The sequence below is a fragment of the Panthera leo genome, chromosome E1, assembly GCF_018350215.1.
Source record: "Panthera leo isolate Ple1 chromosome E1, P.leo_Ple1_pat1.1, whole genome shotgun sequence".
Taxonomy (NCBI): domain Eukaryota; kingdom Metazoa; phylum Chordata; class Mammalia; order Carnivora; family Felidae; genus Panthera; species Panthera leo.
In genome coordinates this window covers 60,211,758-60,274,992 of record NC_056692.1, presented here as the reverse complement: position 1 = coordinate 60,274,992, position 63,235 = coordinate 60,211,758, and the positions used below count along the sequence as shown (strand labels likewise).

General features: G+C 62.7%; 9 protein-coding genes across 23 annotated transcripts in view; 7 read left to right on the top strand and 2 right to left on the bottom strand.

Annotated features, from left to right (window-relative positions):
- NOTUM (notum, palmitoleoyl-protein carboxylesterase) overlaps positions 1-5,491 on the top strand; it is an 8,364-nt gene extending 2,873 nt beyond the window's left edge. The window contains exons 4-12 of the mRNA XM_042915273.1: positions 15-110; positions 577-637; positions 1,078-1,136; positions 1,509-1,611; positions 2,325-2,516; positions 2,650-2,750; positions 3,293-3,440; positions 4,598-4,645; positions 4,876-5,491. Coding sequence (XP_042771207.1) covers positions 15-110; positions 577-637; positions 1,078-1,136; positions 1,509-1,611; positions 2,325-2,516; positions 2,650-2,750; positions 3,293-3,440; positions 4,598-4,645; positions 4,876-5,182 — 1,115 coding nt within the window. The 3' untranslated portion in view covers positions 5,183-5,491. The remainder of the gene's footprint in view (positions 1-14; positions 111-576; positions 638-1,077; positions 1,137-1,508; positions 1,612-2,324; positions 2,517-2,649; positions 2,751-3,292; positions 3,441-4,597; positions 4,646-4,875) is intronic.
- A 6,870-nt stretch (positions 5,492-12,361) lies between these two features.
- Positions 12,362-14,502, top strand: MYADML2 (myeloid associated differentiation marker like 2). Its single transcript, XM_042915474.1, has one exon. It carries the CDS (start codon positions 12,837-12,839, stop codon positions 13,758-13,760), a length of 924 nt encoding a protein of 307 aa, XP_042771408.1. The 5' UTR covers positions 12,362-12,836; the 3' UTR covers positions 13,761-14,502.
- A 141-nt stretch (positions 14,503-14,643) lies between these two features.
- Positions 14,644-22,118, top strand: PYCR1 (pyrroline-5-carboxylate reductase 1). Of its 5 annotated transcripts, none has more exons than XM_042916713.1 (9): positions 14,644-14,991; positions 16,089-16,231; positions 18,182-18,305; positions 18,516-18,586; positions 19,262-19,441; positions 19,647-19,868; positions 20,044-20,136; positions 20,284-20,447; positions 21,299-22,118. In XM_042916713.1, exons 2-9 carry the CDS (start codon positions 16,103-16,105, stop codon positions 21,450-21,452), a joined length of 1,137 nt encoding a protein of 378 aa, XP_042772647.1. In that variant the 5' UTR covers positions 14,644-14,991; positions 16,089-16,102; the 3' UTR covers positions 21,453-22,118. The 5 variants fall into 5 exon arrangements, with proteins under 5 accessions (XP_042772647.1, XP_042772648.1, XP_042772649.1 ...); XM_042916715.1 differs by lacking the exon at positions 14,644-14,991 and adding an exon at positions 16,494-16,720 and having other exon boundaries at positions 16,144-16,231; XM_042916714.1 differs by lacking the exon at positions 20,044-20,136.
- A 4,446-nt stretch (positions 22,119-26,564) lies between these two features.
- On the top strand, positions 26,565-31,516 carry MAFG (MAF bZIP transcription factor G). Of its 7 annotated transcripts, none has more exons than XM_042916773.1 (3): positions 26,565-26,628; positions 30,742-30,804; positions 30,901-31,516. In XM_042916773.1, exons 2-3 carry the CDS (start codon positions 30,769-30,771, stop codon positions 31,351-31,353), a joined length of 489 nt encoding a protein of 162 aa, XP_042772707.1. In that variant the 5' UTR covers positions 26,565-26,628; positions 30,742-30,768; the 3' UTR covers positions 31,354-31,516. The 7 variants fall into 7 exon arrangements, with proteins under 7 accessions (XP_042772707.1, XP_042772711.1, XP_042772708.1 ...); XM_042916777.1 differs by lacking the exon at positions 26,565-26,628 and adding an exon at positions 26,979-27,011; XM_042916774.1 differs by lacking the exon at positions 26,565-26,628 and adding an exon at positions 27,218-27,368.
- A 4,323-nt stretch (positions 31,517-35,839) lies between these two features.
- SIRT7 (sirtuin 7) lies at positions 35,840-41,598 on the top strand. The gene is made up of 10 exons (XM_042916162.1): positions 35,840-35,964; positions 36,035-36,172; positions 36,287-36,391; positions 38,007-38,077; positions 38,176-38,248; positions 38,946-39,044; positions 39,119-39,355; positions 39,499-39,579; positions 39,737-39,843; positions 40,974-41,598. Exons 1-10 carry the CDS (start codon positions 35,872-35,874, stop codon positions 41,170-41,172), a joined length of 1,203 nt encoding a protein of 400 aa, XP_042772096.1. The 5' UTR covers positions 35,840-35,871; the 3' UTR covers positions 41,173-41,598.
- A 404-nt stretch (positions 41,599-42,002) lies between these two features.
- On the top strand, positions 42,003-48,889 carry PCYT2 (phosphate cytidylyltransferase 2, ethanolamine). Of its 2 annotated transcripts, none has more exons than XM_042915478.1 (13): positions 42,003-42,153; positions 43,880-43,968; positions 44,501-44,662; positions 44,868-44,934; positions 45,437-45,521; positions 45,712-45,756; positions 46,395-46,533; positions 46,724-46,806; positions 47,039-47,116; positions 47,320-47,385; positions 47,524-47,589; positions 47,850-47,938; positions 48,043-48,889. In XM_042915478.1, the coding sequence occupies exons 1-13, from the start codon at positions 42,065-42,067 to the stop codon at positions 48,152-48,154; spliced, it is 1,170 nt and encodes a 389-aa protein (XP_042771412.1). In that variant the 5' UTR covers positions 42,003-42,064; the 3' UTR covers positions 48,155-48,889. The 2 variants fall into 2 exon arrangements, with proteins under 2 accessions (XP_042771412.1, XP_042771413.1); XM_042915479.1 differs by lacking the exon at positions 42,003-42,153 and adding an exon at positions 42,336-42,434.
- An 880-nt stretch (positions 48,890-49,769) lies between these two features.
- On the bottom strand, positions 49,770-50,351 carry NPB (neuropeptide B). Its single transcript, XM_042915480.1, has 2 exons — positions 50,109-50,351; positions 49,770-49,997 (listed from the first exon to the last, which is right to left on the bottom strand). The coding sequence occupies exons 1-2, from the start codon at positions 50,349-50,351 to the stop codon at positions 49,869-49,871; spliced, it is 372 nt and encodes a 123-aa protein (XP_042771414.1). The 3' UTR covers positions 49,770-49,868.
- Positions 50,352-52,721: 2,370 nt separating this feature from the next.
- ANAPC11 (anaphase promoting complex subunit 11) lies at positions 52,722-58,339 on the bottom strand. 4 transcript variants are annotated; one of them, XM_042915483.1, is made up of 3 exons: positions 58,224-58,339; positions 57,197-57,316; positions 52,722-52,977 (listed from the first exon to the last, which is right to left on the bottom strand). In XM_042915483.1, exons 2-3 carry the CDS (start codon positions 57,303-57,305, stop codon positions 52,832-52,834), a joined length of 255 nt encoding a protein of 84 aa, XP_042771417.1. In that variant the 5' UTR covers positions 57,306-57,316; positions 58,224-58,339; the 3' UTR covers positions 52,722-52,831. The 4 variants fall into 4 exon arrangements, with proteins under 4 accessions (XP_042771417.1, XP_042771415.1, XP_042771418.1 ...); XM_042915481.1 differs by lacking the exon at positions 58,224-58,339 and adding an exon at positions 57,629-58,146; XM_042915484.1 differs by lacking the exon at positions 58,224-58,339 and adding an exon at positions 57,793-58,146.
- Positions 57,674-62,277, top strand: ALYREF (Aly/REF export factor). Its single transcript, XM_042914512.1, has 7 exons — positions 57,674-57,841; positions 58,144-58,749; positions 59,202-59,333; positions 60,764-60,911; positions 61,522-61,585; positions 61,667-61,844; positions 61,933-62,277. Exons 1-7 carry the CDS (start codon positions 57,674-57,676, stop codon positions 61,945-61,947), a joined length of 1,311 nt encoding a protein of 436 aa, XP_042770446.1. The 3' UTR covers positions 61,948-62,277.
- Positions 62,278-63,235: the final 958 nt, after the last annotated feature.

Here is a 63,235-nt window from a genome sequence, read left to right as displayed (position 1 = left end):
GGCTGTGCCCGCAGGTGGCTGGTACTGCTTCAACCGGGAGAACTGCGACTCCCGCTATGACACCATGCGGCGCCTCATGAGCTCCAGAGACTGGCCGCGCACCCGCACAGGTCAGCAAGTCGCCGATCCCCCCCTCACCCCACCCCCCACCCCAGCTCCCTCCTGAGGGGTAGGGCAGGGTAGGGTAGGGCTGACAGTTCCAAGTTCTGGAAGAACCCTTGCCCTCCTCACTCCCTAGAGCCCTAGGAAAGCCCCCACCGCGCCCACCCCCCAGTTCTCCCACCCTCCTAAGGTCAGGGGGCACCCACCTATCATCCTTCACTCTGTTCCACAGGTAATCTCCAGAGGCGGGGGGAGGGGGCTTACTATGGCTGCTTCTACACCCCTCATCCCTAGGTCACAGCAGCCAGTGCTGGGTGGTGGAGGTCGGGGGTCACGTCCAGATGGCTAGTCTGGCCTACCTCCCTTGTCGTGGCCAAGTAGGATCCCCCACCCCCCACACATTCCCGTAGCTCCCATCCCCACACACCCCTTCCCAACAGAAAGACCCACTGCCTCTGCCCTCCGACACCACAGGCACAGGGATCCTGTCCTCCCAGCCAGAGGAAAACCCCCACTGGTGGAATGCCAACATGGTGTAAGAGGGAGCAGAAGGGTCCTTCCCTGGGGGGAGGTCCTTCTGGGAGGGGTTCTTTCTTGGCGAGTCCCATGGGGGGTGTTCCTCCCTGGGGAGGGTCTTTCCTGGGGGGGGGGGGTCCTTCCTGGGGGCGGGTCCCACCTGGAGGGTCCTTCCTGGGGAGATTCTCCCTGAGGGTTCCTACCTATGAGGGATTCCTGTCCTTGGGTGGGGGGGGGGGTTCTTTCCAGGGGAGTCCCATGGGGGGTGTTCCTCCCTGGGGAGGGTCCTTCCTTTTGGGGGGAGTCCTTCCCAGGAGGTCCTGTCCTTGGGAGGATCTTGTCCTCCGAGAGGTTTTTCCCAGGCGGTCCTGTCCTCGGGACCCTTCCTGGGGAGGGGTCCTTCCTGAGGGCCTTGGGCAGCAGAGGACTATGGCAAACTCACACCGTCCGTTGTCACAGCTTCATCCCCTACTGCTCCAGCGATGTCTGGAGTGGAGCTTCGTCCAAGTCTGAGAAGAGTGAGTCCCTTGCTGTAACTTCTGTTCTCTGCCCCGAAGGACACGGCAGGAAGGACAGGGCCCCTGTTTTGTAACTCCTTCTAATCCTCTGACCGTGTGTCCCGGGATGCCTGCCCCAAGCACCCACTGCCTGTTGTCCAGGGCTGGCTTGGCCCCTTCGGAGGTCCTCACTCCTGCGTGTCCCCTGGGGAGGGAGGGGCCCCATCTCTCACGCACCTGACAACCTCCCTTCAGTTCACCTCAGCCCCTGACCCTATCCCCCGGAAGGACCTCCAGACCCCCAGCTAGAATTCTTCCTCCTTCCAACCTGGCGCTGGGAGGCCTTGCTCCTGTCCGGGCCCCCCGTTGAAGCCACGGTCCTCCTCCTTGCAGACGAGTATGCCTTCATGGGTGCCCTCATCATCCAGGAGGTGGTCCGAGAGCTCTTGGGCAAAGGGCTGAGCGGGGCCAAGGTGCTGCTGCTGGCAGGGAGCAGGTGGGCCAGGCAGGGCGGGGGCCTGTGTGTGCAGGGGGTGTGGCGGGATTAGAGGTGTGGAGGGCAAGGAGGGGCCGCGCCTTGGGCTCCAGGGAGCTCACGCCTCCCCAGGCCTGGGAGGGCACCTAGGAGGGTCTGTGTTACTGGAGCGTCGCAGGGGTTCCGCTCCACAGTGCTGTGTAGCTGGAAGCTTTCCGGAGGATGCTTCTGGACTCCGAGGTTGCTGGATGCCAGGGAAGCCTTGGATGACGGTGGCCTAGGTAGTCGGTTAGGGGCTAGCTGTGGACCGGTGTACCTTCTCCAAGGCCTGGGGTCCCTGCAAGCGGGATCACGCCTGGTGGCTGCACCCCTGCAGGCATGCAGGGCCCCGAGGACATCGGTAGAATACCTGAGGGGGTCGGAGGCCACATGTTTTGTCTTCGTTTTCAGATAAGGAAACCGAGTCAGAGACAGAGGAAGGGAGAGAGGAGGGGGAGGAAGCAGGTGACCTGCCACTTAGCTCAGTGTCGGGAGCTCTGCCAGCCCCTCCTGTGCCTCCGTGACCCCCAAAGGCCTGTGGGTCTTGCACACGAACATGGAACACGGAGCGTGTTGGCAGCTGGGAAGCATCGGGATCCCGGCCCCTTCTCGGGCCTAGGCTGGGGCAGGGCGGGCTCGGGGGAGGCGAGCGCCCCACCGCGGCCACCCGGCCTCACGTACTGCCTCCTCCCCAGCGCGGGGGGCACGGGGGTGCTGCTGAACGTGGACCGCGTGGCCGAGCAGCTGGAGGAGCTGGGCTACCCGGCCATCCAGGTGCGGGGCCTGGCTGATTCGGGCTGGTTCCTGGACAACAAGCAGTACCGCCGAACCGACTGCGTCGACACCGTCACGTGCGCGCCCACGGAGGCCATACGCCGCGGCATCAGGTGCCAGACCCGGGGGTGCCTCCTGGGCTCGCCGGCTCGGGGGCGGAGGGCCTGGGGCGGGGCTGCGGGGGGGGGGAGGTGCCGGGGCGGGGCGGGGCGGGGCGGGGCTGCCTGACCCCCAGCCCTGGCGCAGGTACTGGAACGGGGTGGTCCCGGAGCGCTGTCGGCACCAGTTCAAGGACGGCGAGGAGTGGAACTGCTTCTTTGGCTACAAAGTCTACCCGACCCTGCGCTGTGAGGGGCCGGCTGCGGGCGGGACTCGCGGGGCAGGGTGGGGAGCAGGGGGTGTGGGTCTAGGCTTCCTCCAGCCTGGAGTCTAGAGCTGGGTGCAGAGACCGCAGGCCACCCACATGGGGGCGGGGGAACTGAGCCGTCCAGGTTTGCCTGGGACTTGCCTGGTCTCAGCACTGAAAGTGCACTCGGTCCCAGGCCGACCAGGACAGTGGGTCACCCTGTCCACAGTCACAGTTAGGAATGTGCTTGGCAGCTGAATCCTAGTGCCACCCTCGGTGGGCCTCGGCCGTCCCTCCTCAGTCCCCCACTTGAAGGGACACCACCACCAAGTTGTGGTCACAGTGCACACCCTGGGAGCCAGGCCAAGGTTGGTGGGGGAGGTAACAAGGTACTTCTTCAGACAAGCACACTGTGAGGGGGCCGGTAGCCAGCACTCCAAGGGCCCGTGAGCCTGCCGTGGAGCTGGCTGGACCTCAGCGGCCCTTAGCCCGGGGTGGAGGGTAGAGTGTCGAGGCAAGGCCCAGCTGAGCTGTGCCCCCCAGGCCCCGTGTTCGTGGTGCAGTGGCTGTTTGATGAGGCCCAGCTGACTGTGGACAACGTGCATCTCACGGGACAGCCGGTGCAGGAGGGCCAGTGGCTGTACATCCAGAACCTGGGCCGCGAGCTTCGAAACACGCTCAAGGATGTGCCGTGAGTGTCCTGCCCACCCCACCCCACCCCACTCCCGCCCCTCTAGGTAGGCGGTAAACCATTTGACGTAAAGATAGCGGCCTCACAGATGGCAAAACAGGAAGCGGCCTTGCGAGCAGGGGTATTGCCCAGTGCTGAACAGAAATGAGCTTCTGACCCATGAAAAGACGTGGAGGAAACGTAAACGCACGTAACCAAGAGAAGGAAGCCAGTCCGAGAAAGGCCACATAGCGTATGATTCCAACTCTGTGACATCCCAGAAAAGGCAGAACTGCGGGGTCCGTAAAAAGCTCATTCGGTACCAAGGACGGAGTTGGGAAAAGGGGGAGGGATGCACAGACACAGGGGATTCCTAGGACAGTGAGACTACTCGGTGTGAGACCGTGATATGGACACACGTCAGCATCCGTTTGTGCAAACCCTTACGATGTCCAGCACGAGAGTTCACCGGGGCTCTGGACTCTGGCGATAGCTGTGTGTCACTGAAGTTTCGTCAGTTGTGACGGACACGCCATCTGGTGGGGGATGCCGATAATGGGGGAGGCTGTAGGTGTGGGGGCAGGGGGTGTGTGAGAAATCTCCATACCTTCCACTCAATTTTAATGTGAACCTAGAGGGGCGCCTGGGTGGCTCAGTCGGTTAAGCGTCCGACTTCAGCTCAGGTCACGATCTCGCGGTCCGTGGGTTCGAGCCCCGCGTCGGGCTCTGGGCTGACGGCTCAGAGCCAGGAGCCTGCTTCCGATTCTGTGTCTCCATCTCTCTGCCCCTCCCCCGTTCATGCTCTGTCTCTCTCTGTCTCAAAAATAAATAAACGTTAAAAAAAAAATTTAATGTGAATCTAGAAATGAAGCCTATTAAACAAACAAACAAAGCAAAATATTCACCTGTCCGGGTCAGCATCCCACCATGGCCCAGGGGCCGTGCCTGGAAGGGGTGAACTGTGTGCGGGGTTTGGAGGCAGAAAGAGACAAGGGTTTGTAGGGGAGCCCATGGGTTGGTGGGGACAAGGCCTGGTCCAGAGCAGTAGGTACAGGAAGGAGGTGGGAGCCAGAGAGAGGTGCCCAGGGGGGTGGGCTGGAGCGTCAGGACCTGCGGGCCCCGGGGTGGGGAAGATGCTGGAGGTGCTCTCTGTGAGCTGACCGTCTGCTCCCCAACAGGGCCAGCTTCGCCCCCGCCTGCCTCTCCCACGAGATCATCATCCGAAGGTCAGTGTCCCCATGCCCTGGATAGATCGCATCCCTGGCTCTCGCTCCAAACGTCCACAGCCCCACCCCCCCACCTGGCCGCCACCTGCCTTCTCTGGCTCTGCATGAAGGGCTTCCGTCTCAGGCTTCCGATGCCGCTTACACAACCGGCTGTGTGGCAAGAATTCAGGGTCAGCCCGCCTCCGGTGGTAGCAATGCCGAGCGAGCCCCACCTGGATTTCTGTCTGCAGCCACTGGACGGACGTCCAGGTGAAGGGGACCTCGCTGCCGCGGGCGCTGCACTGCTGGGACAGAAGCCTGCACGACAGCCACAAGGCCGGCAAAGCCCCCCTGAAGGGCTGCCCCGTCCACCTGGTGGACAGCTGCCCCTGGCCCCACTGCAACCCCTCCTGCCCCACCATCCGGGACCAGTTCACGGGGCAGGAGATGAACGTGGCCCAGTTCCTCATGCACATGGGCTTTGACGTGCAGACCGTGGCGCAGCAGCAGGGCCTGGAGCCCAGTAAACTGCTGGGGATGCTGAGCAGCGGCAGCTAGGGGTCCCGCCCCGGGAGCTGGCACTGAGGGCCGGCCGCCGCCACGGGCTCCCCACCCCAGGGCCACCTGCCTGGCCTCTCCTGCCCCTCCTAGGACAGACAGGGCCCTGGCCATCCTCCCAGCAGCCTTCGCTGCCCCTCTACCACTGCCTTGGGAGGGGGGGACCCAGCCAGGGGAGACCGTGGACCTGCCCTCCAGCCCCAGCCCTGCCTCCCGCCTGCCCTCGCTGGGGAGCCCGAGGCGCCGGGTTCCAGCCCGCTGGCCCAGCCCCAGCCTCAGCCTCTCCTGGCCTTTTGTATTATTTTATAAAATGACTTTTTTATTACTTTAATTTTTTAAAAAAGGAAAATAAGAAATATATGATTAATGATATTGTTTTGTAACATATTTTTTTTAAATAATGAAAAAAAAGATAACAAAAGAGCCTCCCCCTGCAGGTGTGTTTATTTGAATGGGCACTTTGCCCGTTTCACACCCCCTCCCCCATCCCCAGGGCAGCAGGGGTACTGGGGGCGGGGGCCATAGGGAGCCCTGACCTCCGACCCCTTCGTGGGGGGCACGGACCCCACCTCGTGTGCTGTTCGTCCACTCAGCAAATACCAGTCACGGGCACAGCACAGGTGAGACTCCAACATGGCAATCACAGCTCCCATGTCTCTGTTTTCCCGTCCGGGGACGTTCACACGGCGCGCACCGAGGCCACTCAGAGTGCTTGGCGGGGCACCTGCCCCTTCGGCAACACACCACCACCCCCAGCAATCTCATTTCCAAACTGTCTCACCCCGGAAAAACACTCCCTATCCAGCTAAAGCGTTCTTAAAAGCTTGCACTGCATTATTGGTTCTTATGAGGTCACCCGTGCACACGCCAAGATGCAGATTCCCGGGCGGAACCCGCTGGGCCCAGCCCCCACCCTGCCTCCCAGAACACAGGGGTAGTCTTCCCGTGGGTGGTCCCGGGGACCCTGCACCCCAGCAAACGCACGCACACACACCCTCTGTTGTGGCCTCTGTTTTCACCACGCACCGTGTCTGAGGCCCACAGAGCTGTGTACCAGTGGTGTTCCTGTCGCCTCGGGCTGGACGACAGACGTCACCTCGCGCGGGGCGGGGGGGGGGGAGGGGGGGCAAAGAGCCCAGAGGGCTTACTGAGGGGAGCCGGGCACTCCCTGCTTTGGGCACCCCAGCATACCTGCATGGTGACAAACCCCCCCCCCCCCCCACCGCCCTAGCTGCCCTCAAGTATTACAAGCCCCAAGTGACAGATGAAGGAATTGAGGCCCGGAGAGGCCGCCTCTGTGACAGAGGGAGGATCCCTGCCAGGCAGCCCGGGCTCCGCACCCACCACACGTGTCAGGAGCCCAGACCTGTTCCCAGAACAGGAGAATCTCAGAGGCCCGGCACCCTCTGGCCCAGCAAGGTCGGGGGCCGTGCCCTGGGGTCTGGCTAGCTCTGCCAACACATCAGGGCCACCGTGGGGCGGAGAGGGATCGGGGCAGAACCCGAGGGCCCGTGTCATCTGCCGAGCAGCGCCGCGGCCCCTCCCAGCCCACCTTGGGCCCGTTCATCACCAATGTTGGCTTCCCCAGGTGGCGCTGAGCGGCCCACCTGGGGTCTCCAGGGACCGCGGCCCCATGGTCTTCTGTGGGAACCCATGCGGTCCCAAGGGCAAAGGAGACAGTGAGCTCAGGGATGGGGTGGGCAAGGGCTGTAGACGAAAGAAGGGGAATCCGGGGGGGACTGTTGGCTCGGGGCAGTGGCCCTTCCTCAGGCTCCCCGTGGATGGGGGACTCCCGGTGGGAGAGGGGGCTGGGAGGGGCCAACAGGGGGGGCTTCACTGGAAGGGGCCGCAATCAAGCCGGACAGGGGACTCGAGCGGCGCCGTCTAAACCCCAGCTCTTTGTGCAGAGAAGAGCGGGGGGCGGCAACATCGGCACCATCGGACAGATGTCCGAGGCGGGCTGGGGGGTGAGCAGGCAGCTCCTCGGATGCACTGTGCACCTTTGAACGTCATACCTGTGGGTTATACCCGACGGGATTTCTGTCACCAAATGAACAAACCCTTCTCCACGCGTTCCCGACAAGGAAGAAGAGAGAGAGGAGACCTACCACCGGCCTAGTGGCCTGTCCGGGCTGTGCTTCACTGCCGGACCAGTGACAAAACGAGCCCAGGACACTCAAGGACCGTGGGGCGGCCAAACCTCAGTACTCAGCAAGTGACACACAGCGCTCTCCACACTGAGTTCTCGGCTTTTCTAGAAATGGTGCTGCTTTTACTCTCCCATGGGAACAAAAATGCTCAGGACATACTTTAAATACAGGGGGGTTGGGGGCTCCTGACTGGCTCAGTCGATAGATCACACGACTGACTCTTGATGTCAGGGTTGTGAGTTCAAGCCCCGCATTGGGTGTGGAGCCTACTTAAAAAAAAAAAAAAAAAGACCAGGGGCGCCTGGGGCTCATTCGGTTGAGCATCCGATTCTTGAATAACCTGTGGTCCATCCAAACGATAGACAATTACTCAGCACTAAAAAGCAATGTGCTACCAAGCCAGGAAAAGACCTAGAGGAACCTTAAATGCATATTACTGAGTGAAAGATGCTGGTCTGCAAAGGCTCCAGGCTGTGTGACTCCAAGTGCCAGGCACCCTGGGAAAAGGCAGAGCTGTGGGGACAGGACAAGGATCCAGGGCTGCCGGGGTGGGGGAGGGACGAGCAGGCGAAACGTCCCTGCACGAGGCTTCCGACAGCACCGTGGCAGGTACGTGGGCAGGCTGTGCGCGAGGGGCGGGCACGCGGACAAGCTCTGGACCTTCCCGGCAGTTTTGCTGCGATCCTGCAACTGCTCTAAGATGTAAAAAGTTGATTAAAAAAGTGCTCAGAACGTTCACTCCAAACCCATGGCCCTGCTTTCCGGTACGTGATGACCAGAGCATAAGCTTTGCTGCCCGGGACCTGAAGCCTAGAACTTCAACTCCACACTTCAAAAAAAGCCAAAAGATCCGGGGCGCCTGGGTGGCTCAGTTGGTGAAGCGTCCGACTTTGGCTCAGGTCATGATCTCACAGTTTGTGGGTTCAAGTCCCACGTGGGGCTCTGAGCTTCAGACTCTCTGTCTCCCTCTCTCTGCCCCTCCCCCGCTCATGCTCTGTCTCTCTTTCAAAAATAAATAGAAATGTAAAAAAAAAAAAAAGCCAAAATATCCGACAGCACGGGCAAGATGTGCACACAGACGCTCCCCGTGGCTGCCATCAGAGTGGCTGGGACCTCCAGAGCCTCCCTCCCAGCTGTCCTGCCCCCACCGCCGGCCCTCGTGCCCAAATTCCAGCTACCAAGCCTCCGTGTCCCCTGAGCACACACAGCAGCCACCCCTGCCTTTCTGTCGTGTGGACACCTGCTCGTGGCATCACTCAGCTCACAGCCAAGTTGTCCCCTCTTCAGAGGGGCCTTCAATGACCCCCCAAAAAAGGCTAAATTCACTGAACATTTAGTTGCTGTTTCCGCACTACAAGAAGCTAGATTCTCAGTGGTTTTTTTTTTTTTTTAAGTTTATTTATTTTTGAGAGATATCGACAGAGCATGAGCAGGAAAGGGGCAGAGAGAGAGGGAGACACAGAGTGTGAAGCAGGTTCCAGGCTCTGAGCTGTCAGCACGGACCCTGACGCGGGGCTCAAACACATGAACCACGAGATCATGACCTGAGCTGAAATCAGATACTCAACCGACTGAGCCACCCAGGCGCCCTCTCGGTGTTTTTTTAATTGTGACAAGTGAGTGGAGGCTTGAGAACAGAAGACGTCACCACTGAGCAGCCTTGCGCCAAGCAACTGGGGAGTCTGTGTCTGGAATTTGGAACGTGTCCCATGTCAGGCTCCCAGGGGTCCCGGCTACCGTCCCAGCCACGAAGCAGCCCCCCAGCCTGGCCTCTGTTCCCCAGCGTGGCCACGCGGACCGAGTCTCCCGCTGTGGGCAGCAGAGCCCGACTGCAAAGCAAAGGAAGCCGATTTTGCTGTGATCTCTCCAGCTCTGTAGGCCCCTCCGGGCGGGGAGCGGTTAAGAACTGGCAAGGGGAGGCTTGCAGGGCCCAGGCAAGGGGGCTGCCCCTGAGCAGACCCCCCACCCCGCTTCTTCTGCCTCTGCCTGTGTTTCAGGCCCGCCTGCACAGAGAACTCAGGGCCGGGCTCCATGCGCAGGGAGCTAGGGAAATGCGGGACTAAGTGGCCAGAAGGGGTTTCACCCAGGCTCAGACACAGCGCCTGCTGCTCCGTCCAGGCCCCTGGCCGGGCCACACCGGCCACAGCTCTCTCCTGGGCAGGGCCACTGAGGCCCCCCATGCTCTGCAGGGCCAGGGGGCCGCAGGGGCGGGGGGACGTGGGACAGCCATGGACGCTGGCCCTGGGATGCTGCCCTACTTGGACTCCATGGCCACTATCAGGCCATGTCCCAGCTTGCCGGGACACTCTCGCTGCTGCCATGCCTGTCCCTCTCCAGCATCTCTCGTTGCATCTTGGCCTGATTTCCAGGCATCTCCGTGCTGGCAGCTGGAAACCCAGCAAGGTCTGTGCGGTGTCCGGTCTTCAGGAAGGGAGTCGACTTCTGCCGAAGCCCACAGCGGTGCCCCCTCACTCACCGCACCTGCCACAGGGTGCCTGAGAGGCTGCCTGCCGCCCGCACAGGTGTGCTGGCCGTCCCTGAGCGCCCAGGGCCACCCCAAGGCGCTGGCCACGCCGGGCCTGGTCTTCCCAAAATGCTCAGGGTTTCGCGTGCGGCAAGCTGGACCCCTTCGGTTAGGATGCGGGGGGTTGTGCCCCAGCCACCGATTGAGCCGTTGAGGAACGCGGCTTGGTTCACCGTTACCACTTGCTGAGGCATGAACTTTGGCTAAAGCATGGTCCGCTTGTGGTAAATGAAACTGTTCCGAGCAGAGGATTTCCTTCCAGCTCCCTGGGGTCGCAGGGCGGTGGGAGCTGACCCATCTTCCCTGCACCCCCAAGCCGGAGGCCCATGTCCCCTTGCTCCCTGGTCCAGGGTCAGCAGAGCACGTGGCGGACGCCTGGAGGGACGAAGCAGAACCCTTCCCAAGGGCGCACGCGGGGTCACCTGCCTCCTGAGTGTCAGTGGACTGGAAGGTGTACCTTTCGAGGCCTTCCTCCCCCAGCCTGCAGCGTCCAGACACCATCTCGGAGGACTCACGACCTGCAAACCAACATGAATCCTTTCTTTCATGATAATATTAACTCTTCCAGAAAAATCATAAACAGGCACATCGGGTCAGAGGACCGTTACGAGTCTACTTGTAAAGGGGGTGTGTGTTCACGGAGAATGCTGCCCACGAGAGACTCCAGAGGCTGCTGAGAGCCTGGGAGGACTGCGGGGGCACGAGACCCGTGCTGGGGACACCACCCCAGCGACAGCCAGGCCTCCCGCTCTGGACTCATCCCGTCACCATTCTCTCGACGGGCACCCTGAGGCCACGCGCGTCTCCCTGTGGTTTTCCTGCCAAGAGCATTTAGCAGAATCTATAACCGCGAGGAAACAGCCAATACACGTTGAAAGACAGTCTATAAAACCACTGGCCTGGAATCTTCAAAAAGATGGTGTCAGGGGCACCCAGGGTGGCTCAGCGAGTCGAGCGTCCAACTCTTGATTTCGGCTCGGGTCATGATCTCACGGTTCGTGGGTTTGAGCCCCGAGTCAGGCTCTGTGCTGACAGTGCGGAGCCTGCTTGGGATTCTCTCTCTCTCCCTCTGTCTCTGCCCCTCCCCAACTCACTCTCTATTTCTCTTTCATCAAAAAAAAAATTTTTTTAAACAATAAAAAGTACGTAAATAAATAAATAATAAAATGGGGGGGGAGGGGCGGGAGATGGACACTATTCCAGAATAACTGGGAGACACGAGAGACCACTGCAATGCATAATCCCCATCAGATTCTGGTGCAATGTTTTAAAAGATTTTAAGTGTATTTTGGGATACAGGGGGAAAATGGAATAAGGACCGTGTGTGAAGTGATCATTCTTAAATCCCCTGTGTTCAGGTTCTATGGGAGAATGGCCTTGTTCATAGGAGATGCTCATGGAAGTGTCTGGGGCAAACTGTCATATCTGCAGAATTAGTCAATATCATTAATTATTACTGGTGTGGGGAAAGAGAACAAATAGGGCAAAATATTAACAATTCTTGAATCTAGGTGTCTGAGTGTTCATTGTGTTGTCTTGCAATTCTTCCATAAATTTGAAATTTTTTTAGTGTTTTTATTTATTTTTGAGAGACCGAGAGAGACAGAGCATGAGCGGAGGAGGGGCAGAGAGAAGAGGGAGACACACGATCCGAAGCAGGCTCCAGCCTGTGAGCTGTCTGCCCAGAGCCTGATGCGGGGCTCGAACTTGTGAACCGCAAGATCACGACCTGAGCTGAAGTCGGACGCTCTACCAACTGAGCCACCCAGACGCCCCAAGTTTTTAATTTATTTTTGAGAGAGAGAGAGAGAGAGAGAGCGAGCATGGGAGGGGGGAGGGGGGCAGAGAGGGAGGGAGGCACAGAATCTGAAGCAGGCTCCAGGCAACTGGCTGTCAGCATAGTCCGATGCGGGGCTCGAACCCACGAACCGCAAGATCGTGACCTGAGCGGAAGTCGGACGCTCTACTGACTGAGTCCCCCAGGCGCCCCAAATTTTATAATTTTCTAAATGAAAAGTCAAGAGAAGTAGGCACACATACAGGAGACGTTCATGGTCAGGCAACAGAATTACAGGCGATTTTTCTTTGTCTTTTCCTGTATTGATTGGGCCTCCAAGGTACTACTTTTACAGTTAGAAAGTTGTTTTCCATCGTCAAAAGCATTTCACACATTATGAATACTTCTGCCCCAAAATGGGAGAGCTGAGTTTTCTCTAGTTTACAGGTTGAGGAAGGACGAGCGAGGAGCTCCGTGATGAACCCCCAAATAGAACAAAAACTCTGCGCCAGGGTCAGCCCCAGCACCTCCAGGAGATCAGGCTGAGTAGGAGCCCAGGGACGCTCTCAGCAGGGTCCGCCCTGAGGCCACCTCAGCTCTGAGCCAAGCCTCCCTCCAGGAGGGGGGGGGGGGACAGCCCGCGGAGCCCCCGCCCCCAACCCCCCTCCCCCGTCCCTCCTCCCTCTGCCTTGCGGTCCCGCCTCCCGGAGATCCTCCCCAGCAGGTGGTCCGGGAGGTTTCCAAGCCCACCTCCGCTCTCGGCTCTGCCCTCCTCCCTCCCCTCCCCCGCGGGCCCTGGAGCCAGCTGACCGACAGACAGACGCAGGTGCTCCGGAGGTGGGGCAGTGCCAGCAGCCAAGGAGTTAACGGACAGTGCTAGCGGGGGCTTGGCGGGGACGCAGGGGTCAGATGACCCTCTGGGATGGGGACGGGCACGCCCGGGCTGCTATTCCGGGGCTCAAATCGTGACCACCTATTTATAGTGCTGGGGGGGGGGGCGGGGGAGCCTTGGCCCGCCCCACACAGGCAGCAGCGAGGCTGTCCTGCGGCAATGTCAAGGCGGCCGCGGCGGCGGCGGCGTCACGGCTGCTGCAGGCTGCCGGCACCTGTCACGGCTGCCAGAGGAGACAGAGGGGCCGCAGGCCCGCGGGGACCCCAGCACCAGCGGGCACTGTGCGAGGCGAGGACGACGTGGCCGGCCAGATGGGCAGCACCATGGAGCCCCCCGGGGGCGGGTACCTGCACCTCGGCGCTGTGACGTCCCCCGTGGGCACGGCCCGCGTACTGCAGCTGGCCTTTGGCTGCACCACCTTCAGCTTGGTGGCCCACCGGGGCGGCTTCGCGGGCGTCCAGGGCACCTTCTGCGTGGCCGCTTGGGGTTTCTGCTTTGCCCTCTCGGGCCTCGTGGTGGCCTGTGAGTTCACCCGGCTCCACAGCTGCCTGCACCTCTCCTGGGGCAACTTCACGGCGGCCTTCGCCATGCTGGCCACGCTGCTGTCGGCCACGGCCGCCGTCATCTACCCGCTGTACTTCACCCGGCTGGAGTGCCCGCCCGAGCCCGCGGGCTGCGCCGCCCGGGACTTCCGCCTGGCAGCCAGCGTCTTCGCCGGGCTCCTCTTCCTGGCCTACGCCGCGGAGGTCGCCCTGACCCGGGCCCGGCCGGGCCAGGTGGCCAGCTACATGGCCACGGTGTCGGGGCTCCTCAAGATCGTCCAGGCCTTCGTGGCCTGCATCATCTTTGGGGCCCTGGTCTACGACAGCCGCTACGGGCGCTACGTGGCCACCCAGTGGTGCGTGGCCGTCTACAGCCTGTGCTTCCTGGCCACGGTGGCCGTGGTGGTCCTGAGCGTGACGGGCCACACGGGGGGCCTGGGCTGCCCCTTCGACCGTCTGGTGGTGGTCTATACCTTCCTGGCCGTGCTCCTCTACCTCAGTGCCGCGGTCATCTGGCCCGTCTTCTGTTTCGACCCCAAGTACGGTGAGCCCGGACGGCCCCCTGACTGCCCCAGAGGCGGCTGCTTCTGGGACAGCCAGCTGGTGGTGGCCACCTTCACCTACGTCAACCTGCTCCTCTACGTCGCCGACCTCGCCTACTCCCAGAGGATCCGCTTCGTGCCCCCCCTGTAGCCCTGTGGGCAGCAGTCCACCCACCTGTGCTCCCCAGGGGCTCCCGGCACCTTGGGGGGTGACCGGGTGAACCCAGACCCCGAAGGAGCAGGCTGGAGGGAGGCAGGCAGGACAGGTGCTCCTGGACCTCGGGCAGTGCTCCGCAGCTAGGCTTGGGGAGGAGGGAGGGAAGACAGACGGGCTGGCAGCCCTGAGCAGGACACAGGCGAGGGTCCTCCCCGAGATAGCTCCCAGCCCTCTCTGTCTCTTTCTATCTCCATCTCTCTCCCTCTCTCTCTCTCTCCCTCTCTCCATTTCCTGGCTTTCCCTGGCTCAGTGCTACCCACTGTAACACAAGAAGCCTTCGAAGTAGGCGCTGTGGTGACCCACTTTAGAGATGGGGCCACTGAGGCTAGGATTTTGGAGGCAGCCCCACGTGCACGTCAGCGTCTGGGGATCACACTCAGGCTGTGTGACCTAAGCAGAGTTGGAAAGGGGACAATTCCTGCAGGTATGGGAAGGGGATGGAAAGGAACCCAGGAGAGGGCCAGAGCTGGACCAGCAGAGGGACAAGGGGACCTGGCTCCTGTAGACTTGAGGGAAGGGTTCCCAGAGCCCTGGAAGGAGGCTGTCTCAACAGGGCCCTGCTGGGGAATCTGTGTGCCAGCTCAAAGAGAAGGAGCCAGGACTTGGGGCCCACCTTGCCCACCTCCACGTGGCTATAACAAGGACAAGGGCCACGGTGTGGTCACACAAGGCAGCCTCAGACGCACCACAATGAGCACAGAATGCTGGGGGGGTGGCGGGGAGGTGGGTCCCCACCCAGGGAGGGAGTGCCCGCCAGGCGCTCACCATCAGCCCCGGGCATCAGCTTCTGCAGAGCTTGCCGGGGGGGGGGGGGGGGGGCAGGGAGGCTAGTCTGGAACCACTGGGGGAGGGCCCAGCCCCTCGGCCACAGCGCCTGGGCCCCGGGTCCCTCCCTGGTACTCCCAGGCCCATGACCTCCACTCAAGTATCCGTTCACCTGGCCGCTGACCACCAGAGCCCATCAGGACTGTCACCCTCCACGCTCTAGCCAGCTTCTCCTGCTCAGGAGCCCAGACGGGGCCACCCCAGAGTACAGCAGCCCCTTGGCCCGGCGAGGGGTCTAGGGCCTCGAGCAGGAAATAAACGCCAATGTTGACCCGCATCCTGGCTCTGGTTAGCAGTCTCTGCCAATGGCCGAGGGCACCTCCTGGGCCATCCCTCCAACGTGAGTCGGAAGAAGGGCTGAAACTAGGCTTGACTGAGGGAGGACGTGGCCGGGGGACAGCCTCTTGGGGAAGAAGCAGGCGGTGTCCTCCTCCTCAGTGGGCAGTGGGAGGGGTGAAGGTGCCGCCAAGATCGTCTCCCCCCCCTCCCGGTGGGGCTCTGGGTCACATCGCCCACACCGCTGCCGGGGGCTGCCAGGGGCACAGCCTTGGGCAGAGCGGCCGCTGTGCCGGGGCAGCCGAGCCCAAGCGGCTTTTAGGCGGGCTTCCCAGGGTTCCCTTGCGCTGGCGCCAGGCAGAGTGTGAGACAGGCGGCTGACAGGACAGGGGTCCTTCACCTGGAGGGGCGGGTGTTAGGGCTCAACGGAGATCCTCAAAGGGGCCAGGAGGCTGCGTCCTGGAGTGTCCTGAGGGCCTCCAGGGGCTGAGGGAGAGTGAGGGAGAGCGGGGGCTAGATGGTACCCTCTAGGGTACGTCTCCAGGTGACAAAGGAACATGGGCGCCACGTCCTTCCTCGCCCACAGGGAGGCCTGGACACCGACCAGTCTTCCTTCCTTTTCTGGCCACACTTCAGAAATGGTCATCGGTCGCCAACTCCCCAATTTCCTCACTGCCCAGGGGCCTTGTGCCCCCAGGGCACCAGCCACCCTCAATTGCAAAGGTCCTGAGAGGGAGACAGAGGCAGGGAGGGATCCAGGACTCAGCATAAGCATGGCGGAGTCCCCCAGGAGGAGCCTTGGGATGTTCTCCCAAGAGTCACCTCCGGGCAAGAGGACTTTCTCATTTTGGAGGAGGGAGTTATTTGTTTTTATCACTTGAAAAACAGTACTTTCCAAAGGAGGGGGTTCTGTCCTTTGATTATACAGTCAGGCAAAACTCAGTGGGACTGCTGGGTTTTCTGTGTATGGGCTTGAGTCTGGGCCATCCCCAGACAGTCCACGGTGGACAAGAGGAGTGGGCTCGAGGCCAGATGTCGGTGGGCGGGAGTCAGGGGCACGTGGGTCCTGAGGTAGGGGTTCCGGGGGGTCAGAGGTGTGGTGGGCATGGAGCCTGGGGGCGCCGACCGGGGAAGGGTTTCTTACGATGGCCCCTTCCTCAGAGGGTGAGGGCTAAATGCCCAGATACAGGCGTGCGGAGGAGGCCAGGAAATCCACCTCGCACACACGGTCAGCACACGGTGGTCTGGTGGCGTTATCGTCAGTCATCGCTCTGTCAACAAGAGCTCACAGCCCTGCTTCCGAGGTACGACATCCGGGTGATGCTGAAATCAGGTTTTAGAGCAATCTGTCACCATTGAAGATACAGAACTGAAAAAATAGAGCAGCTCACCCCTTCCCCGGGGCTGGGGGCAAGGATGGATTGTCAATGATTATAACTTCTTTTATTCGTTCATTTTTTTAGAGGGAGAGAAAGCTGGGGAGGGGGCAGAGACAGAGAGAGGGAGAGAGAATCTTAGGCAGGCTCCATGCTCAGTGGGGAACCTGATGTGGGGCTCAATCCCTAGGATCATGACCTGAGCTGAAATCAAGAGTCGGACGCTCACCCGACTGAGCCACCCAGACGCCCCAACGATGATGACTTCTTACTTTGCCCTTAACTCTGCTGCTGACTGAGACCCTGGACTATCCTGAAACCCAAATGCAAACTCAACTCGGATGAGTTCTGAGCGAGTCCTCAGGGGAAAAATGACTCGTTCTTCCAAATGCAGGGCCAAAGATGTCAGGATTTCAGGTGACCAGATGTCAGGAGACATGGGGGTGCTCCATGGGAGCTGGGGGGACACTATGGGATCTCATCTTCTATTTACTGGTTTATCACCACCCACCCGAAGCACCTGTTTGGAGCGGTTTACATGGTAATTGGTCTATGGCTTCTGTCACCCCAGAGCCCTAGAGAAGACTCCCAGAGAAAACCCCAGTTGGGAAGAAGAGGGTCTGGATGTCAAAGGGGATTGACCTAGACCTCCCAGGTGCCCCTTAATTTTAAGAGCCCAAAAAGGCTTAGGCTATCCTTTCCAGTTTCCAAGCCTCTTGGTACAAAGAGAAATTTTTGCCTTTTTTTTTTTTTAAGTTTATTTATTTTGAGAAAGAGGGAGAATGAGCAGGGGAGGGGCAAAGAGAAGGGGGACAGTGGATCAGAAGCGGGCTCTGGGTTGCCAGCAGAGAGCCTGATACCAGCCTCCAACCCACAAACCACGAGACCATGACCTGAGCCATAGTCAGACGCTTAACCAAGCGCCCCTACAATAAAAATATTTTAAAGCGACAAAATACACTATCAAAATTGTATGCTTTAAATGTTTCCATCTTGCAAATTGTTTTCAACTCTCCCACAAAACAAAAACCAAAAACAAAAACCAGGACAAAAAAAATCCCTAAGCAAACAAGCAAAACTGTTACACGGTTGGGCGTCTCCAAACAGGATGATCCAGTAGCTGCCATCAGCCGCCGCGCCACTAGGACACCAGCCTGGCGTGCCCGAGCTCGCGTGGTCCACCCAGGCCCCGCGGGCAGAGCTTCCGGCCGGGCGGTCCCGGCGCCCCAGGCCCCACGCGCAATCGGGGGCGCGCAGACCCGGCGCGCGGGGACCTCGCGGGCTGGGCGGGGGCGCGGGGCAAGCGGCTGATGCAACCGCCCCTCGGCGCCTCCCGCGCCCCTCGATTGGCCGGCGTCTGGCGGCCGCGCTGCCGATTGGCTGCAGCTGCGGAGGCGGGGCCGGCGGGGCCCGGGTGCCGCGTGGCGGGCGCGGTTCTGGGGAGCCGGGAGACCTGCGCGGGGTAACTGGGTGAGCGCGCGCTGGGCTGGGGTCCTGCGGGGGCGGCGGTGCGGGGAGGGGCTGCGCATCCGTACACAGGCTCGAGGAAGGGGAGGGGTAGCTCGGACGTGGGGAGCTTCCGGGCCCGATCCGTCGCCCCCCGCCCCTCTTCGACCCCTTCCGGAGGTCGGCGCGCCCCTCCCTGTCTCCTTGGTCCGAGACCCGCGGGAGCAGGTCGGAAACGGCGCTGTGGGCAGGGAGACTGGAACAGTTACCACGTCGGGGCTGCCGGGCAGCAGAGGGGAAAGTTGGACCAGCTGGGATGGAGGGGTTGGGGGGCGGGGGGAATGGGCGCAGGGCCAGCGGCCCAGTGGCCAAGCCTGGCACTGCACACCTAACTTCTTCTTGCTGTGGATCCTGCCCCATCTCGCCCCGCAGCTGCCCCTGCGTATCCGGTGCCAGCTGCGAGGGCTGTGGGCGGGGCCTGCGTCCAGCATGAGCGTGGGCTTTATCGGGGCGGGCCAGCTGGCCTTCGCCTTGGCCAAGGGCTTCACAGCAGCAGGTAGGCTCCTCAGCCGGGAGGGCCCCTTGTGCAGGGGGGGCGGGTGGAGGCAGGGGTTTGAGTCCTGTGGGAAGTGGCAGCCTTGGGGTGTCTGGGGTGGCTCAGGGATTGCTGTTTTACTCTGAGCGGTGGGATTTCCACTTTCCTTCCTGGGAATGGGAGGGAGGGAGGCCGGGCCAGGCCTTGAGGAAGGAACTCTGTTCCCCGCAGGCATCCTGGCTGCCCACAAGATAATGGCCAGCTCCCCAGACATGGACCTGGCCACAGTTTCTGCCCTCAGGGTAGGTGCAGGGTGGAGGGGGTCAGGGAGGCAGTCGCTGAAGGGGCTAGTCAGTGTGTCTGGGGAGAGTGTGTGATAGCCTTGACCCTAAGGGCTGGGGGTGGAGGTCCCGGCGGGAGACACCATGCCACCACCACCCTCCCACCCCCCTCCCCCGCTCATGAGAGAAGAGCCTTGGGGGGAGCATGTCACAGACCCTGCCTCCTGGCCTGCTGATAGCCCCTCTTGCTTAGCTCTTGGGACCCAGGTGTCGCTGGTGGGGAGGGTGTGCTGGTCTGGAATGGGGTTCGCCAAGGAGCCTCCACAGGGACGGTGGGGGCCAGGTCAGACACATCTGGGGACTGAATACGTTGGCTCCAGATCCAAGGGTGGGGTGGGCTCCAGGCTGGAGACTTTCCACCCGGACACCAGGGGGATGGCAGCCCGAGGCAGGGTGGGTCAGGGCTGTGGCAGGGATGCGGCACCCCTCTTCTGTTTGCACAGGGGACCTATTCCGGGGCCGAGTGCTTCTTCCACTTTGGGGCGGGAAGGGCGGCTGGGGGCCGGCAGAGCTCCACACCCTGAGCCCTCGACCCTGGCCATCTACATTCTCAGCAGCGTCTGTGCTGTTCTCTACGTGGGGCTTGGGGAGGACACTGGGCGGGGCAGGCTGAGCCCACGTCTGCACTCCCCGCAGAAGATGGGCGTGAACCTGACGTCCCACAACAAGGAGACCGTGAGGCACAGTGACGTGCTCTTCCTGGCCGTGAAGCCACACATCATCCCCTTCATCCTGGACGAGATCGGCGCCGACGTTGAAGATCGGCACATCGTGGTGTCCTGCGCGGCTGGTGTCACCATCAGCTCCATCGAGAAGGTGGGCCTGTGGGTCCAGGCCGGTGGGATCTGCAGAGCGGGTGGAGGCGTATGCTGCCCGGTGGTCAGGAGCTCTGGCTGTGAAACGGGCACACTGGCCCGGCCCACAGGGAGGGCGGGGACACGCTGCTTGCGTGAGTGTGTTCACACGCGTGCCCCGCACACCGTGCTGGGTGGGATGGACGCACAGCCGGTTTCTCCTCCAGAAGCTGACGGCGTTCCGGCCAGCCCCTAAAGTCATCCGCTGCATGACCAATACACCTGTCGTGGTGCGGGAGGGGGCCACCGTGTACGCCACGGGCACCCACGCCCAGGTGGAAGACGGCAGGCTCCTGGAGCAGCTCATGAGTAGTGTGGGCTTCTGCACCGAGGTGGAGGAGGACCTAATCGATGCTGTCACGGGGCTCAGTGGCAGCGGCCCAGCCTATGTGAGGCCTGGGGGTGGGTGGCAGCTGGTGGCGGTGGGCAGTGCGGGGACCTCAGGGCACATCCTCCCTACTCCTCCCTGCTCGGTTGCCGTGGGCAGAGCTGCTGGACCCACCGTTGCCTGGAGGAGAAGGAGGAAAGGCCTAGGGCGGAGGTTCAGGCGCCTTCTCCCTGCAGGCGTTCACAGCCCTGGAGGCCCTGGCCGACGGCGGCGTGAAGATGGGGCTTCCGCGGCGCCTGGCCATCCGCCTCGGGGCCCAGGCTCTGCTGGTCAGTGTTTTCCTTGACGCTTTGTTGGGGGCCACTCCTTGCCAGGCCCGATGCTGTCGCCCCCAGGCGGGTGGGTGGAGAGTGGACGTGCAGGGGGGCCGGGGGCAGGGGTGCCCCCGCGGCAGCCAGCTCTCTCTCTGGCTGCAGGGGGCCTCCAAGATGCTCCTGGACTCGGAAAAGCACCCTGGCCAGCTCAAGGACAACGTCTGCTCTCCCGGTGGGGCCACCATCCATGCCCTGCACGTGCTGGAGAGCGGGGGTTTCCGTTCGCTCCTCATCAATGCCGTGGAGGCCTCCTGCACCCGCACACGGTGGGCCCCCGCCGCCTACTCGGGGCTGCGCGCCCCAGCACAGGAGCCCCCGCACGCTGTGCTCAGCCATCGCTCAGCGGATGCTTATCGAGGCCTGGCGGCGGTGCCCCTCACCATCCGTTGTCCTGTGAGGACGGGCTGCCCTCGGCGCCTGCCCTCTGCTCCCCACAGTCTCCCCACTGCGGCCCTCAGACCGGGGGGCGGGGGGGATCGCGTCCAAGCCGGGGAGGCAGGCCTGGGGGAACCGGAGGGGATCCCTGTGGGTCTGACAACACCTTCCTCCCGAGCTCCTCCTCCTGGGGAGATTAAGCAAGTTAGACGGCAGGCCGGGCCCAGGACGTGCCTCTGTGCGCTGGCACCGGCTCGGTGAGACCAGGAAGGAAATCAGAGAGGAGGGAGGCAGGGTTAATATCTTGGCTTGGAGCCATTGTCCCTAGTCTGGATCTGCCGGATGGACAGGCATCCCTCTCACATCCCTGCCGGCCACGGCCGAAACCCAGAACTTCTCCAGGCGCCACGACACGACGGCAGAGCTGGGATGCAGCCCCCCCGCCCCAGCCTTCAGGGGATACAGATGAGGCACATGTCCCACACTTGGGGCACGATGGGCTGGGGTCTGGGTGCTGTTAGTGGATCCGGTGACCCTGAGCTGATCTGAAGGAGGGGTGAGGGAGGCAGATGGCCATCTGGCGGAGGGGTGGCTGGTGGAGGGAACCGTGGGTGCGAAGGCCGCGAGGTGGGTGTGACTGTCCAGCAGTGCCGGGGAGGCAGGCGCTCGTCTTCCCCGGGGGACGGTCGGGCTCAGGAGGGAGACAGAGCCTCGGACCGAACCCTCCCCACTGTCTCCTCAGGGAGCTGCAGTCCATGGCCGACCAGGAGAAGGTCTCGCCGGCCTCCATCAAGAAGACCGTCCTGGACAAGGTGAAGCTGGAGTCCTCGCTGGCCCCCTCCGGCCACTCCAAGCTGCCGCCCCACAGCCTGGCCCCGGCAGGCAAGAGGAACTGAGGTGCCGGACAAGCCCGCGCCGCTCTCCCCTCCTCTTCCCTCCTGGGCCTGCAACCCTGAGGCTGTGTGTTCTTAGCCCCAGGCCTCAGTGTGTCACCGCGGCGGCCTGCCTCCCACGACTCTGGTCAGCTCGGGGGTCAGCTGGGGTTGTGACCCGGGATGGGGCACATCACGTCCCAGTGGGGATCTCCAGTCACTGAGGGCTTCCTCCCCAGAACGGAGCTGGGTTCTCCGACCTCAGCCTACCTTTCCTTTGCCCCCACACCGGGTCAGGACCACTTCCTCTGGAGCTCAGGAGGCCTGAGCTAACTCCCCGTGGTCAACTGGCTTGGGGCCTGGCCCCTTGCTGAGTACAAAGGTCAAGTCCCCCTCTCCCGCCCCGCACCCCCGACTCCCGTGAAGGCCCAGCCAAGGAGAGAACTTCGTCCCACTCCTGCCCCTTCCCCGACCTCCACTTGGGGGGATGCCTCCTTCTCCGTGTGAGAAGGACCAGAGGGTTCGGTCCAGAGAGCAGGACCACTGCCCCTTATCTCCGTTTGGCATTTGAGAAAAGGGCTCTTCGATAGTCCCGACCGTTAAGGCCCCCGTCTCCCATTCCTGACCCAACTTACAAGCCTGTCACTTCTCTCCTGACCTTTTAGGTTAAATACATTGGTTTCCAAGTCAGTGCCTTGATTCTACCTCTGTCACCACGTGTGAAGGGAAGGCCCCAGCTGCCCTAGAGGGTCCTTGTTGGGTGTAATCTTAGAGGCCATCAGCAGCCCACAGGTCCTGGAGCCCTATTTTTGCACGGCATTCTGGCTCGGGCGGGGGGTGGGGGGGCTGGGTCTCCCAGTCAGCAGTAGTGGAGGGAGCTTCTGGGGAAGAGTGTACTGCTTTGGGCCCCCATCACAAGTGTTGTGGCCAGAGGCCGGCACCGAAGGCTGGGCTTGGTGGGCCCTGCTCTGGGAGGGGCGCCGGCCTCTGCACCCTCCACATCTCCCAGTGTAGCAGGGGCACATGTCTCAACCCACGCTGGCAGGGGCAGGTGAGGAAGGAGCCCCCTGCAGAGGTACGTCGGGCTCTCCAGAGAAATAGGACTAGTAGATGTATATACATCTGGGCCTGGAATGTCTGTGGGTCCCTCCTAAGGTGTGAGCCCCATCATAGGCCCTGTGTGTGCAGGGGTGGGCAGTGAGTGCCCAGAATCACCCCTTCCCTGACAGCACCTTGTCACCCTCCCCCTGGGAAAAAGATGTTCTCAGAAGAGGTGGTGCCACAGGCCTGCCCAGGACCAAAGCTGGTCCCCAGCTAATCCCTTCAAGTCAAGACCAGTCTCACTGGGCGTCTGCTGTGTGTTAGACACCGGCCAATACGACGAGGGGCAGTGCTGCCCCCCCCCCGCCCCCCCCTCCCCCCCCCCCCCCCCCCCCCCCCCCCCCCCCCCCCCCCCCCCCCCCCCCCCCCCCCCCCCCCCCCCCCCGTGCTGTGGGTCTGAGGAAAGTGAGCTGGTGAGTCTGAAGAGGGGAAGAGGCACATCACGGCCTAGGAGGAGGCACAGGGGTCCAGATGAGCTTTGCAGGGAGGCTTTACTCTGACCCACGAAGAATGTGCTGGGTTCCAGCAGGCAGGACTCGTGAGCCTTCCATCTGTGGTTCTCCATCAAGCCAAAGTTCCACAGGTGGGGAAGCAGGAAAGGCAAATGAGCCTGAGGGAGGGGAGTGGCCTGGGCAGGAAGGCTGCGGGGGCGGGTGAGGCCCCCGAGGGTCCTGTGGGGACAGGTGTCCGGGGAAGGCGTTGTAAGCGGGAGCACACTGTGGAGGGGAGCGGGGACGTGTTGTACATGCGATCAGAGCAGGTCAGGGAGGCGGACGGGCTTCAAGGGCCAGGGGCCCACAAGTGCCAGGTGGGAAGCATTGCGGTCCTGCAATGAGTCCAAGCAGGAGCCTTGACAGGGGTCTCAGTGGGTGAAGGTCAGTCTGGCGTACCTTCCTGGCCCCCGTCACTGGTAGCTCTGACACCCACCACGCCCTGGGCCTCCCCAGATGGGGCAGAGGCTGGAATGAATTTACTGTCCTTTGCCCAATGGGCCAGGTGAACCCTGGTGGCAGAGCCACCTCCCTCTGCTTGACCCAGCTTCTGCCTCAGTTTCCTAACTGCAACTCTGCCCTGGGCTCCTGCCTGCCCGGATGGGGCCTTTGCCCTGCTCCTCTCTGCCCGTCCTTTCCTGTACCAGGCTAACCCCTGTCCAACTGGGCTCAGGCTCCAGAACAAACAGGTCAGCAGCCCTTGGCCAGACAGAGAAGGGAGACGTCCATCCTAGGAGGGCCCTGGTGAGGGCCCATCTCCCTACCTGGACACCAGTGGGAGCAGGGCCGGTCAGTCTGGGTTTGGACACCAGCCACATCCTATATGCCCGGGGCCTCCTCGAAGTGTCAGGTTGGGGCCTGCTGAACTTCAGAAGAAGCCAGTGGGGTCTAAGATCTGCCCACGGAGGGTTCAACCTGGAGGGGGGCTGTGGGGCTGGAGGACATGGGGGGTGGGGTGGGGGTGGGGGTGGTGCCAGCATTCAGCTGCAGCAGGAAGCAATGTACTAAGGCCCAGAGAGGGCCAGGCCAGACCAGAAAGCCAGGTCTAAGCGTCTGCCCCCTAGCGGCCGATCTGGAAGCTGGTCAAGGTGGTGCTGCCTGGACCAGCAGGGAAGCTGAAACCTGGGCCTGTCCCTTTGCAGTATCACTCCCCGGCAAGGCTGTAGTGGCTATTCCCGGGGGACAAATGTCCTGCACCGTGGGTGGCAGTCAGCCAGACTTCTGACAGGTGGGAGAGTAAGCACGCACTCTCTTGGGGCCTTTAGCTGGACCCTAGTACAGGTGCCGGGGGCTTGGCTATCTTGATTGTTTCAACAGGGCACCTCCTCTCCCTCGGTGGCCTCTCCCAGACATGCAAACAAACCCCCTATCGGTTATTCTGCAGGTGGTCAGGACACTTTTCCACATACTCTCCCATATTCCTGAAGAGTCTGGGAGGGGGGCAGCAAAGAGTCTGGGTTGTCTCCCAGAGCATTGACCTCCCAGGGCCGTAGAGCTGACCCCCATCCCATGGCCAGAGGGCTGACCTCAGGGCCCAGGGCCATCTCTGTGGGAAGCATCCCTGACATCCACACTGTCACTGGCCTCCAGGTGAGTTGGGCCCGATTCACTTCCCGACCTCTCTGATGGCCCTGGGTGGGTGCATCCCCATGCCTGCTTGTCCCTCTTCCAAGACAGAAGAGGTGGCTGGGTGTGTTCCCAGTGGGGAGGAGGAGGAGGGGACTCCTTGCTCACTTGGTGAGAAGGAGCAGAACGCGAATGACTGATAAATCAGCCTCTCAGTCACCTCCCACATGTCAATGGCAGCCAGACTCCCTCCCATGAGGACTGGGGAGTCAGGGGTGTGGGAAGACGAGTGGGGATTAGCCAGCGAGCTTCCACCCATGGTGACCCCCAGCCCCAGGCCAATCACCGGTGTTTCCTGATGGCATCGTGGTTCTGGCGTGAGCTGGGTGGCACCAAGTCAACCCCATGTGGCCTGCCAGGGCCCTGCTTCGTGGACTGGCTCTTAAGGTCCAACAGTAGCTCAGACCCCACATCCCTGCCAAGTGGGACCAGGAGAACGGGGCTGACATCCGGTGGTGAGGAGGCTGGAGGAGCTGGAGCCCACAGGACTGCATTCTTATCCTCAGGGGCCTTTGTTGTTCTGTAGATTGGGTTGACTTTAAGTCACACCGTTGGGGCACCTGGCTCGCTCTGTCAGTACAGCATGCAATCTTGGGGTTGTGAGTTCGAGCTCCACGATGGGTGTAAAGATTAAAAATATAATCTCAAGGCCCCGGAGTATGTGAGATTCCAGCGGAGCTCAGTACAATGTCACGCCCTGCCCTTAAAGAGCAGCTTGGATTAAGACAACCACGCCCAAACCTGCAACGCTGGTGACAAGGCACTGTGGGATTCAGAGAGGTTACTGGAGGCAGGCAGGGGGTGCTGTGGTGCCCTTCTGCCCCCAGCTTTGGGGGCCGCCTCGAGTGGCCTTCATCAGTCAGTGGCACTGAGTTCCTGTGAAGCCCCGGCCACCTGTCCCTCACTCCTCCCTCTGCCGGCTGAGTCCCACTGACCCGCCTGGCGGGGTGAGTCACCCTTCCTGACTACACACGAGAAAGGAAATCCAGAACTTGGAAGTGGAAATGGAAAGGATCCCTCCAATTTCCCCTCTAGCCCTGGGTTGCCCCGTTCTCTGGGAATTTTGAACAGCAGCGAGAAGTCCTTAGAGAAAAGGCAGGCGCAGCCACGGACTCCTGTGAGCTGAGCTCCAGGCAGATGTGGATGGAACGGGAAAGGAGCAGTTGGTGCACCAACTACTCCACACTTGTTTACGGCGCACCTACTCCTGGGCTGCCTGACTGCCCCTCGCCCGGTGTGGGGTCTCGGGCGTTGGGTGAAGCCAGACCACCCTCCCCGCAGGATCTTGGAGGCGGCCTTGAACACGCCTCAGTTTGCCTCCTGGACAAGACTGTCGGGTCCTCCGTGAACCAGGCCGCGGCTACCTGGCAGGGCGGAGGTCGCCTCGCAATTAGGCGAGGTCATGCCTGCAAGTGCCCGCCAGGCAGCCTGGGAAGCCCCGCGAGGACCCTCCTGGCGATGCCCCGGGACCGCAGGTCCGCACGGGTCCCCCGGGCCAGGAAGGCGGCGGGACAGTCCCACGAGGCTCCCCGCTCGAAGGCCGGAGCCTGGCCCGCAGAGGTGCGCGCGCCCGGGGCCAGTCCCGCGAGACCCCGCCGGGGCAGGACGGCGGCGGCATCGCCGGGGCGACAGCTCCGGGCGCGCAGGCGCAGTGCAGGCGCGTCCCGCCGCGGCGGCCGCCGCCGCCGCTGCCGCCTCCGCCGCCGCCGCCGCCGCTCCTTCCCCTTTAAGCCCCGGCCGGCCGCGTCGCCGCTTCATGAATGGAGCCCACGTGACCAAACATCATGTGACGTCTGTGGAGCGGCGGCGGCGGCGGCGGCGGCGGATCCCGAGCCTGATCCGGCCCGGCCTTCCCAGCGCGCTCGGCCCGGCCCGCGCAGGCGGCGAGCCCCCACCCCGGGCCCGGAGCCCCCGCGCGGCCTCGGAGCGCCCCCCGCCCCGCCCGCCCCGGCCTCGGCCCGCCCGGGCCCGCAGTGTGGTGGGTGAGTGCGGCGGCGGGCCGGGCGGGGGGCTCCGGGCCCGGGGTGGGGGCGGGCGGGGCCGCGGCTCCTCCTGGAGGGCCGGGGGCGGCGCGGGCCGCGCGCTCCCGGCTTCGGGTTTGCCCCGCGCCCTGCTGGGGGCCCGTGCCTCGATTTCCCCGCGGCTCAGAAGCAGCTCCCGGCCCTCGCGCCGGGGCTGCTGGGGGTGGGCCGCGGGGGCCGGAGGAGGGCGGGGCGGGGCGTACGCGGGGCTCGCTCGGCGGAGCCCGGGGCGTCCCGGTGGGAGGGGCGGCCGCGGTGGCGGGAGGAAAGGGTGGGGTCGAGCGGGGCGCCTAGGGCTCCGCGGAAGAGCCTCTGGGCCCCGGTTCTCGCTGCTGATTCATCAGGTGTCTGTGTCCGCCCGCCCGGGCGCGGGGGTCCTCGGCGGGCCGGGGCGGGTGGGGGGTAGGGGGCGGCACGTGGCGGGGCCGGGAAGACCCTGCTCGCGGTGGCTTCGCTCCGTCACACGCGTGCCAGAGCCCAGAGGGAGACTTGCTGAGTCATCAGCATGAGGTCACTCGATGCTCATTCTGATGTCTGGGGGGGATTTGAGCAAGGGGCCTGGGGTCTAAGGGGCCGGGAGATAGGCGCAGGAGGGAAACCGGGGAAGGGCTCAGGCCCAGGGACTGGGGCACCGGTTCAAGTTTGGGCCGGCGTGCGAGTTGAAGGAGGAGTGGGTGAGAAGACAGTGGAGGGGCCTCGGGGTAGGTTTTCTTCCCCCGGCAGAATGTGAAGCCCCCGGCCTGCCCGTCCCCTCCCCTCCCAGGCATTCTCTTCTCAGGCAGCTGGTCCCTGACCAGCGTCTGGGACAGTTCCCCAAACTGGGAAATAGTTCTCTGAGTGAGAGGAGGGGAGGAGCTTAGGGGGGCCGTGCTTGCCAGGCTGGGAAGCAGGCTTTCCCTGTGACTGGTCTGGTTGGCTAGGCTGGGCAGCCCCTGGGCGGGGAAGAAAGAGAGGAATACACCCTGGCCAGAGAGGGAGTCAGTGGGAGAAAGAGGGGTGCCTTTACTCAAGTCCTGGAGGGCAGTGGACAGGGCAGGGACAAGCAGGTGCAGCTGTACCAGGAAACTGCCAATGAGAGGAAGCGGCAGGACTTTGACATCTGGGGAGTGAGGTGTCTGGTGAGCAGGCCCTGCCCCTTTGCACAGCCTGGCTTTGGGGTTTGGGTCAAAGCTGCAGGTGGTGGTGGCTTTGAGGGTGCCTAGCCTTTGGGGCACAGCAGGCGGGCTGGTGTGGAAGGCATGGAGTGGAAGAATGCGGCTTCCAGTCACCCCAAAATTGTCCTACTTGAGATTGGGGCTCAGTGTCGAGCAGGTGTTAGTAAAGATTGTGGCCCTGATGGATGTTGGGCCTCTTGGGGCGGGGGGGGGGGGGGACAGCCTGAGGGTGGTGTGGCCTGGGCCGCCTTTCCTGAATGTATGGGTGCTTCCTGGCCTCCAGGACGGGGGCTGTTTTGTCTAGATCAGAGCTGAACCTAGGGGTTCATGGCTAGGTCGGGCCGCCTTGTGGTTTGTTTTCAGGGACACCCCCTGCCCCCAACACACACACACACACACACACACACACACACACACACACACACACACACACAGAGGCAGCTTTGTGTAACACTTCAGCTCATCTTTTGGCTGGAATTTCTTCCTACCTTAGGAAAATACAGATTCCTGAAGGGGTATTTCTGTAAGTCTTGTCATTATTTATGCTTAGGTGGAAATGAAGTTTGAAACTTTTTTCAGAATCGCTTTCAGTGGCTGAGAGATTTTGGAGAAGGTGGTTCTGAAGGGCAGGGCGGGAGTAAGGCTAGGCTAGGTTGGGGCCACGCCTGTTGGGGACATTTGGACGCTAGAGTTTGCAGGCCACCAAAAGGAGCAGGAGGCTGTCTCGGCCTCCTGCCGAGTGTCCACATCCTAGAGTTCGGGCCCAGATACAGGGGACGGAACTCTCGGAACCTGTTTTCCCATCCCAACCGGCTCTCAGCCTGAGTGGGTGGTGCAGGGTACCTTGGTGGTTTCAGGCCCTGGGGACTGCCCGTGCCCTCTCCCCAGGGTGGCCCGGCCTCTGGGGGAGTTGAGTTGGGAAGGATGACCAGGCCCCAGCTCTGGACCGGCCCTTGATGGGGAGGAGAGGAAGCTTCTCCTCAGTCCCGTCTCTGGGATACTCCCCGTCTGGCTTCTAGAGGTGGCCTGAGCTATCCCTAGCCATCTATGTCCAAAGGCTGTCTCTGTCACATCTGTGTGTGTCCCCCGGTGGACAGAGGCCGGGCCAGGGGGCTGAGGCCCCGGCTTTGCAGAGGCCTGCCCCTCCCCCACAGCACGCACACGCACACGCACCTTTGACTGGGAGGCGAGCGGCTGTGCTTGTGCTGAGTTCAGGCCTTCTGCGGAGGGCGAAATCTGTCGAGGAGGCACATTTCAGCTCCCAGCCGCCACGCTCGGCACTTTTCTGTGTGATCTCTTCAGGAAGTCACCGTCGTGCTCAGCATTTGGAGGGGAGGGAGCACGGCGAGTGGGAAAAGCTGGTGGCAGCCCTTTTCCTTCGGGCTGACAGTGGTTGGACCCAGGGCGGTGTCCTTGCACCCTGATTCAGACTCAAGACTGGGGGCGCCCCTCTAGCTCTGCCATGAGGGCTTGGCTTCCAGGGTGGGTTGGGGCCCTGGGGCTCTTCTGACCTCCAGTTCCTATCTTTTCCATCCTCTGCTCTGGAACATCCGGGAGATGCCAGCCTCAGGGCCTGTCTGAGAGCCCGGATGCCCTGGCTGTGATGAGGCACCGCCTGGGGCAAGGCTGGGTGAGGCGGGGGCTCCCCCTGGAGCCAACTGCACCTCCACCCCCCTCCCAGCCCATGCTTTATCTCCCCAGTGGGGTAAGAGACCTCTCCTGCGGCAGGGAAACTGCAGTCTGGCTTGGTCCTCCAGCCACGTCTGACGTCTTTTTCTGCGTCTAACCTGGAGAGCAGGGGGCTAGGGGTGGGTGGGTGGGGGGTGGCTGAGCCAGAATTGCCAGGATTAGGTGCACAGAAATGTCCTTGGCAGGGCTTCAGGAAGCAGAAAGTGAGGGCAGAGTGTGGGAGGGGCAACTGAGTGGGTGCCGGGCGGGGGTGGGGGCCTTCGGTCCAGCCCCCCACCCCTCTTGTTTTTGTCCCCTGCACTGTGGGCAGTGACCTCAGGTGGGGGGCTGGAAGGGGCTGAGCAGGCCCCTGCGTGGCTAACCGGGCACTCTTATGAAACAGCGAGGATGGGGTGGGGCAGGGGTGCAAGATGCTGCAATCTGAGGCCACAGGAAGGTTGCTTCATCGGCAGCGGAGGTGGGCTGTGTGCAGCCCGCGCTGGAGTGCCTGCCACCTGGAGGGGTGGGGGGCTCCCACCAGTGCTGGAAAGAGTTGAGCTGTTCAGAGTGAAGAGTCTGTGGGAGATTCAGGGCTCTCCTGCATTTTCCTCTTGGCCTGAGTCCCCACTGGCTCCTAAGCCTTCGCGGGGGCAGGGCCAGCTGAGGGGAGGTGGCTGCAGCAGGTAGGACCCTGGAGTAGACGTGGGCGGGGTCGCCGGCCCCAGCCCTACCTGCCGTTGGCCAGGCTGGCCTTCCTGGCCCAGCGGTGCTCTGCTCAGGCTCCGGGTCCCCTGGGGCTGTGTTGGCTGGCTGGCAGCCTTGGGGAGTGCCAGGCCAGGCCGGTGAGGGAGCGGGAGCGGGAGCAATGTGCTGAGTCAGCGTGACTGGGCAGGAACAGCCGTGCTCTGGGGCGCACACTGGGGTTATTTTTAAAGCTCCCGGCTTCCTTCTGGGCCGGCCCCTCCTGCATGCGTCTCAACTCTTCCCAAGCCCCTTTTCCTGGTCTCTGCCTTTCTAACAGCGCCTCGGTTCCCCTTTCCCGCCTCAGACCTGCTGGGTTCTCTAGGGACAAGGGGGACGGGGAACAGCCTAGCTAAAGGGTGGCGGGTGGTCCTCGGGGTATTGGGGACGGTCAGCTGAGAGGCGAGGCTGGGGGCGGGGGCGGCTGGGCCTCTCCCCCAGGCTCTGTATGGACTGGGGAGGGAAAGCGGGGTGTTCTCCAGGGTCCTGACCTCTGCTCCCTGTTTCGCAGAGTGCCTGCGTGCTGTGCCCCCGGGTTATGACGACCCCCAATAAAGGAAACAAGGCCTTGAAGGTGAGCAGCGGGGTGGATGGAGTCTTGAGGCGGGGGTGCCTCCAGGGTGGGCGGTCCCCCGCTCAGCCTTGACCCCGTGCACTGCCCTGCCCCCAGGTGAAGCGGGAGCCAGGTGAGAATGGCACCAGCCTGACTGATGAGGAGCTGGTGACCATGTCGGTGCGGGAGCTGAACCAGCACCTGCGGGGCCTGTCCAAGGAGGAGATCATCCAGCTGAAGCAGCGCCGGCGCACGCTCAAGAACCGCGGCTACGCCGCCAGCTGCCGCGTGAAGCGGGTGACCCAGAAGGAGGAGCTGGAGAAGCAGAAGGCGGAGCTGCAGCAGGAGGTGGAGAAGCTGGCCTCGGAGAACGCCAGCATGAAGCTGGAGCTCGACGCGCTGCGCTCCAAGTACGAGGCCCTGCAGAACTTCGCCAGGACGGTGGCCCGCAGTCCCGTGGCGCCGGCCCGGGGCCCCCTCGCGGCCGGCTTGGGGCCCCTCGTCCCTGGCAAGGTGGCTGCCACCAGCGTCATCACGATAGTAAAGTCCAAGACGGACGCCCGATCGTAGGGACGCGCGCTTGCCCGGGCGGGTCTGCAAGGGGCCGTTAGGCGCATGGCGAGTTTGGCAGCCCTGTCCCCTTCTTCCTCCTCTCCTCCTCTTCCTCTCCTGCCTCCTCCCTTCCCTGCAAAGCACAACCTGCACCCCGGGGCGCCGGGCTGAGCCCCTTTGATCTCGTCGTTGTCATCGTGTGTTTTGTACGTTGGGATTGGTCAGTTCGGCGGTGACGTGGGGTTGCCTCGGCCCCCTTTGTACCAAGGCCGTGCAGGCTTGGAGTCCAGAGTTGGCCCTGTGGCAACAGAGAAAGATCGGATGAGCTCTCTGGGGCTCGCGGTTCTGAGTAGGGAGGGCTGCTGTCTGCTCCCGGGTGGCCCACAGGCCCCAACAGCTGCTGCCTGGCAGGGGGCTGTGATTCACTCTCAGCGTGGCCAGCAGGCATAGATGGGCTCTGCTCCTGAGAGTAGGGTGTCCTTGGGGGCCCTGGATGGGCCTGGATGGGCGGGCCACCAGCCTGGGCGCTACGGCCGCTGGGAGGGACGGGGCGTTATGTGGCTTTGGGCCAGGGCCCACGGCGCTCAAGCCTGACGCATTGCACTGAACAAGACCAAATCACTGGTTGTGAACATTCGTGAAGGGTGTGTCCAGTGTCCTGCGACGGGTCCCGTGTCACTGTTTACATGACCTATCTGTGTGGTTACGTGGCCCTTTATTTAAAAGAGAGGAGTTCCTTTTACGAAGTTATTAAATTATATGTTTAAAAGCTAAAGAAAAAAAAGAGCTGCAGAGTATTTATAAAACTGTCTTTTTAAAAAAAAAAAAAAACAAGCAAGAACATTTGACCATATATATGGAAAAGGGAAGAAAGTATAATAGAAACTTTGCTAGTTTAACAAAAGAAAAAAAAACAAACAAAAAAAAATCCCTTTCTTGTAAACTTATGGACAAGTCTTTGTGGCTGTTGGAGTTTAGTTTTTATATACACAGAGTTATCAGACGTTATTTATAAAACTTAGTTTTAAAAAAGACAAAAAAAAAAAAAAAAAGAAAAGCCAAGCTGTGGGCGACCACAAGGCGCATCCTGGCGCCCTCTTTGCTATCTCTCTTGCAATTGTACCGAAAGTGACTTACTCCTTTGCCCTTCCTGCTTCCGTCTCTTGCCGGTGCCGTGGTGTCGTCCGTGCCTGGTGAGGTCTTGTGCAGCGTCACGTGCTGGTGCTTCTGGTGACCTTTGACCTGTGGGTGTCACTTCTTGTGTCTGTTATTCCTGTGTTTGTTTTTTGGATTTGGTTGTGTGTTTGCTTCTGCCAGCTTGCCGGCCCGGACTGGGGCGCTGGGCGACTCCCGCTCCGGCAGAACGCGGGAATCTCCCCAGCAGCCCAGCCCCCCCCCCCCCCCCCCCCCGCCTCTGCCTCGGTGCCTGACCCGGGACCCCAGAGGAGCAGATTGGGGGCTCTGCCGCTCCCACCCCTGCACAGCCTTGGCTTCGCATGTCTGTCCTAGGCTTGGGCTGATCCAATGGCCGGGTAGGTAAAACTGGGGGCCATCCCAGACGGCGCCCCTTGCCTCCATGCCCACCGCCTCTGGCCAGGGGTGGCAGATTTGCAGGGACCAAGGAGTCACTAGGGTACCCCCGGGTGTCTTCCTTCTGGCCTCTGGTCAACATGCTTGGGCTCTGGCCTCCAACCCCAGCTTTGTTCCTGTGGGCTGCACGGGGGCCTCATCGGGACCCGTGGAGCCCACGTGGGGGTCGCGAGGCCTGCTGCCCACGTGTCCTGGCAGTGCTGCTGTGCTGCGAAGTGGAGCTTCCCAGGCAAAACCAGGTGGTTTGAGGACTCACCTGGGGCGGCCCCTTCACCCTGCCCATGAGCCTGGGGCGGGGGCGGGGGGGGGTCTCCGCCGGTGCCGGACAAGGGCTCCAGTGCCCAGGGCCGGGTCCTGTCTCTCACCTCGCCCTGACTGGGCTCTGGGCCTTCTTTCGCCTCTGGGATCTGTGTCTTCCAGGGATGCGCTGCTCAGCTCAAGGGGTGCTCCTCTGCGGGGCTGAGCCTACCTTCCCGTGGCCCCTCGGCAGAGGCAGCCAGTCTTCCAGACTGGGCTTGGGAAGCTCCTCGGAGGCCTCCTGCGGTGCCTGCCCTCAAGAGGCTACTGCCCCATCTCTGGCCACATGGGCCTTGGCTCCTCTGGGGGCCCCGAACCCCTGTAGAGCACAGAAGGGTGGGCTGGCGAAAAGAAACACTGTGCGGCCTCGCAGGGTGTGACCTCGTGGGCCGCAGGGAGGATTTTCATCCCAGAGTCTGACCCGGTGTGCCCGTGGGGTAGGAGCAGGGGCACGCTGTCAATTTCTGTCGTGTTAATGGGCTTGGCCCTAGAGGCTCAGTCATTCCCGGTTGTACCCGGGTCGGCCTGCGATGGAGATTTTGACTGTTGGCTCTCAATACTTAGTGGCTTCCTGCCCCTCCTTGCTGTCTGGCTTTGTCTACCTAGGGTCTAGATGAACGTTGTTGACGTTGGTTGTGGCAGCAGTGAGCTGGAATCGCGTCATAAGAATCACTGAAGAGGGGTCACGGCCATGTTCTCCATATCCGCTTACGGTCCCGACACTTTCGTCCTTGCTGGGAGGTGGTTGTCCATCTGCAGGCTGGAGACGTGGAGAGGAGAGAAAGGAGGTGGGTTGGGAAGTCCAGAGGCGGGTTGGAGGGTGGACACAGACGGAAGAGAAATTGCAGGTCCTTGGTTTAGGTATCGGAAGAAGCTTCTGGAATTACTGAGGCCATGCTTCCCTTCGGAGTTTTTGGATTTGGAGCCACTGTTCCTTGGGTCTGGGAGTACATCCTGTTCCCATCAAGCCAGCCCCACGGGGCCGCTCTGCACTCTGCCCTTTCCCCCTTCCCCTTGGTTTCTTGACAGTAGAGCCTGTGTCCACATGTGACTGGTTGGTGTCTTTCTGATTCTTGTCAATTCAGTTTTCCTACTGTGAGGGTGTTGTGTTCTTTTTATCCTCGACTTTTCTGACACAGCGAATCGAGGGCTTTGGCCGAGGCCAAATCTCCCAAACTGGTCCGCTAAGTAAACCATGACGTGTACCTTCCTTCCCATCACGCCTGAGCCCTACTCCCCCCTCATCCCGACACGGACACTCAGATTTCAGAGGAGAACCCTGTGGGAACAGGTCAGCTCCTGCCCTGAGTGTGGCCCCAGGGAGACTTCCCTATGGCCCTGGCTGCTGTTCTGGGCGGCACCGCTGTTTGTAAAGGTGGGAAGACACGGCTGCTCGGCCGTGTGGTGTGCTGGTTTCTGCCGGATACCAGGTCTCCCCGGAGGCTTTTCTGCCCTTGGTCCAGGCTTCAGGTCTGTGTGCACAACCCTGCCCGTCAGCAACAGCTTCTATGGTCCGTTCCTGGGCCCACAGCTCCGATCAGCTGCAGCCTGCTTTTGGATGGCTGGTCAAGCCCCCTCCTGTCCCTGTGGCCTCCCTTTCAGAGGTGGCCAGTTGGCTAAAGCTCCCATCCACAGCTGGGAAGCCCAAGCCACAGCCTGCAGCACCGTTTCCGCTCTGGGATCTTGTAAGTTACTTTTTTAGGCTGTGGTTTGGTGAAAGGAACCAACACAGTAACGATTTTTTTTTCCCCAGAAGCCACTGAATAATTCTTTTTGGCGCGTTTTTGCCTTCCTGTTGGCTGTCTAGTTTTGGAGCAGGTGGGGAGAGTGGAGGACACACGGAGGCAGGGGTGTGCCCTGGAGACTGATGGCCTGTCCTGCTTCTGGCCTGTGTGTGTTGCGCGTGGGCTGTACCTTTGGGCCGGTCACGCACATTTCCACCCCACGCTGGAACAGCAGCCTTGGTACGTGGGTGTCTGGTGAGCCTGAGCCGGAGTGTTAGCAGAGTGTGCCCCTGATGGACTGCGAGGGGGCGGCCCCTCCAGCACCCTCGTGTCCCAGCCCCTTCCTTCTCCCCATCCCCTCAATTTGCTACTCCCTGAAGCCTTTAACCAAACGGGAGTGGGTACAGAAAGCCTTCTCCTGGCATCTTAGGGCAACAGGACAAGGGCTGCCCAGTGCGTCCAGCTCTGGTGCTCTCCTGGCGCTGAGAGGCTGGGTCCAAGCGGAGTTGATCAGACCCTGCCTGTCCTGCCTAGGGCTGAAACCAGGGGGAGGTGGTGGTACCCTGGGACCTGCCGGGGCAGGCAGGGGTTGTGGAAGATCCAGGTGAGGAGGGGCCTCCCTGGGGCGGGCTGTGGCCTCAGCGCTCACCCCGCCCTGTGCAGTATTTATTGCTAAATTATTGTCCAGGGGGGGCGGCACTGGGCCGGACCCCGGGTATTTATTGCTGTACATAGTGTATGTTTGTGATATATAAGGTTTTCTTTATTTTGTATATGATCAATAAACACCTTTTAAAGAGACCGTCAGGTGCTTCCTTTGCGCGCCGCGCGGGCGGGGCCGGAAGGGCGGGGCGGACCTCGCGCGCATGCGCCGGTGCACGGCCTGCCGGGAGGCGGAAGCGGAAGCGCGGGTCTCCCGGGAGCGATGGCAGCCGGGGGTCCCAGCCGCTCGGAGCGCAAGGCGGCGGAGCGGGTCCGGAGGCTGCGGGAGGAGCAGCAGCGGGAGCGCCTCCGTCAGGTACGCCGCCGCCCGCCCCGCGCCGCGCCCCCGCCCCGCGCCGCCCTCACCGCCCGCCCCGCGCCCGCAGGTGTCGCGCATCCTGAGGAAGGCGGCAGCGGAGCGCAGCGCCGAGGAGGGCCGGCTCCTGGCCGAGAGCGAGGACCTGGTGACCGAGCTGCAGGGCCGGAGCAGGCGGCGCGAGGGCCTGAAGCGGCGGCAGGAGGAGGCGAGTCCCGGGGCTCGGTCGGCGCGGGGGCTCGGTCGGCGGGCCGCCGGGGCCGGACCTCTAGCCGGGCGGGGGCGGGGGCGGGGCTTACGGCCGGCCTCGGCGTCTCGGCAGGTGTGCGACGACCCGGAGGAGCTGCGGAGGAAAGTGCGGGAGCTGGCCGGCGCCGTCCGGAACGCCAAGTACCTGGTCGTCTACACGGGCGCCGGCATCAGCACGGTACGGCGGCGAGGCGTGGGCGGCCGCGCCCCGGCGTCGGCTCCCAGGCCCGGGAGAAACCCGGAGCGCCGGGGGCGGGTGTGGGGCGCCCCCTTCTGGGTGACTGACCCAGGACCCAGGACCGAGGAGAGCACAGTCGAGAAGCTCGAAAGGACTCAAACTTCATTGAGGGCATAAATACTTGTAAACACTTGCAGTTTTTGTGATGCCCCGTTCGAGGCAAGGAGGGAAGAGGAGTAAAACAGGACATAACACGTTAGGGCTTGCAGGCACCTCCTCGTTTCAAGTCCGGGAGGTTAACTCACTGTCCCAAGGTTATGTGGGTAGCGTGAAGCCCCAGACCGTCTCCTGATTCCGCGTTCGTTGTTATTTCCTGAATGTTGAAGGAAAGTAAGTAGATCGCGAGGTAGTTAGAATTGGAGTACACCAGGTAAAGAAGAGAAACGCGTTGGGTTTGGGGACATTTTATTGAGAAGCTATCTCGGGCCATTGAACACGGCTAGCTTTGAGAGTGTTACCTGTCCACCTGATGGGTGCCTGTCGAGCGTGAGCCACGTGTGGGCCCGGCAGAGGTGAACACGGAGGATTTCTGGCCCCGGGGAGGCCGCGGGTGATGAGGGGATGCTGGCCGGGCCGGGTTGCCAGAGCAGACATGCAGACACGCCCTCCGCGGTCTCAGAGAGCTGGGACATCCGTGCAGCTTGCTTCGTGCGCGAGGCGGCGTTGAGGCCGGGCCTTGAAGGTTGAGTAAGGTTGTACAGGAGAGGGCCAGGGGAAGATCCAGCGAGATCGCGTAAGGCGCGCTGACCGTCCTAACTTGCAGACCCTGGTGGTCGGGTCTCCGTCCTCCAGTCATTCCTGTCGTCTCTGAAAGTCCTGCTCTTTAGTTTGCTCTGAGCATCACTGTTTGAGGTTTCTCTTGTCAGTGTGATTCAGAACCACACTGCTTGGGGTGGGCATTTTTCTGAGCCTAAACCGCGGGGAGGAGACAGGGCTCCCCAGAAGGGATGTCATTCACAGCCTAGGGAATGTAAGACTCCTTGCTCTGAGCACACCTTCTGGCTTGTCTCGTGGTGGTTTCGTTTCTCTGCATCGAGAACTAAGGACATTCAGGGTGTTCAGCTCGTCTGGAGAGGTTGGCTGTCTTTGTCAAGGGAGGTCAGGAAACACCGTATCGGGTGTCAGAACTGGGACAGACCAGCACTCCTACCTAGGGTGCCACCATTTGCTAAGTGTTTCCTGAGCACTGGCTCGGCCCTGGGGACACACAGATCAGCCTGACCCGTCCTCTCCCTTGGTTTGGAGGACAGATGGGGCTGCAGAGCCCAGGTTGTACTCGTGCTGGAGAGGCTCCCGGAGGAGGCAGGACTCCTCGGAAGCCGGAGGGAGGAGCTAGACCGGGTGGGGGCAGGGGTCCGGGCAGAGGGAAGGAGCCACTCCATCTGGGTTCAGGCAGGTTGGACTAGGAAATGCTGAGCCTGTGGAATGAACGGAGGCCAGGGCACAGACGAGTCTGGAACACATCAAGAGAAAAACGTTGAGTTTTCGTCTGGGGGACTTTTGCCAATTCCCGTAGTGATGCATTTTCACTGGCCTCGTCCTTCTGAACATGCAGGCAGCCTCTATCCCAGATTACCGGGGCCCTAATGGAGTGTGGACGCTGCTTCAGAAAGGGAGAAGCGTTAGGTAAGCAGCCTGATGCAGCCTTCCCAGCCAGTTGAGCAGGGGCAGCTTGGGCCTGACCTCACAGCTCCCCACGCCTTTGCTTCCCTTCCACCTGGCAGTGCTGCTGACCTGAGTGAGGCCGAGCCAACCCTCACCCACATGAGCATCGCCCGCTTACACGAGCAAAAGCTGGTAAGAGCCCGGTGTGGCTAGCTAGTATACTTGCCGGGTCCCTGGCACAGGACCTGGAGGGCCACCTTTGTGCCCACATGGCAACTGCATCATACCTCTGTCCCAGGGACCCCTGGGAGAGGCGCCCACAGAGCGTTTTAGACTCCGGTGCTGCTTTTTCAAGAGAAGGGTAGTCTCTCGCGTGAATCGTAGGGCCGGCCTCAGGCGCAGAGCCGCTGGTGGCTTTTCCCCCCTGTGTTTCTCTCACATTGTCCCCACAGACCTCAGAAGCCACCTAGGTCCGGGGGAGGCTTGTGGGAACCCTAAAGACCCTCTGCCGAGCGCTTTCAACCAAGTAGGGAAGGGTCAGTCCTCCTGGTCCTTCAGTGACCTGAAACATAAGGACCCAAGAGAGTGTCACTTCGGGCCCCAGCCCCTTCCCTGCCGAGAGCAAACAGCTGCACTCCCAGCTCGCTAAGTGCTTCCGGGTTGGTCGTTGGTCGGGGGCAGCTTGGGTTCCCCCCCACCCCCACCCCCACCCCCACCCCCGTCGACCTGCTGCTGGGACCGGCCTGCCGCTCCGGTTTTGCCTGTGAGGCTCCACACGGGGTCGGAGGTGCCCCGGTTTGGGGACTCTGGGCAGGGTCAAGGACTGCTTTCGCTACTGAGCACAGCCCCTCACAGGCCACCTGCTGACTTGCCCTTGCTTGCCCCGCAGGTGCAGCACGTGGTGTCTCAGAACTGTGACGGGCTCCACCTGCGGAGCGGGCTGCCGCGGACGGCCATCTCGGAGCTCCACGGGAACATGTACATTGAAGTGAGCGGTCCCTCTGGGATTCGCGGGCCTGTGCGGGCCAGCGGCCCCTGCTCACGGCGCCCTCTCCTCCTCAGGTCTGTACGGCCTGCACACCCAACAGGGAATACGTGAGGGTGTTTGATGTGACTGAGCGCACCGCCCTGCACCGGCACCAGACGGGCCGGGCCTGCCACAAGTGTGGGGCCCAGCTCCGGGACACCATTGTGCACTTTGGGGAGCGGGGCACGCTGGGGCAGCCTCTGAACTGGGAGGCAGCCACTGAGGCTGCCAGCAAGGCAGACACGATCCTGTGTTTGGGTTCCAGCCTAAAGGTACGTGAACAGCGCCGCGGACGGGACCGGGGGGGAGGGGAGAACTGCCAGTCCCTGGCCAGTTCAGTGTTAGAAGCTAGCTTCCTGTAGCTTCGTTCGCTGTTGTGCATGTGGTCTTTCTGTCCGTCCGTCCATTCCTGCAGGTTCTAAAGAAGTATCCACGCCTCTGGTGCATGACCAAGCCCCCCAGCAGGCGGCCCAAGCTCTACATTGTAAACTTGCAGGTAACTTGAGCACCCAGAGACACCTCCTTAGACCTGGGCCTTAGGACAGGAGAACCAGAGAGTTCCTGGATGCTCGTGTGCTGGGTCACAGAGATATGGCAGGAAAGGGCCATTGGGAAGAAGTGAGGTATCCTCACTCGCCTTCCCCTGTCCCCAGTGGACCCCGAAGGATGACTGGGCTGCCCTGAAGCTTCATGGGAAGTGTGATGACGTCATGCAGCTCCTCATGGACGAGCTGGGCCTGGAGATCCCCCCCTACAGCAGGTGAGGGGGGCACGGGTGCACCCCCCCCCTTCCCTGCCCTGTGTGGATGGACCGCGTCTGTCTTTTCTCGTGAACTGAGTGTAGAGAATGCTCTGAGTTGTCGCAGATGGTGTCTGAGGCGTGACCCCAGCTTGGTGGCCTCTGCCAGCAAGGGGGAGTGGCAGAGGCATCAGCTGAGGCCCCCCGGCTGGTGTGACTCCCCGTGGGGAGAGAGAATGTGCCAGTGTGTGCCTGGAGAGCCCCCCTCCTACCTCCGACAGCCTGGACGCGAAGGTGCCTTGAAGGGACGTGGTCTCGGCATCTCCAAACAGGATCTCGGTGCACTCGGTTCGGGGAGCTGGTGTACTTTGGGGAAGCTTAAACTGTACCTTAATACAGAATTTGTGATAATTTAGACGTGGTGTATGTATTGAGTAAAAAGTTTACACTTTCTTTCTCTGTGAATTTTCAGGGTCTTATAGGGGAAATCAATAACTTCTTTTAATCAAAGGGTTCAAGAATTAAGGATCCCTTCACCTTCTGGGCCTGGCAATTCTTGTATGTTATGTTTGTGCTGTTCTGTAATGTGGGCCTATTGTGTACTGTATTTTTTTTTTTACATTAACTTAGCTCATTTTCTTTATCAGTGCTTATCTGTATCTTAAGTTTATGATATGTGGTTCTACATCTCCGTCAGACACATGATCTCTTCACGGTGTAGTCTGTAGGCCGCGCCTCCCTAGTCAGCTGGCCTTTCCCGCCCCCCCCCCCCACCCCCCCCTCAGGTCTGGCAGTCTGGGAAGAGGGAGAGGGTCTGGCCCACCCACCCCTGACCGTACAATTGAAAGGTGGGACCCAGAGTTGCTAGTGACCAACCGCTGCCCCACCTTGGGCGCGCACAGCCTGCTCGATCACCAGCAAGGACACTGAGTTCTCGGGGGCCGAGCTGGTCTGAATCACTCAGGAACCTTAGCCGTCCGGCAGCTGCTCTGTAGCTCGGGTGTGACGGAACTGCCGCTAGGCAGAGCCTGGCCACAGTTCAGACCCCAGGGGAGGGCAGCAGGGTGACCGCAGTCAGCTTTCCCGCCCTGGGGCAGGTTGTGACTGAGGGGCTCCCAGGCACGTCTGACCCAGCTTTCCCTTTTCGGTAGGTGGCAGGACCCGATCTTCTCCCTGGCGACCCCCCTGCGTGCGGGTGAAGAAGGCACCCACAGTCGGAAGTCGCTGTGCAGGAGCCGCGAGGAGCCCCCGCCCGGAGAGCGGGCTGCGCCACTTAGCTCCGCCCCGGTGCTGGGAGGCTGGTTTGGCAGGGGCTGCACTAAACGCACAAAAAGGAAGAAAGTAACGTAACCCGGTGCTTGACGGGAACAGTTGGCACTTTGCAGAGGACGGAACGCCTGTTCGTGGGGGGCCCGGCCAGGACTGCCCCGGGGTCCAGCCAGAATCCTCTGGCCGGAAGCCCCCTTGCACCGCTGTGCGCGTCTCCGGGAGGACGCCTCGCCTGTGCAGCCTCTGCATAAAGCGGCGGCGGCCGTGCCGTTCTTTGGGGACAGAGCTCGGGTCGTTGCACAGCTGGCCGGCCGAGAGGAAGCGCGGCTGCCTTACCTCATTCACCAGGCTAGTCTCAGGGGCCTCAACCCTCTTTCTACTACTTCGTACTGAAACCTGTTAACTTTATAGGAACCTCTTTCCGTGTGGGGTTTGCGGCAGAGGGGTGGTTTTGGGCCTCGGCTCTCAGCAGCCCTTTTTATTGTTATTAAACATCTCAGCACTGTCCCTCGAGTGTCCTGTGACTGTCCAGCTGGCGCGTGGTGGGGGGCGGGCGCCCCGCCGGGCTCGTGGGGCTGGGGGACGGGACAGGACGGGGCGGGGACGCTGGGCCCCACGTGGCCCTGCCCCGCCTCTTCGGCCAGGTGCGCTGACGCTATTGGCCGCGCGGGGGAGACGGACTTTCCGGAGGCCGCCGGGCGGGGCGGGGGCGGGGCTCGGCGGGGGCGGCTCACGCCATTGGCCGCGCGCCGAGGGGCGGGGGCTCGGTTCCGGGGCGACCCCGTAGCTCACGCCATTGGCCGCGGGCTGTGGGCGGCGGGCGGGGCGCCGGGGGGCGGGACGGTGCTCGCCATTGGCCGCGCGCGGCGGGTGAGGCCCGCGTGACGCCGCGTGCGCCGGGTGGGGCGGGGCCGCCGGGCGGCGGCCGCTGGGAGTCGGGGAACCGGCCGGGCCGCGCCGCCGCTGCGGGGCCATGATCCGGAACGGGCACGGGGCGACCCGGGGCGCCGAGCCGCCGGGGCCGGGGGGCAGGCGCGCCGTGCGAGTGTGGTGCGACGGCTGGTGAGCGCGGGCGGCCGGGGCGGGGGCGGCTGGGCTGGGGCCGCCGCCCGGAGACGTGCCTGTGGCCCTGCCTGCGCCCGGTGTCCGGGGCGGCCGTGGATCGCGAGGGGCGGGCAGCGAGTCGGGGCCGACCCGCGCCCGCCCCGCCGCGGACGGCTGTGGGCCACAGCCCCCCGGCGCTGCCGCTCCCGCCGCTAAGCCGCCCGCCCGAATCTTGGCCGGTGGCAGCGCGGGGCGAGGGTGTCCGGTCCCCGCGACAGGAATCACGTTGGTGTTGTGAGGTGCGCCCCCTCGGAAGGAGCCGTGTGCTGCCCAGCTCGCCTATCGCTAGATCGGAGAGATTCCCCTGGGTTGCCTGGGCAGGGATCAGGGCAGGACTTGCTGGTGTCCCAGACCCCCAGTGAGGCCCCCAGGTCCCCGGGGCCATCCCAGGAGGGTTACAGTGCCCCCTCCCTTCTCTCTTCTGGCCAGCCAGACAGCTGGACTTGTTTCAAGATAAGTTTGGGGCTGTCAACAGATAAGAGAAAGACTGACCTCTACTGAGGTCTTGCCACCTAGAGTGCTTTCTCCCCCTTTACCTAATGGAATCCGAGAGAGGGCAGCCCCCATCCCTGCTAGCTTACAGCTTCCAAGGAGAGCAAGAGGGGCTGCCGTGACTTTGCAGCTGCACCACAGTCACCCGGGGCAGAGGGAGCGTGGCTTCTGTTGGTGGACTCTGACCTTGGCCCTGGTCGGGCCGGGCCCCTACCCCAGCAGGCCACCCATGGCCACACGGGCCACAGCAGCTAGGACACACCCTGCACCCCTGGCCCAGCCCGTGCAGTGAGCTTAAGGACCGGTCGTGCCTCTGGATTTGGACTTTTCTTCCCTCACCCCAGGGCCGGAGCCATGTGACCCCACAGGCTTCTGTGCCGGGACTGGTGCACTGTGGCGGGAGTAGCAGGTGGCATGGAGTGGAAGAGGGTCACCTGGAGAAGCGGGGGCAGTGTCACCTACTCAGGAGACAACATGAAGCTAGAAGGAAACAAAGCTCCTGTGGGGCTAACTTGGGGCCCCCAGAGAAACGTGCGGGTTCCCCTCGGCACACGCGGGGAGCCCGTGAGTCTTCAGCTGAGAAGTTACTCTTAACCAGGCCTAGACCAAAGGATAAGAGCTCTACAACCAGAGGCCAGGGAGGTGGTGGTTGGCCCCAGAGAGCAGAGGCTCGCTGAGTTTCCGGAGGCCAGGGGGGAACGAGCAGGATTTCCGAAGCTAGCCGTTGCCTTTGCTCATTTTTGGACTTTGTTTTGTGTTGGCCCCAAGACTGTCCACCTGCCCCAGAGTGGAACAGAGTCCAGCCCACTCCTGAGTTACTGTCAGTTTAAAGCTTAAAGGGACTGCCTGCCGCAGTTGGCGTTTGGACAGCGGAGGGGCTGAGAGCAAAGGGCAGAGCTCCGTGGCAGGTCTGGGGCGCACAGTATGTGCCGTGTGCTCCCCGGCCCTGGGGACCAGCAGGCCTTGCCCCTGGGCACAGTCCGGCCCCTGTCACGCTTGCCGAATGTGGCCCAGGGTGCGGTGCTGTGGAGAGCCGGGTACCCCCCTCCCCCTGAAAGCCCAGGCTCAGCCCAGGCCCCGGGGAGCAGCTCCCAGTGGCGGCTTGTCAGAGGCTGCACCCCCCACACCTCTGCTTCCAGCTGCTCACTGCGCGTCCTCAGCACAGGGACTCAGCACCCTGTCCTTTTCACAGCTACGACATGGTGCATTACGGCCACTCTAACCAGCTGCGCCAGGCACGGGCCATGGGCGACTACCTCATCGTGGGTGTGCACACCGATGGTAAGCTGGGGCCGCCGCCTTTCACTAACTCTGCAGGGCCCTGCGAGGGGTGAGACCAGACCCAAGGCCGTCTTTCTGAAGATCACAGCTCAGCATGCTCACCCCGACTCCAGACCCAGACTTAGCGCCCCCAGGGCTTTCCCGCTGTGCGTCTCACATTGAGCAGTGCAGCCAACGGACCGAGCCTCCGGCTCTGCAGCCCACTCCGCACACACATCCGCATCGACCTGCTTCCCAGGGCCTCTGAGGACTGAGCACCCACTTGTCAAAGGGAGCGCTTGGCTACCTGGAACCCGATGAAGGGACCGTGTAGTTGTCCAGCAAACGCATCGTGAGCACCTGCGCTGGCCCGTAGAGGACAGAGCGGTGTCCGCTTGGGTGTGTTCCTGCCCTGTGGGCCGAGGGCGCAGTGACAGAGACAGCTGCCCGCGACGGAGCGTGGTCAGAGACTGCTCGGTGCCGGGCGGGGGCTCCTGTGGCCCAGCCCCCCCAGAGCTCACAGGCCTCATCCTTGTCCTTTCTCCGGCTCTAGAGGAGATTTCCAAGCACAAGGGGCCCCCGGTGTTCACTCAGGAGGAGAGATACAAGATGGTACAGGCCATCAAGTGGGTGGACGAGGTGGTGCCAGCCGCTCCCTACGTCACCACGCTGGAGACGCTGGACAAGTACAGCTGCGACTTCTGCGTCCATGGCGGTGAGCGGGCGGGGCTGGGGCTCTGGGACCTCCGCACACTTGGGGCAGCAGCACCGAGCCCTCGGGGGATCTGGAAAAGGCCTGGCTCCTTCCCCACTAGCGAGTCCCCGCGTGCCAGGCGGGCCTGGGAGGAGGGTTGGGGGTCCTAAAAGTCTGCGTGGCTCTGGGTTGAGGATCCTCGTTCCCGCGCGGTGTTGCCCCTTAGATGACATCACACTGACCGTAGACGGCAGGGACACCTACGAGGAAGTGAAGCAGGCTGGGAGGTACAGGTGAGCCGCAGCAAGGGTCCCGCCTTCTCGAGGAGTGGGGCTCGAAGCTTCCCCCAGGCTCTGGCTGCCCGCGAGGAAATTGGCCGTGGCCCGCGTCTAGCGGGCAGGGCCGCAGCGTGGGGGGCTGGCGTGTCGTAGGCCTACAGTAGGCGCACGGGGCCGTGACCGGGGAGCGGGTTCTGTCGCCGGTGACTAACTCAGAAGGCCGGCGCGGCCCGGCACGCCCTTGGCAGAGAACGCGCCGCAGGGCGAGACCTGAGAGTCCGGGGTGCGGCGGGGGCCGGAGCCGCCGCCTCCCCGAGGCTGGCCTGCCCACCCAGCGCCTCACGCTTGGGGTTCAGCAGCGTTTTTCCTCTATTCTGTCATTTCCTTCGGTTGATAAAAGCACAGCGGCCCTCCCGCTCTCTGGTCTGCACGCGGCACGGCGGGGGGCTGGGGTGAGCCGGAGGTGGGGCCTCGACCGTGTCCGGGACGTGAGCCCTGACCCCACCTCTGTCCCCAGAGAGTGCAGGCGCACCCAGGGCGTGTCCACCACAGACCTCGTCGGCCGTATGTTGCTGGTGACCAAGGCGCATCACAGCTGTGAGGCGAGTCTGGGGGGGGCCCGGGTGGCATCCTCGACGTCCCGGGGCTGAGGACACCGCTGGGAGCGAGGGAGCACCCAGCCTGCCGTGTCCTGACCCCTGTGTGGGCTCCAGGACAGTGAGTCTTGGGGGTCCTGGGGTTGGTCGTGTCCGGAGGGCGAGGCCCCTCAACATCCCGCATCCTTCCGTTCAGGAGATGTCTTCCGAGTACCGGGAATACGCAGACAGCTTTGGCAAGGTGAGCACTGACGTCCCCCCGCCGGGCCGCCCCTGGGGAAAGGCCGGCCGGGCCCCTCACGCAGCCCCCTGCCTTCTGCGCCCTGGCTGGGCACTGACCACCGGGCCTGGCGAACTGGCCGGTCACAGCGGCCCCTGTCTGGCGGCCTCTAACTGGACGGCCTGGTCCTCTCTCCCTTTGTAACCCCCTCACCTGACACCCGGGAAGGAAGGAGACGCTTTCCTCCGAAGGCTCCTCCCAGGTGACCAGAAGGTGGCCTCAGGGTGCTGGATCCCCACAGGGGCCGCGTCCACCGGCGGGCCAGTTGTCAGGCCGTGGCGGTGTTGGCCGCGGTGCCTGCCGTGGCCATGGGGTGGAGCCATGTCCTGCTGGTCACAGGGACCTTACCCAGCCTGGCCCTGGAATGGACTGGGCCTGGCCCGCTGGGCCCCCACCGTCCGGCACACAGACGGTTGAGCGAGCTGGCAGGCTGCGGCTGGGGCTCGGGTTCTGGTCCACGGTCCCTGCTGCCTGCTCCCAGAACAGCCGGGCAGGCAGGTGTGGGCAGCCCCAGGCTCAGAGGAGGGGCTTGGGGGTGGGGACAGGTGAAGGACGTGCCCGCGAGGCGTGTCACCGACCAGACCCCTCTCGGCTTACAGTGCCCGGGGGGACGGAACCCCTGGACGGGGGTGTCACAGTTCCTGCAGACGTCCCAGAAGATCATCCAGTTCGCTTCTGGGAAAGAACCCCAGCCAGGGGAGACGGTCATCTACGTGGCTGGCGCCTTTGACCTGTTCCGTATCCTCTGGGACCTAGTGGGAGGGTCGCCCCCGTCCTGGGCCTTTTCTTTGCATAGCCACGTCTGTACCACCGGGCCACGGGACCCAGAGGGGCCTCACTGACTCCACGGGCCCCCAGACCGGGGTGGCGTGTGAGGGAGCCGGCCGGGGCCCCCGGTTCTCTTACCTGCTCCTTAACTGCGGCATGGACATCGGCCACGTGGACTTCCTGGAGAAGGTGCACGGCCTGGCAGAGAGGCCCTACGTCATCGCTGGCCTGCACTTTGACCAGGTCTCACTCCCTGGACAGCGGATAGGGTGTGGGGGCCCGCGGGGGTTCCTGGGGTGGAGGTTGGGTCGGGGGGCCCACAGGAGGTGAGGCCTTGGATGCTGGTGGAGGCGGAGGACACAAACCGGGGCCTCTTCTGGGGACCGGGGCGGCCCCACCCACAAGGGACCGTTGGGGGATCACGGCCCTCACCCGCCCTGGGTTGCCTGCTCACCCGACCTCGCTCTGGCCCTAGGAGGTCAACCACTACAAGGGGAAGAACTACCCCATCATGAACCTGCACGAGCGGACCCTGAGCGTGCTGGCCTGCCGGGTACGTGCCGAGGCGGGTGGCCTGGGTGGTGTCTCCTTCCCAGGCTCATGGTCCCAGGGCATCTAGGAGGCTCGGGCTTCCGGCCGGCCAGCCCCACCGTGCTGCCGCCCCAGGCCCTGCTTCCTTAGCAGCGAGAGCCCTCTCCCGGCACCCTCTGGCCGGGCAGGCTCCTAGCTAACCACCTGTGCTCCGTGTCTGCGTAGTACGTGTCGGAAGTGGTGATCGGGGCCCCGTATTCGGTCACAGCGGAGCTCCTGGACCACTTTAAGGTGAGGCTGCTGGCGGGCCAGGTCGCAGGGGAGGCCAGGCTGAGAACACGGCTGCAGCCTCTCCCTAGGAGGGCCCTGAGTGCCGGGGAGGACCGGCGGGGGGGGGGGCGTACTCCCTGATCCCTGCTCCCTCCCCAGGTGGACCTGGTGTGTCACGGGAAGACGGAGATCGTGCCCGACAAGGACGGCTCAGACCCTTACCAGGTGGGTTGTGCTGGGCCTGCGCCGGGCGGGAGGTTTCTCAGCCACCTAGCATCCCTGGGGCCTCACGACGCCTGGGACCCAGGCCGGGTGAGGACTGCCAGTCCAGCGGCACCCCGCTATGACGAGGCAGGTTGCTAACAGGCAGGACTGACGGCACCCGTTCTGGTCTCCCTGAGGGCCCCCTGGGCCCGGGCAGCTGGGCAGTGTCCTCAGGTTCCAGAGGAGGGTCCTCATCTTCTCCCCTCCCCGCTGGCCCCCAGGAGCCCAAGAGAAGGGGCATCTTCTGTCAGATCGACAGCGGGAACGACCTTACCACGGACCTCATCGTCCAGCGCATCATCAAGAACAGGTGAGAGGGGTCCTGGCGGGGCCCGGGGGGGGGGGGGGGGGGGGGGCGCAGAGAGCCACGAGGCCCAGGCCCGGGCACACGGCTCACCCTGGCCTGGCCCCCAGGCTAGAGTACGAGGCCCGGAACCAGAAGAAGGAGGCCAAGGAGTTGGCTTTCCTGGAGGCCAGGCGTCGGCAGGAGGTGCATCCCGAGAGGGAGAGTGACTGTGACTTCTGACCAGAGGAAGGTCACCGGAGCGCCCGGGTGCCGGCCCTCCCCCTGCTCTGCTCCCTGCGCCTTGAGGGCTTGGTTCCCGCGGTTTTAACAAAGCCTCCGGTGTTCCCTCTGACTGGCCCCGTCTCGGAAGGGCCAGAGTGGAGGACGCTGCCTCCCACCCCACCGGCCAGGTGCCCTTCCCGCTGAGCCGCACAGAGAGGGCCCGCGGCACGGTGGGGCGGCTCGGCGAACAGGGTGAGCAGAGGGCACCTGCGGCTGGAGGGGCGCTGCCCTGTGTGCCGGTGGAGGCCCAGCTCAGCTCTCCCTGCCCCCGAAGCTCCGCAGACCCAGGACGGCCCTGCTGCCCAGCTCGGGGCGGTGCCCGTTCCGCCCTTTGGATCATTGAAGCCAGCTTCAGGGGAGCAGAGAGCCAAGGGGGGCACCCCCTTTCCGTCTCAGGGTGCAGACCGTGCCATCTCCTGCGTGGATACCTGTTGACCCGTGGCACGTCCCTGGTGCCCTGGGCCTGGCTGTTGGGCACTGTGCCCCCCACTTCCCTGGCCGGCCTCGCTGCTCCCCCACAGACTGTTCTTGATTTTGTACCTGACTGGCTGGCGCACAACCCAATAAACCTGGTGGGAGGTGCTCTGTGTTGGGCTCTTGGCCCTGCTCCCCGCCCCACCATCCACGTACTGAGGGCGCGGCAGGCAACGTGGCAGCGAGGAACCTCCCCCCCTCCCCAGCTTAGGACCCCAAGATGCTTCAGGCTGAATCCTGTGAAGGGAGGTCCAGATCGGCCTCCCTGGGGCGGGGGGACAGGAATCCACCGGGACTCCCGGCAAGTGTGGGGGAGGCCGCTGCAGACCCGGCCGCACCCTCCTCGAGGGTGGGGACCACGTGCTTCGCTGTGGGTCAGAGGAGAGGTGAACGCAGGGCTCCCAGGCCTCAGGAGGGGCCGCCTGGGCCCCGCGCAGTTCTGGTGCCGGGGCCTCTGAGCAGCCCGGACCAGCCCCGAGATGCTGCGCCGCTGGCGGCCTCCCCCCTGCTGCCTGGCCTGTTTGCTCGTTCCTTCGACCCGAGGACCCTGTGCTCAGTACTCAGCCCTGTGCTCAGTACTTTGAGGCCTTTAGGGAACCACCCAGGAGCCGCCCCTCCAGCAGGGGACAGCTTTGTCCTCGAGAAAGCCAGGAAGCAAGGCAGAGCCAGAGTGCGCATCCCTGAGGCAGGAGGGTCCCCCCCTTCCCCCCGGGATAGGGCGGTCACAGAGGAATTCTCTGACCAGGACACTGGAACTGGCTTAGACAACTCAGGCAGCAGCACCTCCCAGGGGAACCCGGGAGCTGCGTGGACAAAGGCAGGGAGGTGAAGGGGCTGGAGAGGCAGGACGCGGAGACCACCTCCGGGAGCCGGAGTGGGAGCAGGAGCGGGGCGTGGGGCTAGGCTTCCAGTGCCCCCGGGGAGGGCGGTGTGGATTTGGGGATGGTGCCTCTGTGCGGGCTATCTCACCACAGCCCGGTGGCCCAGAGCCGGACGGGGGCCGGGAGCGTCTGGAGACCGGTCAGGTCTGCAGGTCCCGCGGCGTCTACACAAGCCTACCCGCCCGCCCCTCTACCCCCACTCAGAGTCCGGCTGCGCTTCTCGTTTATTCATTTAGCCGTTTACTGCGGGCACGGAGGGGGCACTGGGGGCACCGGCCAGGGCCAGATGAGGTCCAGGTCTCCGCGGTGGTCGGGGCTTAGGCGCTGCGACAGTCAGCAGCGCGGAGCGACAGGAACACGTCCGCCCGGCACTGGAAGGTGGCCCGGCCGTCGGGGAGCCTCTGGCAGCTCTGCAGATTCGGGGTCACGTCCTTGACACACACGGTCTGGGGGCGGGAAGAGGCTGAGGGAGCGACCGACGCCCCCGCCGCCCGCGCCCCGCGCCCCCCCCCCCCCCCCCCCCCGCCGCCCGCGCCCCCTCCGGCGGCCACACTCACGAGGCTCCGCAGGCTGGGTCGCGGCTCCGCGAAGGCGCCGGCCCGGCCCCGGGGTCCCGCGCCCACGGGGGGCGCGGAGCGGCGCGCGTACGGGGACCTGCGGAAGCCGGACAGCAGTCCCGCGGCGCGGCCCACCGAGTAGTAGCTGGGCCCCGCCGCCTGCTTGTACCACGCGAGACCGGGCGGCGCCAGCAGCAGGCACAGCGCCAGGGCGGCGGCCACCAGCGGCGCGGACCGGGCCATGGGGACGCGGGGCGGCGGCGGGCGGCGGGGCTCGGAGCTCCAGCCGCGGCCGCCTTATATCTGTGGCCGGCGGGGCGCGGGGGCGGGCGCGGAGCACCTGGCGGGCCCCGCCTCGCGGAGCGAGCAGCCGTGCTGGGCAGCGCCTCCGCGCCTGCCGGGGATCGGGGCCCCATCCTCCCCCACCCCTGCCGCTCCCTCTGCCCACGGTCCCGCCTGGGTAGAGCCTCAGCCGGAGCAGGGGCAAGCGGGACTGCACTGAACCTCCAAGTAGCCGCAGGGCGCGCGGCCCTAAGAGTTCTACCCCTTGGAGGTCCTCAGTGCTCAAGGCTGGGGAGAGAGCCACCGGGCCCTAGGGACACTTTATCCTGCCCTAAAGGGGCACTGATCCCAGGGCCAGGGCTCCCTGAGGGGATCAAAGCCTGGGTGGGCCTGGGTGCCCCACACCCACGGGGGAAGGTTCTACCAACACGGCTGCTACTACCGAGGTCCTTTAGGAAGAGGTGGGCGGCAAGGCCAGGCCTGACCTCAGGGAGACCAGACCCAGGGACAGCTGACCAGAATCCGCAGGCCCTTCCCGCCCAGCTCTGCCCCAGCCGTGGGTAGCCTCGGGAGCCTCAGGCCTCTCGGTGAACCCCAGTGTTCAATAGGAGATGAATCAGACCCAGTCCCTGCCTCAAGCCACAGACAGATGGGAAAACAGCCGCCCCGCCGCCGGAGGGCAAGCAGAGTGGCTCACTGGAGGGAGAGAGTTGGCAAAGGCAGGTGGGATGAGCGGGTGCCTCCCGGAGGAGGGGGAGCAGCCCGAGGTTAGGGAGTCCTGAGCAGAGACACATGGCTGGATGTGAGCGGGGCCTGGTGGGCAGCGACGTGTTCAGCCTGAGGCCCAGCGGGCCCGGGGAGGACCAGGCTGGAGCCCACTGCAGAAAAGTCCCAAGCGGCAGGTAAGTGGGAACAGCCTGGAGGGGGGCTGTGACCTTGGGCGAGTCGGCAAGCCCTCGGAGGCGGCGAGGTCGGGAACCCTGGGAGGCTGCACTCAGGGCCCGGCGCTCCAGCGTACAGACACGTCCCCGTGCCTCGTGTGCACTTCCTGTCACAGGAGAAAATTCCCCAGGCAGGGGAGGTGGGCTGGGGGCAGGCCAGGGCGAGGCCGGGAGACTGCCCAGGAGGGCCCTCCGCGGTGCCGCAGACCACGCCTCCTCCTGACTCCCCGGATACGAATCCAGACACTTTGTAGACACGAAGCCTCGAGAATACAGAGAAGCCCCCTGCCCGGACCCCGGCGGCCAGATGTAACTTTGTTTGCAGGGGCTGTGGGGTGCACCCAAGAGGCTGAGCCCAGGCATCCCTGCCACTCAGTCCCTAAACATCCCGGTCACGTGTCCTCCCCAGGACAGATATCAGCACGGAGGTCCTGGCAGCTAGGTGTCTGGACAAGAGGCATGTGACCTTCAGCTTGGGTAAGGGTGGTGGTCCCCAGGGCCTCTTCTTTTCCTCTGGGTACAACATCCAGATGGGAAGTAGGGTGTCACACAGGTGACCAGGAGGCCAGCCCCTCTGTGTGAACCACCAGTCTTCTGTCCTGGGAGCTGAGGACAAGTAGTGTCACAAGTGCTCAGCGACTAGCCGCCCACTAGGCAGATAGACACCCACGAGGCACAGGGCAGGGACCCCAGTGGGGGGTGGGGTGGGTCCACTGAGAATAGACTGGAAGGAGCCAGTGCCAAGTGACTCCCTGCAGCTCCCAGAGACATGCAGCCTACAGCAGGCTCTGTCCAGAAGCGGTCAAGACTCCCAGGGCTGGGACACAGTCCCCAGGGCCCCCCACCTCCCTCCCCAGCAGCTATGGATTAACAGAGGTGTCCAAAGGAGCTTCCCAAAGGCTGTCCTTCAAACAGAGGATCTCAGACACCCAGGGACAGATACCCTTGACATGACCTACACTGGGTAGGTCACAGCCCCGACGAGCTGGCCTCCAACTGGATCACCAGCACCTACTCAGGTACAGCGTTTCAGGAGGGACCGCGGGCAGCTGTGCAGTCAGAGGCCCACAAACTAGTCTGTGGGGTGGCTGGCAGCTTCGAGCAGGTGAGGGGCCAGATGACAGGCCACAGGCCTCCACTCCACCGTTCTTTTGCCCCCCCTGCTGGCACACAACGCGCACCCCAGGGCCTTTGCACCACCAGGCCTTTCAAGACCCCAGTCACTCTTGCCCCAGGCTCTTCTGGCTGATCCTGCACTCCTTCTCCTCCCGGGGTGGTGACTCAGGGCCTGGGTGGCATCATCCAGATGTTTATTCATGAGTTTTCCTATCAAGGCATGCCCAGCGGGGCTGCAGCAGCGGCCGAGCAAACAGGAGGCCTCCAGCAAGGCTCAGGCAATTCAATGAGTTTTATTTATTGGATAAAAGCGTCAACGCGTGATGAAAAACAAATGCGGCTCCAGTCCTCGTGTCAACCCTGTCACAGCCCAGAGGGGCCGTGTCACTCCTTGAACTTCCATTCCTGGCGGCACATGGGGCAGTGCTGCTGCACCTGCTGTGCGTTGAGCCACTTGAGGATGCAGTGCATGTGGAAGCAGTGGGAGCACTGACCCCACACCAGGGGACAGTCGTCACCCGGCACCTTGCCTGTGGGAGGGACAAGAGGACCATGCACGTCACATGGGGCGGGGGGGGCGGCTAGGGATGTCAGGCAGCCGTGGCAGCCCCGGGGGAGAGGGGGGGGGTCTGTGTCCCGAGCCTGTCACACGCTGGGTTTCAGGAAAGCCCGAAATCAGGAGCGTTAACGCGCCTCTGCGGTGTGCCCCCCAACAAAGGTCAGCAGTGACCCCCACGGGAATCACCCTCCCCTCCCCTGCAGGGGCTCAGTTCCAGGGAGCGCTCTGGCCTAGCCCGCAGACCATCCACGGACGCACCACAGTTCTGCCACGTAACCTGCCACAGGAGATCACAGCAGGAACGCGTCTAGGTGACCCGTCCCCCCAGCCCCCAGAGCCACCCATCTGAAGAGTGAGCGCTTTCTCCCGATCAAGAGAAGAGCTGGGGCCTTGGGACTGGGACAGAGGTTCCTCTCCCAGGCGGCAGCGACCCAGTGCAGGAAGAGGGGGTGGGGGGGACCCTGTGGCGTTTACCGCCCTGCCTGTCAGCAGCTGGGAGTGAGCACAGTGCTGCCACCCACCCCTTTCTCGTTTCTGGTCCGAAAGGGCCCCGCCTCCAAGGCTAGGCGCGAGCCGCTGGCTTTTGCGGGGACAAGCCACCTCCACCTACCTTCACCGAGAGGACGTCCACACTGCCCCAAATCAGGACAAAAACGGGTCCCTCTGATTTCCCAGAATCAAGAAAATCCCATCACACAGCTGGTGCCAACAGAGGAGGACGACCTCCGCAGGCCCGGGTCGAGGTCCCCCCCCCGCCAGGCCTTGAGAGCTGTGGCCTCTTATCCCCACCCCTCCTGGGGTGGCCGTCCCCCCACCTCACTGCCCTGGGGGGTCCTCTACGTGTACCGAATGCCGTGTCCACGTGTCACTGGTGCACAAACGCAGGGGACCAGACGGACACACTGGGGCCAAGACACACCAGACATCCTGTCATGGCAACAGCTGTTTCCACGCGTATCCTAAACGCAAGTCTGGGGGCTCTCTGAGCACAGACCCCGCCTTTGGACTCCTGTGACCACGGCCTTTCCTCCCGCCACCAAACAGAGGTGATCGACCCTGCAAAATCACAGCGCTCCCACCGGGCTCTGTTCCCGCTGACCTGGGGCTAGGGGCCCGGCGGTGCTCTGTGGCCTCCCTGTCACCCCCCCTGGCGGACAGGAGGCCAGGGCACACGGTGTCTCAGGGCGGCGGCCACTTGCGGAGCAGTAGCCCAGCCAGGCAGCTGGTGTGGGTGCCAGGCCAGGAACCTTCCAGGTCTACTGTCAGCATCAGCTCCCGTCCCTGCGCAGCCCCCGCCCCACGGTGGCGCGTGCACCCCACCAAGTCAGAAAAGAGCCACCGCTATGCCTTTTTCACCTGTTTGGGGCAAAAACTCCTTTTTATAACAAAACATCACTCCCTTTCTGAAATTTTCATGACAAAACCAGAAAATCATACCCTTAGCAAGTATGGAATTACTGAACTCGCTCTGCCCCCCCAGGCACGGGAGGGATGGGTGCTGGGGGGTGAGCAGGACCCTGTGCCAGGAGCCCATGTGGTAGGACACCTGATGGAGACTACATCCCACCCCACCCCCACCCCTAAGGCCTTCCCAAGCCCAGCAGAACTCAGCTTGGAATCACCCCTACGAAATTAGAGTCGCTTTGGAAAAGAGGATCCAAGACAGCGGGCAGGAGGTAGCTCTCTGGGGGGTGGGGGAGAACTGGCCACGCGGTCCACGTGAGTCAGGGCTAGGGCAGGAGCCGCTTCCAGAACTCCGTACCGTCCCCACAGGCAGGCAGCCTGCTTCAGGCTCTGACGGGCACCTGAGCACAAGGTCGGTGACTCACCCAAGGGCTGGCTGGTGTCCTTTGTAATGAAAAGCCCCCGCAAGGAGACCTTTACTCCCAAAGCCCTCAGGGACAGGGAGCAGATTGAAGACGGCCTCAGTCACCCTGGGTTCTTCACAAGAGCTCAATTTTGGCAAGAGAAACCCCGCCTCACTTAATCTGTACAAAGAGCGCCATAGGCTCGTCAGACACCCTGCACCTTACAACCGGCTCTCACACAACCTCGAGTCTGAACACCAGACTCTAGATCCCCCACTCTGGGGCGCCTGGGGGGCTCAGTCATTTGGGCTGCTTGGGTCACGGTCTCAGGATTTGTGGGTCCTACGCCCCACGTCGGGCTCTGCGCTGCCTGCTTAGGATTCTCTCCCTGTCTGCCCCTCCCTTGCTCGTGTGCGCTCTCGCTCTCGCAATAAATAAACTTTAAATCCCCTCCTCTCTGCAGCAACAGACCCACTTCCACAAAACTCGAGCACCCCCTTAAACGCAGAGATGCCCGGCTACAGGCCCAGTGGAACCTGCCCTCTGTGGGCTCTGTGGGAGTGCCACCCGTCAGACACAGGCTCACTCTGCCACACCCAGTCGAGGGCAACGTTCCAGACTTTTCTTTTCAGAAGCTAACAGTCTGTTGCTTAGGAGGAAGCTGCAAACGCGTGCCCCTCCAGGCTCCCGTAGCCCTTTAAGAATGATTGAAATAAGGGCACCTGGGTGGCTCAGGTGGGTAGGTGTCTGACTTCAGCTCAGGTGGTCATCTTGCGGTTCGTGAGTTCGAGCCCCCCGTCGGGCTCTGTGCCGACAGCTCAGAGCCTGGAGCCTGCTTCCCGCTTCCCATTCTGTGTCTCCCTCTCTCTCTGCCCCTCCCCTGCTTACACTCTGTCTCTCTCTCTCTCTCAAAAATAAATAAACATTTTAAAAAAATCAATAAAAAAAAACACCACAGAGAAGAAATCTGATAAAACCTGGCAGTGGACACGGTGTGAAAAACATGACTTTGCTAAAGGATCAGCTGCCTCGGAAAGGTTAAGAGAAGGGGGGAACAGGGGCTCGTTGGAGATTCAACAGCCAAGGCACAGCAAAGCAAGCAAGCACTCACTGATCCTGCTCACACCATCAAGGACAGAGACGACGACAGACGGCAGGAAAAATCTGAGCAAGGACTAAGCACAGGACTAACGCTAAGGACTTATCACCACATCTGACGCGACAGCACTGCCGGTAAAAAACCCAAGCCACAGCTAGACACTCTGCAGGAGTCCAGTGAAATATCCTATTTATCTGTTACCATAACACACTTGAAAACCCTGAGGCAAACATGGAAACTCTCCTCAGGCATTGTTATCCTACATCCCGGATGCATCCTGGATGCAGGGAAGGGGTATCCTTACAATATCCCACTTTTTGTTCGCTTGAGAATCTTTAAAGACTTTTTTTTTTTTTTTTAATTTTTTTTTCAACGTTTTTTATTTATTTTTGGGACAGAGAGAGACAGAGCATGAACGGGGGAGGGTCAGAGAGAGGGAGACACAGAATCTGAAACAGTCTCCAGGCTCTGAGCTGTCAGCACAGAGCCCGACGCGGGGCTTGAACTCACGGACCGCGAGATCATGACCTGAGCCGAAGTCGGCCGCTTAACCGACTGAGCCACCCAGGCGCCCCTTAAACATTATTTAAGTAGGGGAGCCTGGGTGGCTCAGTCGGTTAAGCGTCTGACTTCAGCTCCGGTTGTGATCTCCCGGTTCATAAGCTGGAGCTCCGAGTCGGCCCTCGTCGGGCTCTCGGGCTCTCTGTCGTCAGTGCGGGGCCTGCTTGGGAATCCTCTGCCCCCCTCTCTCCCTGCCCCTCCCCTGCTTGCTCGTGCACATGCACATGCATGCACATGCTCTGTCACTCTCAAAAATAAGTATTTTTAAAGTTTACTTATTTTGAGAAAGAGAATACATGAGCAGGTGAGGAGCAGAGAGAGAGAGAGAGAGAGAGAGAGGGATCGAGAATCCCAAGCAGGCTCCAAGCTGAGAATTCGGAGCCCAACTTGGGACTCCAACTCATGAACCGTGAGGTCACGACCTGAGCCCAAATCAAGAGTCAGACTCTTAACTGACCGAGCCACCCAGGCGCCCCCTTGCCGCACGTATTTCATAGCTGAGTTTGATCACAATAAAAGGCTACAACCCTTTTTCTTACAAAACTTTTGATGGGGTCTCTATACAAACATGTGACCAAACCACTTGGCTTTCTTCTGCCAACTTTTCTTCTTGAGGACAGGGGCCCCAAAGCCCAGGCACTTTGTGCAGGTTATTTCCGGGAGACGCCAAGACCAGGCCAGCAGGCAAAGCTCAAGAGGGAGGGAACACGGGGGACACTCACAGTCCGGGCAGCAGCCATTAAAGGCCATCCGACAGATGCCACAGTTCTCGTCGTTGGCCACCCAGAGCCAAGTGGCCACGCCATTCCAGCACTTAATCTTCACCTTCATGGCCGTGGAGCCTGCGAGCAAAAGAAAGAGATCGGCTGGCTACATTCAGCCTGCTCAGCTACAGCATCTAGGCCCCCAGGGATCAAGAGGATCAGGAACCCATGCCCAGGCTGAGAAATCCAGAGGGGTGAGCACAAATCTGTCTACAAGGTGGCGGGGGCAGGACCGGGACCTCCTTGGGAGGACCAAGCGCCCCAAGAGCTAGGCTCCCTACATTTTCAGAGCATCCGCAGTCTACCCTGCGTCCACCAAAGGGTGCATGGGCGTTCAACAATATTTGCAAAAACGTGCCATACAGTGCTTTTCAAAGGCATAAGACTAACTTGGGGTTAACAAATGAAGACCCAGACCCGGCTAACGAGGAGGTCATGCCAGGGAACAACCACTCAGCCCGCGGTCCCGGTCGCGGGCTGCTCGGTCGCCAGCTAGGCAAGCTGCGTGCCGCCTCCTCCCCCCGCCGCCGCCGCCACCGCCACCAAAAGGGGACCTGGTTGCTGGGTAGGGGGATGCGGGCCGGGACCCGGGGCTCAGGCTCGGTGAGAAGGTGGGGCGCGGAGAAGGACGCAGAGGCGGACGTGGGAGACGGTGGGGCGCGGGGAGAGGGAAACGCGCGGGAAAAGGGTGAGGGCGCAGAAAAGGAGGAACGCGGGTTGAGAGCGCGGGGAAGGGATGGGGGTCGAGCGCGGAGACAGGGCGCAGGGAAGCGGTAGGAGCAGGTAGAAGGTGTGAGGCGCGGCGAAGGGGTGCGGGGCAGGAGTGCGGGGGCGGGGAGAAGCCGCGCGGAAGAGGCGGGAGCGCGGGGAGAGGGTGTGGGCGGGGTGAAAGGTGCGGGTTCAAGGCTCGGAGTGGGGAGGGGCGGGGGAGGGGCGGCGCGCCAGGCCCGCCCCAACGGCCGCGCTCCGCCCCGCGCTGTCGCACCTCCGCCGGCCTAACCGCGCGCTGCCCCGCCCGCCTTCCGTTGGCAGCGCCCGCGCGGGAAGGTATAAAAACGACCGCGGCCACTGCCCGGCACCTCACAGCTGCGCCCGCCGAACTCGCGCCTCGGCGCGCACGCGCCGCCCCGCCCCCGCAGCCCGCCCACAGCCCGCCCGCAGCCAATCCCCGGCCTCTCCGAGGACTCGGCACCGGAAGACACCGCGCGGCCCCGGAAGTGACGCCCCGGCGTGCTGACGCGCGGGCTCGAGCCAAGGCCGATTCCGCGCCCGCCATGGCCGACAAAATGGACATGTCTCTGGACGACATCATTAAGCTGAACCGGAGCCAGCGAGGCGGCCGCGGCGGAGGCCGGGGCCGCGGCAGGGCCGGCTCCCAGGGCGGCCGCGGCGGCGGGGCGCAGGCCGCCGCGCGAGTGAACCGAGGCGGCGGGCCCATCCGGAACCGGCCGGCCATCGCTCGAGGCGCGGCGGGCGGCGGCGGCAGGAACCGGCCGGCGCCCTACAGCAGGGTGAGTGCGGAGGCGGCGGGCCTCGGTGGGGAGCGGGCCGGCGGGGCGGGGCGGCGCGCGGCGGGGAGGGCTGCAGGCCGCGCCGGGCCGGTGGGCGCGGGCGCCGACCGGGCGGGGAGGCCGCGCGCCGGCCGGGCCCGGGAGGCGGAGACCCTCCCGGCCTTTGTCTCGGCCGGGCGCCGGGCCTCGTGGCGGCGGGGCCGAGGGGGCGTTGGGCGCGGCCGCGCCGGCGGCGGGAAGTTAGTTGGAGGGAACCGAGGAGCCGCGGGGCCCGGGGCTCCCGGGGGCTCGGCTGCGGCCTGACGCGGCGTGGGCGGGAAGGGCAGGGCCGCGGGTCCGTGTGCGTTTCCCTCCGGGTCCCGAGTGTCGTGCCCGGACCGTGAGGGCGAAGGAGAGTCCTGGAGAGCCGCTCACGGGTCTGGGTCCGTTCTTGTGTTTTCTTTCCCCTTCAGCCCAAACAACTTCCTGACAAGTGGCAACACGACCTTTTCGACAGCGGTTTCGGGGGCGGCGCAGGCGTCGAGACGGGTGGGAAACTGCTGGTGTCAAATCTGGATTTTGGAGTATCGGACGCTGATATTCAGGTAAGGGACGGGAGCTTCTTGGCGCGCAGTTGACCCCTCACGGACTCGGTCCTGTTCGGGACGTGGTCTTGAATCTCCTCCACCGTAGACCAGTGAGCCCTCCCCGGCCCCCCGCGAGGAGCTGCGGGGTCGCAGAGCAGAGGTCACACTAGTCGCCAGCCCCACAAGTAGGCCGGTGTGTTGGAAGACAGGCCCCCAGCCCGGCCTGAGGAGCTGCCGCCCTTCTAAGACGTTCGGTCAGTGAGGATCCCCTGCCAGAGCTCCCAGCCAGGCCGGAGAGGGGGCTCTACCGTGTTTCTCGCGTTACCGACTCAGCCGGGATGTTTCTTTGGTTTCTTTTGCATTTGTTTTAGCTATTTGTTGGGAGGAGAAGACCTTTTTTCATGGAAACAGGTAGACAAAACGGGCACAGGATGGTGCCGGGCAGCTTTCCTGCTCCATTTGCCTTGAGCTGCAAGCTCGCGGAACTTGCGCTCCGGCTTCCCCCACCCGTCTTTGTAGTGACACGATTTCAAACCCATCCTTGTGTGAAGCTGTGTTTTCTTTCGTTTGTTTTCTTTTTCCTTTTTTTCTTTTTGATTGAATGCCAAAGGCGCATAAGCTTATTTTCTGGTTAAGTAAAGATACCTTGAGGATCGGTCCCAGAGATGGCTGGGTCAGGGTGCTGGGCCTTCCTGGGTTCAATTTCCCAGAGCCCCACTGTTTGTTTGACTACCACGGGAGGACAGAGCAAGGCCGGTGAGCACTCACGGTGTCTCAACACTTTTTTTAAGGTGGTTTCTGGCATCCACTGGAAACCGCTTTTGGTGAACTCCACTTCCCGCTGTGTGCCTGCGGCCGGAGTAGCCCCACACTCTGGGTTCCCTCTCCAACTCCCAGCCTGCCTGAGGTCAGGGCAGTTTCCATGGCAGCGCTTGACTTCAGCCTTTGCGGCAGGCTTGAGTAGGAGGAGAGGGAAAGGTGAGCCAGAAATCTGCCCTGGGGGAGGGGCTGGGTCAGGGCTCCCGCATCAACGGGCCCTGTGAGCTGGTCCACATGACGGATAGCGTCCCTTGCTCTGTGATCTTGGCCTTTGCTGTTTCTTGGTACAGTCCTTGGGTGTGTTGGAAATTTTCCTCTGTTGAAGAAGATAGCGACTTAATCTCGTGCCCTTCACTGGTGGGCTTTGCGGTCCTTTACCTGCCTCCTGGTACCGGTGTCAGGTCCCCACGCTGGCAGGAGCCCTCAGGCCCAGCTGCTCCCGGAAGTTGCTGTCCCGTCCGCCCCTCCCTTCCCCCCCAGTTTGCACTGCCCTGCCCCCATACGTGTCTGCCTCCCAGGGAAAGACCCCCCCCCCCCCCGGCCCCCCAGAAGTTCACACTCCCAGGGACGGCCCTGGGCCCCCAGGAAGGGGAGCCGCTTTGCTAACAGCTGCACTTTCCGGCCCCCAGGAGCTCTTCGCTGAGTTCGGAACTCTGAAGAAGGCGGCCGTACACTACGATCGCTCAGGGCGCAGTTTAGGAACAGCTGATGTGCACTTTGAACGGAAGGCAGATGCCCTGAAGGCGATGAAGCAGTACAACGGCGTCCCCCTGGATGGTGCGTCCGAGGTTGGACCCAGGATGCTAGAGGGGCCGCATCTAGTTGTGGAGTCTGGGGCTGGCAGCCGTCCGTGCAGGAATGTGGCTTACCCCTGTGGCTGAGGACACTTTGCATTCGCCCCTTTGTCTCTCTCTTCCATTCTGCCACCTCTCATGCTGCCCCACACATCTGGACCAACCTCTTGTGAACCCCCATCCAGCAAGCTACATCCCTCCCCTCCTTCAGCTCCTTCCGGAAGATTCACTTCTGTGAAGCCTTCTCAGAACCGCCATAGTACACCTCTGAGTGCGGGGCTGTAGTCGTAAAGACAAAGGTACCGGTCCTTCTTCCGTCAGGTCACCCACACCTTTCCACCCACGAGCACCCCGGACACCTGAGCAGACACCCACCTGACCTGGACTCAGAAGGAGCGAGGAGGTCCTGGCGGGCTGGTCATCGGCACCGCCTCGCCCTCCTACCGGTGTCACTCGGCCGCTCCCCTTGCGGGCAGCATTTGAGACACACGGCCCCTTTCCGGCGCTTGCATGGAGCCCGGGGTGCGGTGCCCCCGCGGGTGCGCCTCAGAGCCCTCTAACTGGAGCGCGCCCTCTTGTGTGCTTTGCCACAGGCCGCCCCATGAACATTCAGCTCGTCACGTCACAGATTGACACACAGCGGAGACCCGCACAGAGGTGAGTTGGGGGCGTGGCACGTGGCCGCTCGTCCCGCGGGCCTGTGCAGGTCACGTGAGTGAGGTCCGTTTTCCTGGCCAGCGTAAACAGAGGCGGGATGACCAGAAACCGCGGTTCCGGAGGCTTCGGGGGCGGTGGCGGCACCCGGAGAGGCGCTCGCGGAGGAAGCCGGGGCAGGGGCAGAGGCACCGGCAGGAGTTCGAAGCAGCAGCTCTCCGCCGAGGAGTTGGACGCCCAGCTGGACGCTTATAACGCCAGAGTAAGGCCCGGGGCCCCGGGGGGCGGGGCCGCAGACTGCCTGGGGGGGGGGGGGGCTCCTTGGAGTGAGAAGTCTTTGTGTGTTTCAGATGGACACCAGTTAAACAGACCGGCAGATCCTCGAGCGGAGCAGGACCCGGACGTCCCCTCGGTGCTCCCTGGCGGGAGGGGGGTGGAGGACCGGGGCTGTGCAGCCAATGACGGATTTGTTTCTTTTATGTTTTAAAATAGGATTTAAAAACTCATGTAAAGGTTTTTTTGTTCTTTTTTCTTTTTTTTTCTTTTTTTTTCTTTTTTTTTTTTTTTTTTTAATTCTGAAACAGACCTGTTTTGTACCGAGTTATTTTTGGGATAAATTTTACCGGTTGCTGTTGTGGAGAAGGTGGCGTTTTCACCTTTGCCATAATAAAATAGAAACGTGTGTAGAACTGGAACCATTTGATTTGTCCCGCTGTCGGAGTCCTTGCTTGGGCTGGAACTTTGGTGTCGCGACCGGATGAGAGCGTGTGGGGAACAGTCCCACGGACACCTGGAGTCCTGGCACAGCCGCCAGAGTCCGTGCTCCAGGCGGGTGCTGGGCGGGAGGACCTGGGAGCAGCCGCCTCTGCCACCTGCACCGGACGTCAGGGGCGGACCGCGGGCCCCACGCTGTTGCCAGACCTCACGTGCCCCGGCTGGGCCGTTCCCTTCCTTCTGGTGCTCTGGTTCTCAGAAGCCTGGGTTCAGCGGCGACTGCAGCATGATCCCTTCGTGGCTTTCTCTGTCTTTTATGTTAAGGGACGAGCCAGAAAGCGTTCTCACAAGAGGACCGGGATGTGCCTGGTGAGATAGCTTGGGGAGCTGTGGCAGGGTCCAGTTTGACGTGCAGAGAACCGGAGGGACCGGAAGAACAGGTGCCCCATTTGGACCCCCCTCTGGGACAGAACGGAGCAAGCTGGTGACGTCACTGGTCTCTACTCCCTATACCTTGCGGCTCGGAAGAGGCCTGGGTCCCAGTGGGAGGCAGGGCATGGAGACCTGTCTGGAGTCTTCAGGATTTTCCACCTTCCTCTCTGGCGCCTGTGGATGACCCGGTTCCGCCCCAAAGCCAGTGCGACCCGAGGGCCCTGGCTCTGCGGCCGTGGAGAAGAGACCCGGATGAGCTGTGGGGAGCACAGCCCTAGAGCTGTCCCCGAGCCTCACAGTGGGGACAGGGAGGAGGGGGCAGTTGCAACAGGAAGACTGGCCAGAGCACAGCCCGTGGCTCAGGTCGACCTCCACGCTCGGGACAGTGCTCCAGAGTCCTGAGAAAGGAGCGTGTACAGAAGCGGCCCTTTCGCTGTCGGTTCTAGCTGTTGCTCCGGCCTGTGTCATACTGGGGACGGGGCAGAAGAGTGACTCACCCGGCCGGCT

What these genes read in the sequence shown, in the direction of transcription:
- ANAPC11 (XM_042915483.1), bottom strand. Translation starts at nt 57,305, where the DNA reads ATGAAGGTGAAGATTAAGTGCTGGAATGGCGTGGCCACTTGGCTCTGG. An exon ending in TAATGGCTGCTGCCCGGACT is followed by an intron (nt 52,978 to 57,196) that starts GTGAGTGTCCCC and finishes TCCCTCCCACAG; the next exon opens with GCAAGGTGCCGGGTGACGAC.
- SIRT7 (XM_042916162.1), top strand. Translation starts at nt 35,872, where the DNA reads ATGGCAGCCGGGGGTCCCAGCCGCTCGGAGCGCAAGGCGGCGGAGCGG. An exon ending in TGAAGCGGCGGCAGGAGGAG is followed by an intron (nt 36,173 to 36,286) that starts GCGAGTCCCGGG and finishes GCGTCTCGGCAG; the next exon opens with GTGTGCGACGACCCGGAGGA. An exon ending in CGGGCGCCGGCATCAGCACG is followed by an intron (nt 36,392 to 38,006) that starts GTACGGCGGCGA and finishes CTGAACATGCAG; the next exon opens with GCAGCCTCTATCCCAGATTA.
- PYCR1 (XM_042916713.1), top strand. Translation starts at nt 16,103, where the DNA reads ATGCCCAGATACAGGCGTGCGGAGGAGGCCAGGAAATCCACCTCGCAC. An exon ending in CAAGGGCTTCACAGCAGCAG is followed by an intron (nt 18,306 to 18,515) that starts GTAGGCTCCTCA and finishes TGTTCCCCGCAG; the next exon opens with GCATCCTGGCTGCCCACAAG. An exon ending in TCGGGGCCCAGGCTCTGCTG is followed by an intron (nt 20,137 to 20,283) that starts GTCAGTGTTTTC and finishes CTCTGGCTGCAG; the next exon opens with GGGGCCTCCAAGATGCTCCT.
- PCYT2 (XM_042915478.1), top strand. Translation starts at nt 42,065, where the DNA reads ATGATCCGGAACGGGCACGGGGCGACCCGGGGCGCCGAGCCGCCGGGG. An exon ending in CGAGTGTGGTGCGACGGCTG is followed by an intron (nt 42,154 to 43,879) that starts GTGAGCGCGGGC and finishes TCCTTTTCACAG; the next exon opens with CTACGACATGGTGCATTACG. An exon ending in ACGGCTCAGACCCTTACCAG is followed by an intron (nt 47,590 to 47,849) that starts GTGGGTTGTGCT and finishes GCTGGCCCCCAG; the next exon opens with GAGCCCAAGAGAAGGGGCAT.
- MAFG (XM_042916773.1), top strand. Translation starts at nt 30,769, where the DNA reads ATGACGACCCCCAATAAAGGAAACAAGGCCTTGAAG. An exon ending in AAGGAAACAAGGCCTTGAAG is followed by an intron (nt 30,805 to 30,900) that starts GTGAGCAGCGGG and finishes CCCTGCCCCCAG; the next exon opens with GTGAAGCGGGAGCCAGGTGA.
- MYADML2 (XM_042915474.1), top strand. Translation starts at nt 12,837, where the DNA reads ATGGGCAGCACCATGGAGCCCCCCGGGGGCGGGTACCTGCACCTCGGC.
- ALYREF (XM_042914512.1), top strand. Translation starts at nt 57,674, where the DNA reads ATGCCAGGGAACAACCACTCAGCCCGCGGTCCCGGTCGCGGGCTGCTC. An exon ending in GGACCCGGGGCTCAGGCTCG is followed by an intron (nt 57,842 to 58,143) that starts GTGAGAAGGTGG and finishes TGCGGGTTCAAG; the next exon opens with GCTCGGAGTGGGGAGGGGCG. An exon ending in CAACGGCGTCCCCCTGGATG is followed by an intron (nt 60,912 to 61,521) that starts GTGCGTCCGAGG and finishes GCTTTGCCACAG; the next exon opens with GCCGCCCCATGAACATTCAG.
- NPB (XM_042915480.1), bottom strand. Translation starts at nt 50,351, where the DNA reads ATGGCCCGGTCCGCGCCGCTGGTGGCCGCCGCCCTGGCGCTGTGCCTG. An exon ending in GACCCAGCCTGCGGAGCCTC is followed by an intron (nt 49,998 to 50,108) that starts GTGAGTGTGGCC and finishes TCCCGCCCCCAG; the next exon opens with ACCGTGTGTGTCAAGGACGT.